Genomic DNA, 72,089 nt, shown 5'->3' on the forward strand with positions numbered 1-72,089 from the left:
AAGAATAAAGAGCAAAACACATTGGTCCTGATTTAATTAATTATTGGAAAGTTTGAACAGCTTGGAATACATTTCCAGCCCCGCTTTTAATACGCGCTGTTTGAACAAGGCGTAATGAGCTCCGAAAGCACTTACATGTCAAAGCACCGCCTAGTCAGCGTATCCATATCCATATCCACCGAAACAGAACTTTTTTGAGCCGCACCGGCACAATGCACAGCCATTGTAAACACGGAGGTAGAGTACGTGTACTAGAACGGAGGAAACAAAGGCAGCTGAGGCATGGAATGGACGAGTCACCACGTTATCAAGCACGCAGGCGCCCACGGGATCGCCTTGCGAAGGATCTATTCTATTTTTTCTGTTTAAATATCGCTATGGCTGTTCCATTAGTATCACTTGTAAGCTGCTTGTATCGAAGTCAGGGGCACAGCCAACACCCTTGCAGTGTAAAACAAGGAAACTGGGAGTCAGTGGCGCACCGACAAGGGAGGGGGGAGTTTCGGGGGCTAATTAACCCCCCCCCCCCCGCCCCCCTCCTTTGAGGCCACGACCGTTTGGTAAGAGCTTTAACGGATGACCGCGTGCACTGCTCTGCAGACCGGCCCTATTAAGCTCTTTCAAGACTGAGTAAAACGCTGAAGAAATTAACATTGGCATTATCCTTGCTGTCATTATTATTATAATTATTAGATATTTTATTTGCTGTCGGATTCATCTGGCGAAAGCAAGGAAATTGCATATTATGCAATGAGCTTGCACTCCCCGGCAGAGATCCTGGGTGCGCTAATGCTGCGAGCTGATCGCTGTCATTGAGACAGACTCTATTTGCGCCTTTGTGCGAATTCTCTTTTCGCAACTAGTACGTATAGCTGTTTCTTTTCGTTTTTCTTGTCTTCCTTTACTCATTCTGAGTTTCACAAATGTCAACGATGTCATTGAACACCAACTCGCCGGTACGTCGCCACCTTTCATCACTCGTATGTTTGTTCCTAATAGCTGTTCTGTCAAGTAATGTCCACTCGCGTTTTGAAATTTTCTGTGGGGGTTTGTTACTTTCGCGAGCGACTATGTCAAATACGTTTTCTTGAAACTGATATCGAAATACTGACGCCATGGATAGTTTAAATGTGCCGCCGTGATGGTAATATCGCCACTGAGTTGGCCGCCGATGCGCAACGGCGCTAAGTAACCAAGTAAGTATGGTCTCCATACGGAATTACTCTGTTAGAGCCCAATGAGTATGAAATAATGAGAAAAAAAATCAGACCACAAGTATTTACAGGAAAGTAGTTTACTTGAGCATATTTTTTACTACAGCTTACGTGTTTTGGTGTGTTTTTTCATTCCTCCATGTGGTGACGCAAATTCAAAGGTAAATCCAGCAACCCTGCGCCACAAAAAGCCATCAAAGCGATGGCAGCTTCAAAAAGGAGAGCGGTGGTAGAGTGTACACTCTAGCGGTGGTCTGCGTGAGCATCAACACGTGCGATAAACTTCGTACGCTTTCATCTGATGCTTTCTTGCGGACAAGTGTTGTTCTTTGGCAGGCATGATTTATCGCTTATAGCTGGAGCGTGAGACGCGCTGGTCGCGTCGGCGTCTACTCTATATAGTTTGATGAAACGTTCCGCCAGCAATAACAAACGATAAAGTTGCCAGAAACTTACTGTGTACCTGAACGATGATGGCAGGGGTGATAGCCGCACGTGCTTCCAGTTTATCCGGCTGCTACTTCGCTGGAAGGCCACACCTTGCCGACATGGGTGAAGTCGCTGCGGTACCGGCCACTCCTGTAAATGCCGCGCTGTTTTGTCGACGGCGTGCTCGACGACGACGATAAATGGTACGTTCCGCTCTTGGTTTGTTGCTCTGTGCGTTACGCATTTATCGTGAGATGTGGGCCTTTTAGCGCAAGCCTCCACCGGTGGCTTTATTGTCCTGTGCCTTCAAGCACGGCGAATCGTGGCACGGCGCGAACTCGATGCAGTCGCCAGCATATATCGCATATTCTTCAGTGAAGAGCGAGGCGCGAAGACGACGACGGACAGAGTGGGAGAAAACGCACCACACACACGGGCGCCACTTCCAACATAGTTTATTCGGAAAAAGAAGCACCGTATAAAAGCTCAAAGCGCTGTCACAGTTTTATCAATGCGCAGTCGCATTCGGGTTGTTGCTGACAACTCGTTTGCTGACAGTGAAACCGAAGCCACGTTGACACATCACTCGCCTGCTTCGATGACTCTCCTGGCTTCAATGATTAACCTAAGCCACTTATTTTTTTATTAATGATTAACCACCCACTTTCTTTCTGAATAATCTATGTTGGAAGTGGCGCCCGTGTGTTGTGTGTTTTCTCCCACTCTGTCCGTCGTCGTGCTTCGCACCTCGCTCTTCAGATTATGCTCAACCAACACGCCCAGTCTTACATTCTTATTTCATATATCACACTTGTAAATTATAATCGACCCTGTGCTTGGTAACTAGAAAATGGCAGAGCGTTTACTAAAATAGCTGAAATTGCTGCAGCCCTCGGTGCATGCAGAAATTTGGGTCACGACTGCCAGAGGTGATAGGGCTGAAATATGCTGACGCACACCTCGTCAGTCAGCCAAGGCTCGTCTGATCTGACAAGGGTGGGAAATCGCGCAGTGAAGTCCTAATTACAAATTTAGTGTCGCATGTGTAAATGTGAACAGAAAAATGAAGTTGGCTTGCAAGTTGTATATATTATTGCAACAGCTGTGTTCAGTAAAGAGACTTGAAAATGTCAATTTGAAGGAGCGAACGCTTGAGTATAGGTAATGGTTTCTTCTTCTATACCTCCCTTCGACACACGAGTCTTGTGCTTTGATCTTCGAGAACCACAGTCGGTGACAGTGCACAGGTGGGAGGACTTGTCGTCGGTGGTAGCGGCTAGGTTCGCTGCTGACTTCAGGTACGGAGGTGGTGTTGATGCTTAAGTGAATACAAGAACTTTTCATTAAAAAAAAAGTTGCAAAGTGAATCTAAGTGTGATAAAAAAAAAGAGAAACAGTTCAAGCAATCTAAGTGGTATTAAATCGTAGAGTGTCCAAGGGGCTAGTATTTTGCATTTTCTGAGCAGTCTCCCATCAGTAGGACAGCTGCATCAGTCAGTGATGATCCATTTCTGATAAAAGACATGCACAGTTGGCACGATAAAATGCTGATAAGTGGCATACACTTGAGAAATCCGGGTGCAAAAAGTGAAATTGAGGCACATATTCTTGGAATTGGGTGCAGGTACAATGTTCGTCAAAAGTAAATGGGCTACTCTGTGCCTTCACTGTATACGTCACTCAGCTCTCTGCTGCGGCTCCCATGGCGCTCCTGGCACCCCAGATGTCTGGATGGTGAGTACGATAATTCTTTCCATTCCACAAGCACTTGGAACTGGCAGCATACCGCAGGAACATCCTTAAATAGACTGTAGTTAGCCTGCAGGTTGCAGGGAATATAGCTTGTGTACGTTTGACAAAGGGTGTATTATGGTGATGGTATGAAACACAAACAGCGAAGTGCATGGATTTCAGTACATGCTGCAACGTCTAACCACGCCCACAGTAATTTTCTGCACATGCACACCAGGTTTGTGGCCTTGCGTCCTGTTCACAGTGTTTTGACTGTCGTTCACCTATCAGAATTTCAATACCATGCCAGCAAAATGATTCAAGCGTCTGCTTTCCTACAAAGCTCATTGGTGGACACTAGGGGGCAAAGATTTCTTTGCCTCTTGCTCAAGAGAGCCAACAGGCTTTGTGAAAATAACGCATGGACACACACAGCCCGCATCATGACCAGAGCTACATACAACCACCCTAAAACTTTCCAGCCTGCGGGAACATCCATAGTTTTTAGGGTAGTCAAATAGTTTTTTTTTTTGCAGCAAAATATGCTGTGACACTAAGGTGCATGGTATCAAAGTATACGAGAAGTTTCTTCCTCATTCACTGACAGGTCCTCTAAATCTGAAGACTGTGTGAACAGCTCTAATATTTTTTTCCTGGCTTAAAAAATGATGACAAGCCGGTTTCGATGCTGAAATGAAGGAAACACTCCTCCTAATGTCGCCACAGAAATTCAAGTGTTTCGATAAACAGCAGCTCTTATTTCACAAAGCCCAACCTCGTCACACCGTACAGCATACAAGCATAATTGAGACCGGGTGTACAGCTGGCTGACGCCACACAATCTTCAAATTTTAGGAAACTCCACATGAATGAAAAGTTAACGAAAATGGCTCGGCTTGTTTTAGATACTCTGGTAGCACTGTGTGCACAAACATGGTGTGTTCAAATTACACCAAGAAAAAATAAATACTGTATTTACTCGTGTAATGAACGCATCCCCAACTTTGCTCTTGAAAATTGGATTTTTGCTTTGCCCCACATAATAATCGAACCCCCAACTTTGGTTCCGTGCAGTCTTGCAATCGAACGGCCGTGCTATAATTTTTAGGTGAGACTAGAATCTTATTCTTGCACATGTGTTGAGCAAGTGCACTTAATCTCGATGCCCATCGCTGTGTCATTACAGTCCAAGTAGAGGTTAAAGGTTTGATGTTGGAGTAGCTGACGGCAAACCCATGACCAGGGAACACTGACGACAGCCATGTGGTAAGAACAGGCTGAGCGTAATCGTGCTTGCTCAGGACCTGGCAGAAAAGCCACTGTGATAATGCTCAGACTGTTCTTACCGCAGGCTTGCCCTGCCTCCTGTTGGGATCTTGATCTGGCGTTTGGAGTTGGGACTCGGGCGTCACACAGAGTCACTTGCCTACACCACTGGTGAGCCTAAAACATGGCGTGCACTATACAGGGGCATCACACTATGCTGACTAAGCAAACCCACGCAATGGTCTGTCTCTACACCGAGAGTTGCTTGCTGGTGAGATTGAGAAGAAGAGGTTGAAGGAAACTCATCGATTTTTATTACATATTTACAATTCACAACTGGCTCCATGCATATAGAAGCATACTCCATGTCTGATCACACACACTGCGCACAGCACCCTCTATCCGCACTGTGAAGCCTGTCTCATATGATGGGACTTTCATCGCACCGGAAGTACGATTTCCGTCGCATGCAATGGAAATCAGTCTGTGCCGACCCCCCCCCCCCCTCCCTTTCCTACTGTGACTAACCTGTTTGTTGCAGCAATCGCTGTAATTTTGGGTCGAAATTGTGCCGAGAGCTATTTCGTGGGATATTTTGCTGAGTGGTGTCTCCCAACATGTTGCAATACGCAGAGACGTGGATTACCGAAACCGGTATGTAGCACCGACACTCAAAGGGAGATGCTATTCTCCCATTTCTATGTGTTCATTGACGTGCTACGTAGCAAATGAAGTGCATTTTCATGTTTGCTTCGGATGCTATGGATCTAATACGTACTTACTTTGCGAGTCGCCAATACTACGAGGTGTTTGATCCCCACGAGACGAAATGGCCTTTTGTGGTCAGAATTTTCTTAATTGTTGAGTAGCATACAAAAATCGCGTGCGCGGAGGAGTTTAAATAATTGCAGCATCGGCAAGGGCTTATGACAAGACAGCAAAGTACCGGAAGGTTCAACGTTGCGGTGAAGGCACAAGTGTTTAATTGCATTCTTTTCGTGCTGTGCGTTAATCCTCATGTATCTTGAAAGGTTATCTTGCCTCACCTGGTTATTAAATTTAACATGCCAATTGTGCAGGCTATCGTAATGAATTTTCTACGATAGCATATCTAACTCCGTGGCTTGAATAAAAAGCGTCGTCAATTTGTTTTCGAATATTTCATGTACATTAAGTTGTATCTCTTCTCTGAGGGGGAATAGCTTTTTTTTTTGCACAGAAACAATAAACCTGGAATATGTTGCGGACTTTGTATCCTTACTGCATCTGTATTAACCCATGCTTTGAACAGTAATTACCTATACCGTTACATCACATGATTGGCTTGTTATAGTGGCACATTGACAACGCACCCTCCCGCAACGTGTTAAACTCGGGCAACAATGCGAAAAGCAGGCATACAGCCTTTTCTTATGTAGGTGAAACAGTAGAACACGACACATTAAAAAAGAGCAGATCAAAATCGTGCAGTGAAGTCAGCCAGTTGCATCCCTTCCTGTGAATGATTGCATCCTTTAAGGGGGGGATCTGGGCCCCGAGCAATGCTAATAATAATATTGATATTAAAGGAGTTAAATTTACAGGTAATATGTAATTTAATGTGCTTGATGGAAATATGCAATTAGTTTTTCCCCTACATAATGAGAAAAATATTTTACACAAGATTTCCTGTTTCAACGTTTAGGGATGACTGGCAGAAAATATTTTACAGTAAGAAAGCTAAAATTTATGTGAATGTATTCCTGAATGCCCAAGGAGTGCAATAAGCATTGTTTCATATTTCTACGTCTATTCTATCCAAAGTTACAAAAGTTCTAAGTTGGAACTTGACTTGTGATCTTTCTTTTTTGTCTTCTAGAATATTTGAATATGTTTCAAGGTAAAGAAATGTGGTATTATAGACTTACTGCACTCCCTGAGGGCCAAGCTATCAGCTAAAAGAATAATTATTAAAATTGGATGATTATAAGAGCAACTATGCCTCCCTGAAAATTGCCGATGACCAACAAAAAAAGTGTTTTGAGGAAAGTGGAAAAAACTAATCACCATGTGAAAAAAAGCATTTTATTCGCCTGTATGCATGAAATTGTGGTAGCCAATGGCTCAGAAGGCTCCAGGGGAGTAATCTGAATGGGGCTTTCCTCGCTGCCTCCGTTTCGCAGCTGCTTGAAAAGCTGCTGAAGACATCCGCTTTCTCTCTGCATCAACAGTGCGACGTCAATCCTTTTCTGTGGCGCCCTTACTACCCTGAGAAGTCTGTTCTAACTGCAACTATTTCAATTTTGCACGAGCTGGCCTCATGGGTGCCAAGGTTGAAGTGAATCACCGCCTCTCCAACTGCTGCCTCATCTGCAAACAAAGATGCATTTTTGTCTTAGGAGCAAGGCTCCAAATCACAGAGTGCAGTGCCTCATTGGTATTCTGCGTCTGCCCTCGCATGCACCATTGTAGCAGCTTCTTGTCAGCCAGACATTCAAAGATTGGACGCAGTGCACTGCTGACCGCTTCTGGCAAGTTGTACCTGCTTTTTGGTGGTGGCTTATTCTTTGCCATGGCCGAGTTATACTTGCACCATGACGTAAGACCATGCGGGCAGAAGCTGTGATTGGGCCGCTCATCGGTCTATGTAATGTGATAGAATGTGGCCCATACTGCATTGTGCATTTTATCGATGTCTCCAGCAAAAGACTTAATTGCCCATCCATAATAGCTGGAGATCTTTGTAATCAGGTCTCCGGTCAGTCATCCTTTGCCACTAATGCGCTGGTGGCCATGTTCATCAGACTTGTGCTTGTGCACAAGGTTATGAAGTGCAGTGCCTATAAGCTTCTGTATGTGATTTGTGCAGTCTTCTTTTATTACTGGAATAAAGCCATAAACTTTGGCTTCCTTAATGGCGTTAAACGATCTGCTGTCCCCATCACAGAGCAGCTCGGTGGTATATCTGAGTGAGAGAGAACGCTGAAAGAGTACCTTTGCTGCCTCAACTTCTATTTGGCCTGCCTTACAGCTTGTGTTCTTTTGGCATGATTGTGTTGCCTTCAATTCTGCATAACCTGGGCTGTCTGGTTTTGGTCCACACTCACAGCCGAGGCAGAAATTTCAGAGGACCACATAATTCCAGCACATACCCCGAGAACAGCTCAATTACAGTGGCCACCCCAATGTGAGAAGTGTGGCCTCTGGTGTGCCATGTGCCGTCAAAACAAACGGCAATGTTGCCTGGGTTTCCAAAATTGGTGCTCTTTATAAAGCTCTTGCTGTAGCGGCACACTTTTTCAAGTTATCGGTGCATGCTCTGGTTGCTGCTGGGTTCAGCTTGCTCTTCAAATAATTCTGGTATGTCTTCTTGTGCATACCTCGGTGGGAAACTCCTATTGCGGAAAAAATGTCATTTAGGGCAGTCTGCCCGTTTCCGGAGCTCTGCACAGCATGTGCTGCAAGATTTATCTCAAATGGGTTGCAATTCGCCGAACCGGCAACTCGTCACGAGCTCTACTGCCAACGAAGTTCGCCGCAATTGCTGCACAGCACTTCCAGTTTCATGGCTATGCTGTACTCACGCGTGTCCCTTTCTATAGTCAGGTTTCCGGAGCACACCCGGCAAACAGCAACTTCTAACAAACTGTTCACAACGTCCAGGTCTAGAATCGTATACGTCGTGGGCGAACTTGGGGCACTGCACTCACTCGCGAGGCACTTCGTTTTTCTTTCCGTCGCTGAAACCGACGCAAGTTCAGAGATTCTCTGCTGAGCTTGCTGCTTTTGGACTGCAATATCTGCACTTGTCAAAAAAGTGGAATAGCACCTTATGCGCTCGTGCTGGACGGCTGGCCCGGCTCCGTCTGTCGGCCTGCGCGGCCGCTATCGCAACTGCCGGGACAACGTCCAACACGTCGATTTCCAGCACGTATTCCTTCTATGTCAAGCTCCCTGCTGCTGTTGCGACGCTTGCTATCGTCTCCATCAATGAAGTGCGGTCGGGTCGCACGGCTGGCACGGCTCCGTCGTCCTGCGAGTCCGCTATCGAGACCGTCGGGGCAACGTCCAGGGCATCGGTTGTCGGCACGCATTCCGTCGATGTTGAGCTCTGCTCTGCAATGTCGAGCTCTGCTGTTCCGACACTCGCTATCGTCTCCATCGATGGCTGTGATACACATTTTCGTTTCGCGGCACATTTTCGTCGCTTTTTGCTGAACTTGTTAATGGTGCAGAATTTCCGATAGTCGTTAGGCATAGCGTTCAACGGTGTTCGGACGCCTCCTATAACGACTATGCCTGGAACGTGAGCCGCGAACTCGCTGCCGAACCCTCGGATTTTTCTCTCCCCCACTGGTACGAAGGCGAGCGCCTCTGACAGGCGATCCTTCTAAACATGCCGGCGCGCGGCGCCTGGGAGCCGAGCAGCTGGCTTTTCGTGAGCAGACGACACCTTGCCAACCGCGCGTTGTCCCCGCTGCTATATGCAGACAACACTCAAGTTGTTTATTTCATTTAGGAATTTGTTATCTCACAACAGCGATACATAAAGTCCACTTTCTTTAAACTCATTTTTTACGGGAAACAAAGCTTCACACGAATGGCGGAAATTTCGTCTGCTTAGCAGGAGCTGTTGGCTTAGCGCACCATCTTTGTGTTGGTTTGCGTGATGTTTTTCGCCGTCTGTTATTGCAGAGCCAGTGTTTCATTTCATTTGAACAGTAATGCGGTGCTATTGTGTACCAGGCTGCTCTTCGAGTTGCCGACGGAAGCAATTGGGGTTGTCATTTCCCGAAGTGCCAGCCGATATCTCCTTGCGTGAGAAGTGGCTGCACGCAATATTAAGAGACGTCTTTCCCAGCACCGCAATAAAGAAGCGCTCTGTATGCAGCCGGCACTTTCTTACCACTGACTTCAAGAAAGACTTCACGAGGCGGTTACTCAAGCCTGGTGCAGTGCCTAGTGTGATCGGCGAACTGGTGCCGAGCCTTGCCCGAATCGTCGAGAGCACGACAGCGGGCCAGTGTGTCCGTGAGCACGACAGTGCCAACTGTACCCGGCGAACTGGTTCCGTGCCTTCCACAACCCGAAAACATAACGGCAAATATGTCCGCAAGCACACCAGTGGCAACTGTGTTCACGACTCAAGGCACAACGCAAAAGCGTAAGCGTATTCCCTCAAGCGCTTCGTTGTCGTGCGGACAACTAGAACGTGTAAATGAAGGGCCAGCCAAGTCTCTAGAGCATAAACACAGTGACGACAGCAACACTGCAGGAAGCGAGCCAACAAACGATCTCGTCCAACTTCAGCAAGTGGAAATGGATCTAACAGCCGAGAGTCCCGGTACGTTCAATGCAACACGAACGGGAATGGTGCATGCTAAATGTTCGATCAAGACACAGGCACCATTAATGCTCTATTCCTCGACGTACTTCATCCTCCGCAAGCGATGGCGCGAGAGCGGGCGCTGAAAGCAAAAAATGAGAGATTGAGTAAGACAGTGGATTCGTTCACACAAGAACTAGTGAAGCTAAAAGAAGCCGCGCACGTTAGTGCACTTATAGAAGTAACATCCGACGCTGAGAAGGGGAATTTAAAGGCACGCCTAATTGTTGACCAGGTCAAGAATTACAAAAAGAAAAGGCCGCAGTGGTCAGAAACCACGCTGAGGCACAGCATCATACTCCGAAATCTGTCAACGAAGGCGTATGAGTATTTGCGCTCGGAAGACCTGCTGAGGTTGCCCTGCTATAAGACCATCCAAAGTTACATAGGCGTGGTTTCAGAAGTAGGGTTTACTCGCTAGTTCGTTGCCACCTTGAAACAGAAGTGTTGGCCCTTGAAACGCCTCAAGCAAAAGTTTGTTTGGTTATAATAGATGAAATGAGAATACACCAGAAGTTGCAGTATCACAAACAACGGGACGCATTCATTGGCGACGTCGACACGGGCGCTGAGCTGCAACACCTTGTTGAAAGCTCTCAGAATGAGCGCCTGGCAAACTCTGCCCTGTGCTTTTTGCTATGCGGCCTCCATGGGCGATACAAAATACATGTAGGGTATTTTTTCATGAAGGGTTGCACAGGGGAGCAGTTACAGAGATCGGCTTCGATGTTGTCCGTGTTGTCACGGACAATCACAAGATTAACGTGACAGTGATGGAAGTTCTGTGTGATGGAGCGCTGCACATATGCGCTCCGCACCCCGCAGATGTCATGAAGGACATCTTTTTTGCTTTTTATCAGAGCCATTTAATCAAAAATGTTAGATCTAAGTTTCTGACAAAAGAAATCGGTGGGAAAAAAAACAAATATCATCAGTGTACCTAAAGAAGAACTACAAAATGCAGAACTCAACAGTAAAACCAATCAGATTCCTCACTAGAAAGCACCTCTACCCTTCAAACATTAAGATGAGCGCTAAACTAGCCGGTGCAGTTGCTGTCAGCCGCAGTAGTTGGAGCCTTAAAATATTTGAAAGAACAGGCAGGACACACTTCAGATGTAGAATTCGCATCGGCAGGTGCTACGATCCACTTCCTGGAAGTGATGTAAAGATGGATTACTTTAATGGATGTCAGCAACTGTCAGCAGTACGTTCATTGCAAAAATATTGATTGCCGCCCATTCACTGATGTTGACGACGCAAGGCTCGATTGGCTGGAACACGCTTTCATTGCTTATGTAGAAGATCTGAGGGATGCAAGCAAAGCAGAAAATTTCTTCAGCAGGGAACAGTGCCACGCCCAACTCTTCATAACACAATCAAATGTTGCCTGCATACGACACCTGCTGACTGATAAGAAATTTAAATTTGTTCCGACTCACAAAATGTTGAATGACCCCATAGAAGCCATGTTCGGATTCTTGAGGCGGAGTGCAGGATGTGACGATGCCTTGGACGTCGGGAGCACAATATGCGGTATCGAGAAAATGCTCATAGCCGCTTCCAGTGGCAGTAATGTACACAGTTCGGCAACATTCACATCAACGCAGCTTCTCCTAATTCAGCAGGCGCGCTGTACGAGCAACCCACCGCAGACCATATTTTGAACACAGCAGCAATGCGTCTAAGGGAGCACTTGCTGTCAGACAGGCCAATTCTATCAAACCCCGATGTTGCCAGCCTGGCAATGATTGGAGGTTTTGTTGTTCGCAGTGTAAGCGAGCGCATTGCCTGTGCTGAGTGCATCGCATCGCTTCAGGCACCAAATAGCAGTGCTCCAAATCATGGCCTCATAACGCACCAAGATCGCGGCGGCCTTTACTATCCTACGCAGGAACTTGTCAAAGTTCTTGTAGGCTTGCTGAGATTTGTTGACTGCGTACTCTCGCAACGACGGTCAGTGAAGAAGCCTCTTGAACTATGCGTGCAGAGGTTGGTACAAGAGCTCATGAGCCGGCCCGTGTTCAGATGCGGCAACACTGATTCGGACCACCGCAAGGTTCTGCTGGAGCTCATTGCGCGAAAGCTCATCAAGCCACTTTTTTCACACTATGCGCAAGGGAAAACCGATACGAACGCTACTGTGAAGTTCCTTCAGAAAAAGCCCCAGTCAAGAAAAGTCTTGAAACTGTAGGTGTTCGTAGCCCCGCAGTACTAGGAGGCATCGTACCATATAGCACCGACTCCTTCTGCACAAAAGTTCGTGCAATCCTCGTCAGGTCTTGGGATGAACCACATGGCACGTGCTGTTGTTATCAACAGCGTATGCGATACATGTGAACAATGCGAAGCTAGCACTGAACCATTCCAAGAACAATTTTTGGACTGTGGAGTTTGATTCTCGCGGTCATCATGTGTACCTCATTATTTTGTTGTTTTTGTGTTTCGTTCACCTTATCCTCAATTAAGATACGCCGTTTATATGTGTTCACATCTGCGCCTTCCTTTCGTCTTCACCTCAAGCTGAGTCGTGCCAATAATCGAGTTATTTTCTGGCGCGTTAGTAAGCGGAGCAGCACAAAACACGTGCACGCTTACGCACAAACAGTTAGGTTCATTTCTACCAGAAACATAAATATAACACTCATATTTTTCCCAACGCAATTTATATTGTCAATAGATGCACAGTGAGCTCATCTTCCTTGCTAATAGGCTAATCCCGCGTGCCAAAAATTTCAGCTTATCCCGTTGTGCGGGAAGCTGCATATGCCGCATTCTTCCCCTTCAGGCTTTAAGGCCAACCTCCATGCAGCGAACTTTAGCGACGAATTTCACGTGACGAAAAATCCAGCGCGAAGCGCCGCCGCCAATTCCTCGCACCACACTCCATGCAACCAAGAGCCGGCGAACGCCGCCGACCATACGGTCGATGCAGTGACGCAGCTCGTGAGAAGTCATTGTGGGGCCAGATGGGATAGGCTATGAAAGCGACGCTGGTGAATGAAAGCAGAAGGCAAAACAGCACCTAAATCGATGTTTTTACACACAAAATCAGTAATTACACACAAAACAGTGCTGTGCTTATGTGCCTGGATAAATACTTCATGTGAGTCACCTTAGGGGTCTAATTGTCGCTGTTTTAGTACAAAATTTTGCTGCAGAGCTACAGGTAGGTTTCAGCGCGGCGTCGGCGACGTGGAAACCTACGCCGGCGGGAGCTCGTGCTCTCCGCCGGCGGCCGGCTGCTCCCGGGCTACGCCATTGGCTGCGCCGATGGCGTCACGTGACCAGGCGGTACGAAGGCGAGCGCTCTCGCGCGGCGCCTGGTCACAACTAGCGGCAGGGAGCTCTCTATGGGAAAAAGAACGACGTTCCAGGCATAGTCTTCATAGGAGGTGTTGGTTCGGACGACGGTATATGACAAGATGGCGGCAGCCTTGTTTGTGCCAGGCGCCACCGAAACGGCCAACAGCCAATGACAAGCCGCCGTTTCATCACATGTTGGCTGCGGGCCAATCAGATAGCAAGATTTTGTCTTTTTTGTTTGTTTGACAGCCCTCCGCCGCGTAGACTTGAATGCTCGCACTTTGCGGGAAAGAAAGCCCGAAGGGTGCACTTTCGAAGGAGACCAATATGGCCGCGCTCCGGTGAATAGCTGCGACGTTGCGTACGGCACAAAATCGCCTACTCCGGGGCGTTTCTCGAGAATGAAACTCGCGCGTTCTCATAAGTATTACTTTTTAGCTAAACTATGCGTTTTTCAGCGATACATTGTTGCGAGCAGGTGCAGAATGATGTATTAAATGCGATCACAACAAAATTGAAAAACCTGACTTTTTTGCAATTTGTTCGTCTTCCGGTCTGTTTTAGGGGGGATGGCACACTTAATATTTTTTTTTAGCTTTAGCCAATTTAGATGAAATTTGCAGTTATGTGTTCTTACCAGCTGATTCCAAAAATGCAATTATTTTTTTAGGGTATATAGTAAAGCCTCGATAATTCGAAGGCCGCCGGACTATGAAAATTCTTGAATTAATCGGATATTCGAATTAACTGAAATGAATAAAAAAAAGAAAGCAACCAAGAACTTGCCGCAAAAAGAAATCACCTTTATTTTCCATGTCCAAGAAAGATTACTAGAAGTAATCACTGATGCGGGATTACTTGGTGCGGTAGTTTGCCGCCCTAAGTGCATGCTCTCCAGCTGCCTCACAACACGTAGCATATAATACCCGCACTGCACACAACAAAGTTGCGGACGATGTTCGCGGAATCTATAACTGCCGCTAAAGCGGGCGTGCCTGTGCATGACTCCAAAAATTTGGACTTGCTGGATATTCCGGCTTTAAAAAATGCACCGTCAGGGTTGCCATTGAGTTCATGCATTTTCGCACTCAATTTTTCGGACGAATTGAGACCCCAAAGTTCGATTTTCCGGACTAAATCGCTCGTTCCGAGCCACGCTATCCAATCTTGGAGGACGCCATGTTGGATTTTGCACTGGCTTGGATTCCAGTGGCTCGCTCTATAGCCTCCAAGATTAGGAGGCGCACGATATCAATAAAGAGATCGCGCCATCCTCCAGTCTCGGACGCCGCCATGCCTGCTCTTCCTTGGATGACAAAACGTTCCAGAGTACTGCACTTTTTCTTTTTTCTTTCTAGTATATGCGGTCAACACTGTCGTGATAACCATTTATTGTGGGATGTTTTTTTTATTGCGATAGCAGTTATATGGACACTTCAAGCGGATTTCTGCCGCCGCTGTCACGAGGTTCTGTATAAAGTCCAAGGGCGATAAAACCGTCGGCGCGCCATATGTGCGAGTGAAAACGCACGGGGGACACGCTTTCACGGAGAGCAAACGCACGGCGTAGTGCAAACGCGACTTCCTCCATCGCGCCAAAGTCCGTGGTGGTATGGGAGGGAGGGGGGGCGACGCTATGCTGCTGCACCAAATGCGTATCTTGCAACCGGGCGACGCAATCTCCCACGCGAAAGGAGGAAGGCGGGAGGGAGGGAGGGGTTGTGGCTTCTGCTCTGTGAGCAACATTGCGTGGCGCTGAGCGGTCGGGCGCACCATATCTTGAAAGCGATCTGCAACACGGCTCCTACCTTTGTATGCGCTGTGCTTTCGCCGCTCAGTTTCCGTTGAAGCGATAGAGCGTACGAACCTTCGCTCGCTGCGGCGGCCACGCTCGTTGTCGCCAGCGTTTTGACAGTGGTTGTCTGCGGTCATCGAGTGTGATCTATTCATGTTTGCTTGTGCGCGCTGACACCACGCTTGTTAATTCAGTTAGTAAGATTTTTTTTCTCTAAAGTTTCGGTTGCTATTTTAAACGTGGCATGTACACTGAGCAGGTGTCTCGGAGACCCATGTCTCGGTGATTGGCGCTACCTCCTGTGCCTTCGCGAGAGCCACGCGGTGCGAAGCTCGCTTCTTCGATCTCTATGGTCAACTCCGTTGGCGGAGATCGCCAACGCGGTGACGTTCGTGTCGACTGTACATGGAGATGTCACTGCTGCACAAATACAAGCAAGTCGATCCCCTCCAAGCGTAGTATGAGGCAGGGCATTATTAGAGATTTTTTAAAGCCACACTAAGGGGCCTAATACTTTTTTTTTTTCCGGCCGAACGAGCTTTTCGGACCATTTTTCAGTCCCCACGACCTCGGAAAATCGGTTGGCGACTGTACGGAGTGCCCTAACCTAACAGCCGCACGTTGCTGCCAGCTGGAAACTTTGAATTACCCGAATAGAGCCGCGCGGCCCATTCAAATTATCCAGTAGAATTTGCATCGAAAATGATGGGACCGCTCAAATTCTTCAAATTAACCGAAATTTCGAATTAGCCGAGTTCAAATTATTGAGGTTTTACTGTATATTTTCATGATATCTAATACAGGATGCTTTTTGTTTAAAATCTAATTGGCTAATTAACAGCAACTTGCATGGTAAAGTACAGCACACAGAATCGATTCTAAATGTTCATAGTGTGTCGTAAGCTATAAGCCGTTGTTTTAGGCCATTTGGAAGCGAAGCTATAGGTTGTATAACTTGGTCATAGAAAATGCCCACATCGATAATAGAACGAAAGGTTAATGTAGAAAATTTCCTAAAAAAAAGTAATATAATAAAGTTACTTCTCGACACACCACATCTATTTATCATACTCGGAAAAAAGAAATAAGGATAGCCCAAGTAGAACAAAAGCTATCACTCCCGTAAACAGGTAGGACATTAAAATTGTTGTTTTGAGAGATCGAGGAAAAATGTTTCAGCACATCTTTACGGCAGGAAAAGAACTAGACTTCATCAAAATGCACCAGAAGCGTAGTCTGGGTGCATCCTGGTTTCATGTTTCTTCTTTACCAGTTTCCCGAGTTCCATTGAGGCTGCCCGTTTCTTGCTGGAGCTGATGCTGCGGCGGTGGTCTTTTTCTCGTGCTCTCTTGGAGCCAGTGCCTGTGACGGACATGTCCATCTCCCCCCAGATTGCTGTTGCAGAATGGAGATTTCCGGTGTTAAAGCGCAGTACTGCTTCTCCTACAGCTGCTTCCTCTGCAAAGAGCGATGCACGTGTTACTTTTGAGGCCAAAATCCAAATTACTGAATGCAAGCTCTCATTAGAGTTTTGCCTCATTGGCACCTTTCAAGCAAAGCCCTTTCCGACAAGCGGGTATAAACAGGCAGCAGTGCTTCCACGACATCTTTTGCGAGAGTGTAGGCGTGTCTTGGGTCAGGCTCTCCCTTTGGTTTTGCAGCATTATGCCGGCACCATGAACTTGCACCAGCCGAGCACAAGCTGTGGTCCAGGTATTCAGCCGTGGATGTGACGTGGCGGTAAGTGGCCATCACAACTCTTTGCATACCTCCCACGTCCTCTTCATGAGACTTCAGTGCCCGGCCATAGTATGTGCTCAGCCTTGTTATCAGCTCTTCCACCTGTCTATTCCACCAAGGCCCCGCTTATTCCCACACCTGTGCTTCTGCACCAGGTTTCGCAAGGGCGTCCTCATACATTTTTTCTCTTTCTTCACTTCAATGTAGCCATAGACTTGCTTCTTGGATGGCAGAAAAAGTTTTTCTGTCGCTGTCACACAACATAGTTGTGTAGTGTATGCCCTGGCATTCGTATAATCTCTGAAACAGGATCAGAGCCGCCTCCACTTCCATTTGGCCAGATTTGCTTTCAGTGTTTTTCTGGCATTTCCCTTTATGGCTTGCACTCCATTCTTCGTAGCCGTCGGTACCAGGCTTTGGGCCCACCTCGCATCCTAAGCAAAAGTTCGATAAAACCATGTAATCGATGACATACCCACTGAATAGTTCTATCACTGTGCCAACGCCGATGTGGGAACAGTGGCCTCATGTCATCCACGTGCCGTCGTAGCTAACGGCAGTATTGCCCCTGTGGCCGAAACGTAGGTCTTCTTAAAGATTTGGGACTTTCGTTGCACATTCGCTCATAGCGGCATCCGCTGCTCGGGCGGAAGCGGGTGCCAACGTATTCTTCAAATGCCGTTTGTACGTCTTGTGGTGCATGCCACAGTGAGAAATTCCCATTGCTGCGAAAATGTAGTTCATTTTCGTCTCCCGATGCCACTGGCCATCATTGCTCTCGTGCCAAGAAAGTTCACTTCGAACGGGTTGCACGTTTTCTTGCTGTCTACCCGGGGCGAAGTCCAGGTATTCGCGATCTCGCCACATGTTTCGCATTTCACTGACAGCTTGACGGCAAGCCATTATTATGATCGACTCTCGGGAACGAAGCGACGAAGCTCCCTCGGGCAGCGATGACGGCGGCAGCAGCAGTGAAGCTAACTCCAGTCATGCAAGAATTGACACTGAATTGAAGGAACAGTGTGCCCGTAAAAAAGTGAATTAGCCTTCTCTGATGATTGATGCAGGTCCGCAACGCACTTGACTGCGTGAAACGCCGAGGACCGAGTTCAGAACATCGAGATGCAGTATTATATGTGGAGTGGCGCGGTGCTCCAAGTCAGGTGCTGAGGCCTCGCTGCAAGTCTCGAAGGGCTCCATTTTCCGTGCTGTTGCCGGTGTCGACGAAAGCCACTCGAGTGTCACTTTTTCACGGGCACACTGTTCCTTCAATTCAGTGTCAATTCATTGCATGACTGGAGTTAGCTTCACTGCTGCTGCCGCCGTCATCGCTGCCCGAGGGAGCTTCGTCGCTTCGTTCCCGAGAGTCGATCAAGGGCTGTGATAACAGCTCCGGCTTGCTCCCGCGACCTTACCGCTTTTTTCGACCGAAAGCATGCGGAGTACTACTTCTTCGTGATTCCTGGCATGGTAACGCAACGCTTTGCCAAGACATAGTGCGTACTGTATGTAAGCCTTCCAAAATGGTGCCGGGCAGTACCGATTCCTCCAGAAAGCTGCTCCCAGCCAACCGGGAAGTGCCATTTTGGTCACGCGCATCGGCTAGCCAATGGCAGTGAGCGCTGCTCTTCGTCTCTGAGGCTTTGTCTTTTGTCCAGAAAAGACACTCGGTGTTGCTTACTGACAAAAAAAAATGCTCATAGCGCACTCTTTCGAACAATACCAAAATGGCCGCTGATCGAGTGTGCATCTCTCGGGTAATAAAGAACAGAAATTCTCGGTTTAAAGAGCTGTTGCTTGGTTTTTGTTTTCAAGCTTGGATAACGATGGAAGTTGGTGGTATTTGGCTACGAAAACTTGTAAACAGATGCGGGAATAAGTTGGGAATGTAGATATAAGGTCAGCGAAAATCAGGTTTTTGGCCAGTTTTTCGTCCCAAAGTGCCGCGTCCTCTCTTAAGTATAAACGGTTGTTGCATGTTCACAGCGAATCAAGTGTACAGAAATATTGTTTCTAAATGTTTGGGATCGCATATCATCATCAGCCTACATTTATGTTAACTGCAGGTTGATCACAGATATTAGTGTGTAAACCCATATAACGATATCCTCTGTCATTACAACTTTTATAAGTAGTGAAGTACCGTGCTTCTTGCAGGAACATTTCACCTGGGATTTTAAAAGAAATTTCGGCATTTCAAGTAAACACAATATGCAGTATATTCAAAAAGTGCCACAAACAGGTTTTTTTGTAATGGCACACTCATTTATTGTAATTTTTACCTACATACAAGCAAGAAAAATAAACAAATCTGTCGACAATGAAATTGTTCAATTTATTCATCTGTCAGTGTGTCTGTGGCATTCTGCTAACACAAGGTAAGGGCAACCATGGCAGTCCCATTTCAAAGGGAGTCACAGGTAAAAAAACACTTGCACTTAGATTTAGTTTTAGTTCATTTATTGGAACTGTTCAACTTCCAAAGGCTATTGCATAAGCGAGGCTTGCATATCCAAAATCTAATCAGCAGTACTAACATCAACTGAGAGCAAAGGGCACAATTGTATTCTGATACTTCGAATGTGGAAAACAGCGCTCAGTTGTATCCCGCTATAACAAAATTGACGGCGCGCATGAAAAATGATGTTGCAGAAATTCATTGTCATGGTATCATTTGGGGAGATGTCAAAAAGGATTTATATACAATATTTACAAGTGACAGCGAGTGGCACCACAACAACAAAGATGGCAGGCCAGGATGCAGCTCGTCCTCTTTCTCGTCTGCTATGCCACTTCTATTTCGTTCGCAGAATATGTGCATGGCTCATAACACCCCAGCAGCTTAACCCCAGTGGAACACCCACTAAATAACCAAGCTCCATATGCACCACCTTTGATAAACTTTGGCATTATGCTAGTTCAAACCAATACACCATTGTCACTAACGCCATTATTTGCTGTTGTTTGCGGGATTTTCCAAATAGAACTTGAATTAGATGTGGAAGTGCACCACGAGTTTGTGTCGACTCATAAGCCCAGGAGATATGCCGAGGACACTGTGCTGTCACAATCAAACGGTTTCCACAGGCTCAATACAGGCCGTACTGCTTGATGCTATGGTGGTATGGAGTAGAATATAATGAACTTGAAGCAGGAAATTGAAGCGGAGGCCAGTTATATTGGCGGCATACTTTCAATAGAGATCTCTTTGCTAAAGGAACTCCCAGTGACGTCGAAGCTAAATGGTACTACAGCAAGACAACAGCTGGAATAAAAGATGCTTATGTGAAAGATACCTAAATCCAAGGAATTATATCTGGTTCCGAAACAGATGGAACAGACGGAACCCCACCAAAGCAAGCACACGTTGAACCAAGAAGTCAAAGCAGCTCAAGCCCGCCAGTCATCGATCAACCTTGACAGCGTCTTCCCCGGCACCGATGAAGCTGGGCGGCAGGTGGATCCCACGGCCGAAGCTCCTGAACTGCATAATAAATATCCTACAGCCCAAGACGAAGTGGCACAACGGTATAGTTATGCCAATGCAGAGGCGATGGAGCAAGCACAGAAAGTTCGGCGAGAAAAACAAGAGAAAGAGCGAATGTGCAACAGACTACTCAGTTCTCCAAGTTCAAGAAGACAACACCGAAGAGATGCTGAATAAAGGCTTTTATTGATACTCAATCATGCCTGGTAAATTGTACACATACTTCATTACTAGCTCTTTCCATGCAAGAGGATGGGGCTTTGCTACATTAGCCTGCGAAATGTCGTCTTTCCCAACGGTAGAACTGACATCAATCTGTCCAAACAAGTGCTCGTGTCAACACCTCAGTGTACGTTAACATAACAATAGGTGTCCTGTAAATGTCCACGTAGTCCTCATACTTTTTGTTTACAGACAACTTATCCCCTCCTAACATCTGGACCGTTTCATAGCAAGCCGGTTCAATGTTTGGCTCGTTCCACATTTTTACACGACGGGCATCACAATCTTGGAATGGGAAACTTGTATTTTTAATAAAGTTACCCATTTGCCCTGTGTTTAAATAGAACGATGTGATACAGTCAAAAACACGTTTTGTCCAGAGGATGGCTCAGAAATAATGTAAATGCAATTTTTCCTGGGCAACTTGTTTTCGAGCACTTGAAACACTTTGTTAATAAACTCCTTAACCCACCCTTTAGTCGACAACTGCATTACAACGCTATGCTCAAGCATTACAATGCTTTCCGCAATGCTTAGGTACTGGGTCATCGGAACAAAAACAGGATTTGGCTGCACGTTTTCATAGTGGTGTGCAAAATCTTCGAAGTTCCAGTATTGCAGTTCAGTTTTCCACTTCCTGACTGCTTCTATGTTCTATATAGAATTCTATGTTCGAATTCTATATTTCTAGAACTGAGCGATCAAGTGACAAGAACGAGCAGTCTGTTTGCATGATAGCCCGTTTCGTTGCTCGCCGTTGTTACGCACAAAATTGCTCTCGTGGGGCTTGGGCTTTACTGTCATTGTTAAAAGGAACGCAAAGGATCGCGAAGGGAACCAGCTGGCAGGCTTCTAAGTATTGCATGACAAATAAGGGAGATGAGCACTCAAATATATATAAAAGAAACAGTATTCCTGGTAGCAAAGGAATTGTGTGCTTGCTCCTTGAAGTATTCATACTTATAAGCCATGCTAGTGCACCATGAACTTAGCTTGTCCACGTTGCACGCTAAAGTACCATCAGATGGCAACTTGCCTAAAATCGCACAATAACCGAGAAAGTGATGTGTGTTACATAATATGCCATTGCACCATCAACTTAGTATATATCCGACAATCATCGATAAACTGATGCACAGTCGATGAAATGCCATCGGGGAGGTCATTCACATACAGTCGAAACCTGCAATAATGAAATTGCCAGAGAAAGCAAAAAATTTTGCTTGTCACCTTTCTTGTCACATTGCTTCTCTCCACCTTGAAAATCCCGGAAAAGCAAAAATTTTCGCTTTTGCTGGAATTTCGTTAGCACGAGAATGAGACAGAAAAGAAAGGGAATTGGCTTGCAAAAAATGTATTGCCAAAAGTCGGTAAGCTTACTTTGCCGAGCCTTGCCTTGCAGTAATTTGACAGCTCAGAATTCGCCCTGCAAGAAGTGGTCCATTGCCACGTCATTGTAGTGCTCGCCGGAAAACGAACGAATTGTGTCAAAGGCTAACAAACACATCCCGCGGGTTCGTCGTCTTTTCTTGACTTGGCTTTTGGCGGCCGTCAGCGTAGTCAGCTTCGCACACATTACTTATGATGGCTTCATCGGTCATCTCTTCGTGCACGACGTTTCCATCCACGCGAACAAACTCATTGACACTGAGGCCATCTGGAACACCTGTTGCCACGGCACAAAGTTCACCCCATGTGTTGGTCAGCGATGGCGGCACTGCGCCGTCAGCACTGTCATCGAGTGTGCCTTTGGGCAAATCTTCCTCCGGTGGCGCTAGATCTGTGCATGATGCCTGCTGAGTGGCAGTGAAGCCGACATGTTTAAAACAATTTGCTGTCACAGCTGGACACGACACAACCCATGCAGCGGCCACCATCTCAAGCGCCATGAACATGTCCACGTTGGTGGGTCGTTTGAGCTGGAAGTTCAGTAGCAGACGCTGAATCAGCGTCTTTCTGTAGGGGCACTTGATGCTGCGAATGCCACCTTTATCAGGCGGCTGCAGCAAGGAAGTGCAGTTTGGTAAGAAAAAAAGAAGGGTTCATTGCCATTGCCTCCGCGTGGCTGAGACGGAGGCATGTACACGCGTGCTCTGATCCAACGCAAAAATGACGACCTTGCCATTTGAGAGAGGGCGAAATTTCCGCCGTGGTTTATTTTTTTTCTCATCGTGCGCTGCCTTAAGGGGGTCTATCCTAAGTTTTTCCTCTACGGCACGGTCTGAGTAATGCTGGTCGGGGGCGCCGCTGCGTGATTTGGCGTGCTGCTGAGAGCATTGTCGGAGTGTAGTATGTTTGAATTAACTGTCAGAAATGCTTGCGCATTTGAATTACGGGGCGTTTTTGCGTGTTGGAATACACACAACTTTGATGGGACAACAGTGTCAGTGCGACACGAATTAAGCGTGTTTGAATTCAATTTTTTAAATAAATAATATTCAAAGTAAATTTTTTATTTTATGTTGTCGACGAGCAGCCACATGAGCTTCTACGACATTTTCTGACAAAAACCTGCAAATAAAGAAAATTAACCATTTCTTCCACTTTAAATACTAGTTGGATAAGTTAAATAAGACAGGCTTATTCAGGGAAAGAAATTTAAAAGCTGGCTTCCTACATAAAAAGAACAATTTTTTTCTGCGGCCTACTGGTATCGGAGTAGGCCACATAATCGCATAGGGAAGTGGTGCAACACATGTAACGTTATATAAACATGGCCCAACATCCATCGAAACAAAAACACGATATGGCAGTGGAACTGCAGAAGCTACGAAAACAAACGAGCGCACTTAATACCTGAAAACGATCCCAGAACACCCAGACATCATCATATTGCAAGAAATAAACGGCCCCGCCAAACTGGCGGGGTACCAGTCTATAACAGGCAAGGTGGAGAAACCAAACGTCATCTCGCTGGCCAAGCGAGCACACATAGCTACCGAACGCGACACCAAAGTCAGAGACATTGAAAACGTCCTCGTAGAAATAATTACACCACGCAAGACGCGCAACAGCATCTTCGTACTCAACGTCTATAGCAGTCCCAGATACTGCCAGCACCGTTTTCATGTCCTCTTCGAAACGGGCAATCGACATCGCCCAGGGGCAACAGCTGGTCATTGGGGGGGGGTTAACACGGTGCACACGGCCGGGGAGTTACAAGCACGATCACCCCAAAGGCATGCATCTGTGGGCAACGGCACAATACGCTGGACTTCAGCTTGTTACCGACCCCGCGACGCCAACAAGGCAGGGCAACAGCATCAGCACCGACACGACGCCGGACCTTACTTTTACGTGCAACACACACTAAGTCACGTGGACAAACACCATGAAAGACTTGGGAAGCAATCACTGCATTATTTCCATAGAAGCAGAAGACGGGCCCGCAGGAACACAGTGCTGGTGGCCAAATGAAGATCACCAGCTGGAATCGGCTACGCGCACGTCGTGACACGCAACAGGTGGCAGACATCAAAGACAGAACAATGTCCCGACCAACTGTGGCAGGACATCGAGCGGGTGATGTAAACGATCCCCATTTGAGAGGGCCAATGATGGTATCTGCAATTCCTGAAAATTCTGGAGATTAAAAATAAATATAGTGCAGCATGGGATAGGGTGTGCTGGATAGAACAAATCGGGAAGCCTCGGTTCCTCCCACAGCACAAATGACTGTGGCTGACACAAACGATGGTCAGAGTGGGTTTACATATACTGTCAAATTCAGTGTATTTATATAAGTCTCAAAGGCAGCAAATGAATGAGATAGATTACACGACACAGTATTCATCAAACTGAAAAATTTGATTTCTGGAACCACTCCGAATCTCTTGCATTTACAAAAAATGTTTTGAGATGTCAATGATTCATTGTGCGAAATTTTGATAGGAACCACTGCAAACAGAAAAAAATGTATTGCAGCACAGAAATGCCTGGCTGATGCAGGGTATAAATGAAAGGTAAACAAACACATTGCTAACTACTAGTGTGTTTGCCACACGGCATAAAGTTCCTATTTGTAGATTAATATGAAAAATCTTGTTCGTATTGAACCTACACAACACATAGGGGAAATGTGCACTGTCATTGCTACACTTATCAACTCTTTCATTACTGCAGAAAAATGGCTAATTTACAATGCGCCCAGAAAATTTTTTTTTCTCTTGAACAACTAAACGCATTTAAAATTGCTACACATGAAATCGTAGCTTATTGGTTTGGTTTCCATATAAAAAATGGCATTGCTGTGGGGGTTACAATTATTCGTATTTTGTTTGTCAAATAAACAAAAACAATGCACAGGAATGAATACACAAAGAGCAATAAGTGACTATATATAGCCAGAAAGTTATTTTCAGAATTCTGAAATATACAAACTGCTGCTAGTACCCTTAGCTATGATTTCAATATATATCAATCCTGTACACCACGTTTTGCATTTTTCGGGGCCCGTCAATCTAGCGTCATTGACGGCTGTGCCACTCGGCGAAGCAGTCACGTGAAGGCAGGAAGCAAAGGTATACTTCACAAGTGGAGCAGAAGACACAAGTGGAGCAGAAGACGTTTGTTCTGTTTTGTGCTTTTGTTTTTTCATAGCAGATCTTGCAATTTCTCTTTCATTCTTTTTGGCTGGTGCCGAACGGGGTCCAGGGGTGAGATGGGAACACGAGCTTGTGCAACTTCATTATACTCAAATATCTGTTGAATCAATTCTTCCCTAAAGGCCAGTTGGTCAAAGTAGGTGCTTCAAGAAAGCTCTGGGACTGTTGGGTTGTCTTTTCGGTGCTGCTGGAAGAGTATGAAACTGTTCACGCATGCGATGTCCACAGAGTGAAAAAACAGCGTTTTCCACCAACGTACGCATTTTCTAGGGACGTTGTACGTGCCAATTATTTGGTCTGATTTGTCTACTCCTAACATCCTTGTGTTGTACTCGTGGACAAGGACTGGCTTTTTGATGACTCTCGGACCCCATTGGCCTCCCCTTTTTTCTCTTCGCTTGGCCGGAACATGCTCATTCGCTGTATGCATCGTGCTCATCAAGTTTAGTGCACGCTGGTCTTTCCATTGCATGTACAGGATGTTACCATCACGAATCCATCGCACATCTCCACGCTGTGCCCTTTTTTTCCCATGAAGAGTCTTTCAACTCATTAGGAAAGCAGTGACGATCTTTGCGAGTTGTCCCGCATGCAAGGGTCTTGTGCTCGAGGAGGTGTTCGAAAAGTTTTTTGGAAGTGTAGAAGTTATCCATATAAATTTTGTATATTTGATCAAGGTACTCTGTGCAAAGCTTGTTTACCACGTCAAAGGCTAAGCCAGGTGGCCCTGGTGTCTCACGCTTGCCAGTGTACACAAAAAATTGAAGGGTGTATCCAGTTCTTGAGTCTGCCAGCACCCAGAATTTATATCCAAATTTCGTCACCTTGTCTCGGCTGTACTGTCTTATTCCTGATCGGGCTTTAGATTTTACCATGCGTTCGTCAACGGCAAGGTCGCGCTCTGGTTGAAACAAGTTTGCAGATTTTTGATTTATGTGGTTGAGAAGCCAGGATACCCTCCAAGTCTTGCCAACAGATGCTGCAGCCGCCAAGTCTTCAGGATCCCCTACACTTAGGAATGACAGCAGCATGAAGAAACGGTCCCTCGGCATAATATTTCGTGGGAGAAGGCCACTGAATATCCCTGTTGTGCACCAGTATAAGTGCAGTCGCGGCACTTCGAAAACTCCCATGTAGACAATGATGCCAATAATTCTTAGCATCTCTAGTGGAGTGACTTCCTCCCAGGAGCCATTCCGTCAAGCGTACGTCTGTCGATCCAAAATATGCATCCAGGCATACTTATTTGTGTTGTCACACAAAGTCTTTACCACTTCCGTAGTAAAAAACGAGAAAGAAATCGAGCGCTCTCGAGTATCGGCGCGCGTCACTCCGCAGCACTGCTCCGAGATCGACACCGGGCTCTCTCGTGGGCGAGAACTTTATACGGCGTGGTGTATTCGGCAACACATCCTGGCCGTAGGTTGTTGAGACCCTAACCACAAAAATAAAAAAGCAGTCGTCAAATATGAAGCAGGCCTTTGTATAAATACAGCGCGAAGTCATAAACTAAACTTACCTGCGAGCACCTGTTGACATCCGAGGCGCTGGAGCTGGAGCGTCTTCGTCGGAGCTAAAATCTGACGATTCCACATCATTACTAGAGCCATCACTGCTGCTGGGATCATGAAAATCGATAGCATAAGCGGCCGAAGTGTTGCTACAGGAGTCAGCTGTCGTCCCGCGTGGAGCTGACGGGACGCCATTCTCGCGGAACTCGAAACCACCTTCGGCTTGAATTTCACTTACGGTGGTGCCTCCGCACGCAAACTACAAAAAAAAACAACAAAAATGAAACTGAAAAAGCAGTTCTCAAGGAGTACGCCAGATGGCGTTAGTTGTCTGTACCGCGCCGGTTTCAAATTTTCCGGGAGATTCAGTCATCGGAACTCTGTGTCCGATGGCCTATGGCGCCGTACTGAAAGAGTTAAGCAAGAACTTCTCGTCATTCAGGAGGTCAGGCGGTGGCGCAATGCTGAGTGCCTCCAGGCGAAGGAATCGTGGCATGATCCTGGCATGCGAGGGTCTATGGCCACGATCCTTAGATCCGCATCACACACCTGCGAGAGGGAGTCAAATGGTCTCTTCAGCGTTCACCTTCTGTTGCAGATTGTTTAAGGATGATAACACGTATAAATAGAGTACTTTACCGAACGCTGCTTGCACGGATATATGCGTTTCAAAGTAAATGCCAAAATACAGCAGTGATTAGATATGCTAGTCTGTGTGGAATTACTACGTATTCGTAAAGAGACGCTACAGCATGTATTCATCATTTTCACATTTACGTGCACAAGTCACATCACATGTCACTTCACTATGTAGTTACTGATACTACACACTGCTACCACGGATGTTACACAGCTACTCGTCAACAATTGACGTCCGTACACGACCATAAACACATTATTTAGATAGCATTGACCGTAATATCGACAACATTTGAACCGCAAACAAGTTCGGGTATGCTACATTTCTAGCTATGCGACAGGGGGTTATTTTCCCCGCGTCTTTTTCAAGCCTATGCAACATCGTCCGTCTCGCACCATCCATGGAGACCCGACATCATGCAACTAATTTCGCGTCAAAGGTGTTCCTTGTGTACTTTAAATAGACCTGCTAACGATTCAGACCAAGGACTGTGCTTGAAGTTGTTTACTTACCACCATGCAATTCAAGGCGTAAAATCCCTTGCGGCTCCAGTGTCACTTAAGGCTAACTTATACTCCGACGTTTTCGGCGCGTGAGTGAGCGCCGGCTGAAGTCAGATACGTCTAGTTGGCGACGCTGCGCCAGGTGCAAAACTGACCCCCCTATACTCGGATGCAGTCTCGTGGGTGCAGCAACGCGCGACTGGCGAAGCGCATGCGCAGAGTACAGCATACAGGCGGTAGCCTGCCATAAAACTCGCGAAGCAATCCCCGTAGCTGCTCGCTCCTTTTCTCCTCTGCTCCTCCTAGCTCACTTGCACGGAGGTTTCACGCCTTTTCGTTGACAGCGACTGCGGCGTTTCCAGTTCCAGCATTTCGTGTTAGGAGTCGGATTCCTTTTTCAGATGGCGTGGACATACCCAGCACGAAGAAATATAATCATCACCTTGCTGCTGCATCGCTGCGCCGCAAGAGGAGACGGCCACACTCTCTGTAGAAGGCCATCGACTCGGCGAATTCCCACGCCCGCCTCGACACATATCCACTGCCGCTCCTTTGAGCAGATTCGATAGCTTTGAGTTTGCGAGTGTAGCGATCTCTTAACCGCTTCCAAAGTTTGTGGCACTCTTCAACTGAAACAGGAAAAGCAATACAAAATCATAAACGGCGAGTGCGTATTAGGTCCGCAGAAGTATCCACGCGCGTATGTAGCATTGATGGACCTGTCGAGAGGCCGGAGTCCAATTGGATCCGTTCCCAAGCGTTGAGTTTACGACCCGAGTCGCGATAGTCAAGCTGTTTCGTATTGTAAATGCAGGGATGCTGCTGAACAGCGTCCCAAAACCTCTCAAAGGAACCAGACAGGTTCGCCATGCTCTCCTGTGAAGCGACCATCTTGTTTTGGTGGTGAGTAGCGACGACGAGAGACGGCGCTAAGTGCGGACGAGTTCGGCGCGGTCGGTGCGAAATGCAGACGGCTGCATTCGGCGCCAGATGCCGTTCGAGCGTGCTGGGAGTGGCCGGTCACGTCGGCGGTAGAAGACGCCGGAGTGTAGAGGGTGCGCTTTGGCCGATGTGATGTCGCCATGCCGCGTGCTACGTTGGAGTATATTGGGGCCTTTAGTGTTCCGTCAACACAGCCGACAACCCCTGGGAGCTTGCCACGTTTGAGGAAACGTTGCTTAAGGGGGGAACCGGCGGTATGAAACTTTTTTTGAAATTTTTGATTAATTTCGATGAAACTTTCCGAGTTTATGTACCTCAATGTGCTCATTTTAAATATGCATTTAGTTTTCTTGCAGAATAAATCACTTTATAGAAAGTGAGGAAATTCACCTTTTTTGCATAATTTGCTTGGAGGTGAGCTATTTACTAAACTATATATGGCATAATAAAAATTGACATATCAAAATGATGTGGAACTAACAAAAGCGCAAATTAGCAAAAACGGTGTTCTAACCCAATTTTATATCAAATGAAGACATTGCAAACTTCGTAGACAGAAATTCATCTAACCACTAGAAAAGAAACATTAAAAAAACTTTCTAACAAATGCAACAAAGTTATTTCGTAATTTTGCATCTATATAGCATTACCTTTCTGAAAAAGAAAAAAAATTACAGTGATAGCACAAGTAGAAGCAGAGATATTGCACCTCCAATACGGCATCATCATCAAAATTGTGGTTTTGAGAAAACAACAAAAACGTGTCACAACTGATTTATTGAGAAAAAGCTGGATAAAACTGCACCAAAAGCCATCAGTAGGCACCAGGTGAATGGTGTGGGTGCATTGTCTTTGTGTTTTCATTTCACGCCTTTTTTCGGTTCACCTAAAGCTGCATGCCTCTTCGTAGAGATGAGGCTGCGCCCCCTGCAAGTCCTTTTCTGCTGCTCTCTCAGAGCCAGTTTTTGGCGAATTCATGTTTAGTTCCCCTAGGATCGCTGCTGCTGAATGCTGGTTGCCAGTGTTGAACCGAACCGCAAGACTGCCTCAGCAACTGCAGCTTCCACAGCAAACAGGGACGAATGCTTTTCTTTCGCAACCAAACTCCAGATCACGGAGTGAAAACTCTCATTGGAGTTCCGAGTTTTCCCTCGTTGGCACCTTTCCAGCAGGCTTCTATAGAGAGGCGCTTGTACACAGGCAGTAGTGCTTCAGCTACTTCCTTAGGCAAGTTGTACCTTTGTTTTGGCACAGGTTCTCCTTTGGCTGTAGCAGCATTGTGCCGGCACCAGGACTGCTCACCATTTAGGCAGAGGCACTCCAGGCAGGTTGGGGCACTTGTCTGTGGATGCGACGTGATTGTAAGTTGCCATCACAGCTCGCTGGATGGCATCACCTTCATGTGATTTGAGAGCACGGTTGTAATACAGGCTCAGTTTCGTTATCAGGTCAGCCGTCAACCTGCCTTTTCCCCCAAGACTTCGCCCATCTTCAGTCTTAGGATTTTTCACCAAGTTCCGAAGTGCAGTACCCATTCTTTTCTGCACATGGTTGACGCAGTCCTCCTTTTGCACTTCAACAAAGCCATATGTCCTGGCTTGCTTGATGGCCTCAAAAGTACGACTGTCACCGTCGCACAAGATAGTTGTGTAGCAGAGGTTGTGTTTCTGCAGGGATCTCTTAAACAAAATGAGGCCTGCCTCCACCTCCATCTGCCCAGACTTGCTTTCTGTGTTTTTCTGGCACTGGTGCCTTTCTTTCCAGGCTTCATAGCCCTCGGAGCCGGGCTTTGGGGCAACCTCGCAGCCCAAACAAAAGTTGAACAAGACTTGGTAGTCTAACACATACCCAGTGAAAAGTTCAATCACTGCACCAACTCCTATGTGTGACGAATGGCCCCGTGTCATCCACGTGCCATCGTAGCATATGGCGATGTTTTTCTTTTGCCCAAAGCACAAAATCGTCATAAATTTTCGCCGCTTCTCTCGCGCACTCTTTCATCACGATCTCGGCTGCTTGCGTGGCAGCAGGCTTCAGCGTTTTTTTTTCAAGTGCTGTTGAAATGTTTTTTTATGCATTCCCCGACGGGAGAAACCCATAGCCGAAAATATATCATTCATGGCCGTTTGGCTGTTGCCAGTCGACAACATAGCACGCATTGCAAGTATGTTTACTTCAAAGGGATTGCACGTTTTCAGGCCCACAATTCTCGGCGAGCTCCATCCCGACGCAACTTCACCGCAGATCTCGCAAACCACAGTCAGTTTTGTTGCAAGACCGTAATCTTGATCGCTCTGCACTAGCTTCGCAGAACCACCGCAAGTATTCCATGAGAGAACGCCGATCAGATTGTTCACTGCAGCAAGTTCGACGATGATGTACGGAGCAGCAGGCTCCGCGACCGAGGCTGTTGCACTATTGGCAGTCGGATCTTCAAACCGCCGAATCTTTCGCTCCGTGGTCGGCATAGATGCTATCTTATCGAGCGTAGCTTGCTCGCACACTCTTATCTCATTCACTTCCTGTTCAGTTACGACAGGCGTGTCAATTCTTACGAGAGTGGAACCGGCCTCTGGAGATGCGTGATCCGGCAGAGCAGTTGAGGCGTTGATGTTCGGCGGCAGCACGATTTCAGCAGCGAGCTGCCAGGCATCCTGTGCCGACTGCGACGGAATCGCTTTCGGAATTTTCTTGCTTCTTGTGCGTTTCCACTCATAACGATTCACAGAACGAAACTTAGTTGGACCTCCAGGCATATCCAACGTCGCACTAGCGAGGCTTGCGAGACCACGACAAAATGGCGGCTGTTTTCGTTGTTGACTCGTGTGTGGTCCTTGGAGCCAATCACCACTCGCATCATGCTGTGTGCTCAAACTGGCCAATAGTGGCATGCGCGGCGTATTTCTTTTGCTGTTGTTTTCTTCGTGACCGCTCAGCCGGCAATGTTGCCGACCAACGAATAAACAAAGCCAGAAACGTGAGCTTTCGAATGATACCAAAATGGCGCTGGCAGAGAGTGTAGTTATCGAGTTATGTGCGAAGAAAATCGGGTGTGATTTCTCCCCAATTTAAAGGGCAACGCTTGCGGACTCGCATCTTTAAGTCATGTTAACGGAAGAAATACGCGGTATTTTGTAACCAGATTTTGGAGGTGGGTGTGGAAACGCGTCAGGAGCGCGGAAATTAAGAAATTAAATATTCGTCCTAAAGACCCGGGTCCCCCCTTAACCACCACCTTTTGTGTTGTCCTCGGAAACTTCACCCATCCCTTTGCTTTGCCGACCGTTGCTATGGCTTCAGCAACGGAAAAATTATGTGGCTGACTGAGGGCTGGGACAGGGTGACAGTTTCCTCGTTGGCTACGGACTGCTGGAAACTTTAATTACTTGTTTAGCGCAAACACAACGGACACGTGAAAGACGACAGGACAAGGCGCTACTCTCAACTGACATCATTTTATTGTATCCCTCCTTTATATAGAGCAGAAACAAGAAGAACATGCGCAGTGAGCACCATGCGCGGCAACCACCACGACATCTGATCGCCAGAGTGCACTCATGACACATAATCCAAAAAACCATATTCAGCGCTGTACAAGCTTAAGGAAGGCACACTAATGCACTGCGAACCCAGTGACTGTATGAAAAAAGCTTCCGATAATTCTCGGGCGGTGGTATCACGGCTCTTTTTCAAAATCGTAGTGTCATGAAACATAGCTTTGCACCTGCATATTTTGCAATGTTGAGCTAAATGGGAACCTGTGCCTGTCGGTATAGATCGCTCGTGTTCTCTAAGGCGCTCGTTAACACAGCGGCCTGACTGCCCTATGTACACTTTGCCACATGACAACGGAATCTTATATACAACACCGACGCTACAATCTACAATCTTCTCGTGGTTCTTTTCACAAACTAATTTCTTACTTGTTTTTGAAATACGGCTGCACAACAATAACAATTTCTGAGGAGCAGAAAACACTACTGGGACATTGTGTCTAGTGGCGACATTCTTTAGATTGTGAGCCACTCTATGGCAATACGGCACAACTTCAGGCCTCTTCTTTTGAGTAATACAGTTGCTTTTGTGACGCTTCCCTTTCAGTTTCTGAAGCAATACCTCAGAGACCGAGGTCACCATCACACCTGGGTAGCCCGCCGCCTTCAGCCTATTTAACTGTGCGATGAAACTCTGGTTCGCAGTGTGATGACACGATTTCTTCAACGAAAATTCTAGACACATCAAAGCAATGGCGCGTTTGACAGTCTTTGAGTGCGCAGACGCATAAGGTAAGAGTTCCTTACGTGCACGTGGCGAGTACATCCAACACGCGTGATCTGCTTGTAAGGATAGCTGCAAATCTAAAAACTGAAGTTTACCGTCCCTAGATAGCTCATGTGTGAAAGTCAGACCTTTGCCATTGTCAGTGAACAGAGTTAAAATATCGGCTACCGTAACGGAGCATTCGTTGTTAGTCTGTTTTATCACAACAAGAAAATCAACATATCTAAAAACTTGAACCAAGTCATTGTCTAAAGCACTCTTAAGAGCGCGGTCAACAAACGATAAAAAAATATTACACAGAGCAGGTGCCACACATGAACCAATACAAACACCATTTCTTTGAATATATAGCTTATTTTCGAACCAGATAAAAGTTGCACTTAGATAAAATTCGAGAAGGCACAAAAAACTTTCCGAGGACAACCCGGTTTCATTGCGAAAATCTACTTCGCCACTTTCTTCGATGCAGGTCATCACACTACGAAATAGCTCATCATGCGGTATTGAGTAATAAAGATCTTCGACGTCCACAGAAAAAAACTCGGCTACTGGTTGGTTGTCCTCCAGAAAGGAAACATCTGAAGAATTCTTTATACCATAAGGATCGTCAATTTTTAAAAGCTTCAACTGTTTTTGCAAAAAACAGCTAACCAAAACCTGCCAACAGTTGTTTTCACTGACTATTGTACGGAATGGGACATCATGTTTGTGCGTTTTTGCAGAGAAAAAAAACTTCCAGAGCAAGCACCTTACATTGTTTGACATCTTTTGCGATCTTGGTTAGGCCAATATTTTCCAACAAAGGAGGGATACAATAAAATGATGTCAGTTGAGAGTAGCGCCTTGTCCTGTCGTCTTTCACGTGTCCGTTGTTTTTGCGCTAAACAAGTAATTATGGATTCGCACCAACTAGCCCGCCAACGCATTGTGCTGGAAACTTCCAGTTGCAGAAAAGCGCAACGCACACAGCACTTTTGCCACAGTGTCAATGCCACTAGCGCGTTGCGGCCCCAACATACACTCAAGTTCCTCGCACAGGCGAAGCACTGTCTCTTTCGAGAGTCTAAATTGTCGCCTGAATTCCTCTTCCGTCATCTCAAAGGCGTCTTGTCAGTGTCAACGTCGTTGCTGTCTCTCACACAGGCTCGCTAAAAGCGGGAGAACAGGCGCCACAGGCACCGGACACGCAGCCATTTTGCTCTGAGTGTCGCGATCGCACCTGTGCACACGGCATGCACACGCTCTGCACACGGCACACTGCGCTTCGGCTCAGACCGAAGCCGCGTGTGTGGCTTCGCTTCATAGCAGACGACAAATTCAATTTCCGCGTGATTAACATGTGTGTGACGTCATCAAAAAAATCCGTTTGCTCCCTGAGGCGATGGTGTCACCCAGGCAGCGACCAATCACTGCACGCAAACCGAGGTCTTCGAAAACTGAAGCGTTACAGAATATGGCCCCATTTCTACCGTGGTGTAAGATCTACAGGAACACCAACTGCTCATGAAAGAGCTTTTATTGATGTCATGATGGGAAGCTTCGAAACTTCTGTACAGGTCACGACACCGGACATTACTCCCTGCCCCATCTGTTGTCTGTGCGGCAGCTACAAAAGCTTGCGCTTTATATTACTTGCCACTTATCAGTGTCCATTAATGTAAATCATCTGCTTCAGTTTAGGCTACAGACACTCGCATGTTGACATTCATTTTGCATGAAGCAGAAATAGCTTATGAATTTCAGAGTGAAACACTTCTATAGAATAATGGGAATGTGCAATAGACAGCACAAGAAGGTGTTTCGGCCACTGGTGATGTGTATGACCAATGAAAAAGCACATACCGATTAAATCTTTCCGCTCCTCGAGCTGCTTCTTGAGGGCTGCATTTTCTTGCTTCAGCTCCTCATTTTCTGCCAGGTGTTTACAGCATGGCTTTTTCTGCAAAAAGTTAACGTCAATTCTCCCTGCAGGTTGGAGAATTACACATGTGCATCCTCCTGCAGAGGAGTTTAACCCAGACCCACTGCTGCATCTGCACTGAAAAATCTGTGGATGCTCTAACAAGAAACAATAGCCAGCAGTGGTTTGTTCACTTTGTTAACCACTGCAGAGTAACCACATTTTCGATTACCAAGAGTGAAGCACCATAGTGATGCATCGTAGCCTATACTCCTGTAAATGTCAGCTGACTGAACTGCTTGTGCTCAGCCATAATAAATATAGAGGAGAAAGTGCACACCACACTCTGGGTATGTTTCATCTTTCAAAATGAAAGTCAATCGGTGTAAGGAAGCCACATTATAGTTCCATAAACTGTTTAGAGACTGGTTTCCTGTGAGAATTTACTGCAGTGTGAATGAAGTAGTTTTATGTGCGGAGAGTGGTGCTTAAGCCTATTAAACGGATGAAGGGGATAAGCGTCGGAACCTGAGCAAGGTGGTTCGAAAAAGGATGATCACAGAACTGCAGTATGCCAACTAGACCATGTACCAGGAAAAGTGATACTAAAGAGTACTTAAAGAATTATAATGTCCACAGGTTTTCCTACTTCTACCCATTCTCGGAATACAGCGAAAACCTGAGAAGTGCACATGGAGGGATGATAGGATCGGCCGTAATGAAGGGCACGGTGATTCACTAATTGCTGTTTGATGACATTAGTGTGCTTGAGATTTGGTTCAGCTTCATAAGCGAGGCAAGGCTAGCAAAGGTTCTTGTTTTTATGTTACAATTCACATAACTGGCACAGTTGCTCCATCATTTTCTGTTGCAATGTGCAAGCACTCGCTTCCTTCATATCAGTAACAACTTTGACACAAAGAATTTCGTGAAATTCTTATCAGCAGAAATTATTGAACCGAATATTCTGACTAGTGAGCATTAAAGCAAGTATGTCGTTCAAACAGACGGCTGGGGTCCTTAGGACGGTTGCCATTGCCACTATGCGAGCTGAGGATGTTTGCAATCCACTATCGATTACATGTTCTGCACTTACCGTTGCGAAAGAGTTGTGTTTTGTACGTGCTGCCAACTTCGTTTGCTTTCTTTCCATTTTGTCTGCGTCACCTGTGGATATAATGCACATTAGATACACATGAATCTGAGGCCCAGTACCTGCAAGCGTTGGGCCACTTGTACTAGTGCCACACTTCCCGACTTCACTTTTAATTTTGAGACCCATGAAGCGCACCCATGGAAGCACAGCTTTGCCTCGTTGCCATGCAGGCTCATTCTATGCAATCCGACGCATTGTGGGACGGCTAATTCTTTTACGCAAGGTACAGCACAGCGTGGTCGTGCAGACGCCATTACTGGGTCAATGAGCTCTTGTCAACAATGGGGGGCTGTACTCGCCGATGCAGTGTCACCTTCCGCATGACTCAAGATTACACTAGCAGGGCGCATTTGTCTCTCCGCAAAAGATCCGTACTGTATACGGGGTGCGCACGCACAAGAAGGCGATATATTCCCGTGCGCAATATTTGCCCAGGTGGAAGTAGCCCCATTTAGTAAAGCCTGAACCACATGGCCGCGATTACGCGCGCGAAAGGCCAAGCGACATCGACGAGTTCGGCTGTTCTCGTCGGGTCCTCGCTCGCTCAGTCGCGCACGTGTGGTTCCCTGTTAAGTTAACGAGCAAGATCACAAATAGTACACGCTGCAGATGCATACTTAACGTATCCCAATGGCAGCTTCGCAGACGTGAAATGAAGCGCTGACTTAATAGGTGAAATACTTGCAGTGGTAGCAAAATAAATAAATAGGTAAACAAAATATAAATTGAAGTGATTTTCACCATTACTTACCAGCAGCCACCAAATACGCGTCGCATGGCTTGTCGTCATCCTTCCAAAGGACCTTGAAGGTTTTTCCTGTCAGAGCCTCCACTACAGTAGAATCCTTCATAATCGACGTCGCAGAAGCGATATCGACCATTCGTCTGGTTGGATAGATGTCCCACTGCTCAGTTGAAGCCCATTTAACTAAGATATGCGACATTATTTGTGGTGTGAAATAAATATATAAGCATACAAATCGACGCAGAACAAAGAGGCATTGAACAGAGAGAAAAGATCCAACTGGCTTGACTAGGCTACAATGTACTGAAGTCATAGCGGGGTATAGCCGAAGGGGCTAAAGTGGCTATAAAATAAAAAGACGTTTTACTTCATCTTGGCTAGATTTTCGAATAAACACTAGAAATAAATGACAAATAAATACTTACAGGTGTACAAAAATATTGATCATGAAATTATAAAATCTTATTAGTGAACAATTATATTTGTACTTGAACATTGGGTGTCAAGCTACGAGTTTGCCTTATGCTTGCTTGTTTTTTGTGCCATCTAGGAGGCATAATATAAGCTCACAAAAATAAAAATGCATTGAAAACAAAGCGTATTATCTTTATCGAATCGACTACTAGAAATGCGTCGTTCAACTAATCCTCTAGTAGACACGCGTGTTGGTGCCATTGTCAGATGGGAGAGGACTTGGCACTCGTAGGTACTGCACCCCAGAGCTTACATTTACTCAACTCAGCATCATTTGGTACATTGACCCCAGAGCAGCAGAAAGTAAACACTGAAAAGATATGAACTGTATTCTCTCAACCACCACAAAAAGGGCACACTCCACGAGCTGGGATGGCTGTGAAGGGTCTGTAGCTAATTCCCAAACAGTCCCGTGCCAGGCGGTACATGAACGTAGCTCACCTGGCGTCAAGGAAGCTTGCCGTAATGAGCTTCCAGCTTGGCCTGTGGAAAGACAGCTCGTACCTTTGGCAGTGCAGGGGGAGACCGGGGGTAAGAATATCGACTAGTTCTTGGAGCGGTGTTGAAACTACATCGATGTCGGAATGGACCTTGCGAAGGCGTGCCAATGAATTGGCTGCCACTGCATAGGATGGGGACGGGGATCCTGAGCGAGGCACACAGTGAATGTGCTCTGGGAAAACAAACAGAGTCTAGTGCTGAGGAAGAAGGAAGTAAAGCTTTGAGTCAGGAGCATATCTGAGTTTAGGGCAACCTGGGTCCGCCTGACGTGTAGTGCAGTAGCCACAAATGCCCAAGTCGGGAATTCCGATTCCTCCCTTATCCTTGGGCAGCTTAAGCACCTGCCTAGCTACACAACCAGTTGTCCCTTTCCAAAGAAACTGAAAGAGAACCCTCTCCAAAATGAGCTTGGTTCGGGTTGGAACAGGGGACACAGTGCTACATACGTGAGAAAGGAAATAAGAAGAGACCTAAGAATATTCGCTCGAGCTTTCAATGGACACGACAACGGGCTGAACTCCTGAATCCTGCACACTAAGAAAAAAAAGAGTATCCCTTACTCTTTTCGCGGAGTCTGGACTCGCCACATATATGACACACTTTGGGGGAGACACCCGAACTCTCTTTCGCCAGAGTCCCAAGACTATCTGTGATGTATACAAGGTGGTTACTTAACTCCTCACGCAATAGTAATGCACACTCTTTTCTAGTAGTCTCCTGGACCCTTTCAAGAGGGTTGTAAGACTACTGCTGAGGGAGTCTGTTAACTCTTCTAGATGAGTAAGACGTTAGATAAAGGGTCACATGACCACTGCTGAAGGAGTCGGGTAACTATTCTTGATGAGTCTGATGACTCCATTAGTGTGTGTCGCGTTACCCCTAGTGTGTGGTCCAGGACTCTTGCAAATAGAGTAAACTAACTAATCCATTTAAGTTTATCGACTCTTGGCTGGCAGTGTTGAGCCGCTTTTCAAAATGAGTCAAAAACTTTTGCTGACAGTGCAAAGTTACTATTGTGAAAAGACAACATAGAATATGAACGAATCCATAGCTAATCTGCTAAGAAGCATGTGGCAGGTTAGCAACAAAAAGTGAATATTTCAACACATTGTTATTGTCTTCTGGAAGTGTCAAATGCATCTGTCAGCAGAGAATCACCATGTACGCAAGACAGTTCTCTTTACTATTAAACTGGAATCAATGGCCAACTAAGCAAAACAGTTTTAAAGAAACACCAATATGCACCTTGCAGCTGCATGTGTATGACACTACAATGTCACTCTGAACCACGACACCCCAAAATAGTATGTCACTCATGCAAAAGTTCAATTCACCCCAACACAAGTCATAAGGTTATAATATGTCAAAACGTTCTTAAGCTAAACCTATTCACTGTTCTCACATGCATATTTTATTTAGAACTTAATTCAACCTCCTATGCAAATAAGGTACACATAATTATAACGAAGGTCTACACTGGTGCAAAAGGAGAACCAGATAATGAAGTGCAATAGGAACAACAATATTCACACTTAGATTACATAATATATACATTGCAAAATGCAGACAGCAACTGGTTGGCAATCGACAATCCAATTTAACAGTAAAAACAGCTGTTTTACCTTATGGTACTCTTGTTAGCACTTTTCCCACACAACTCGTGCATGTTTCTTAGCTTGAGTTAAAAATTGATTCTGAAAAACACCATCATAAAAAGTTGTGCATCAATTTTATTCTTTCATACAATCTGCAACAGTGCATAAAAACTTAATAACTGACAATATTTGTCGTGTCTGACGGAAGGACAGCGCAACGGTGGAGCGAAAACAATACGGCTTTATTTAGCCATCAACTTAACAGCAACGGGCGAACTGCCCGGTTCAATGTTACAGGAATGAAAGCACGTGCCAGCTTGAATGCCGGCACTTTTAAGCACAACCAAAAGGTGATAACGCTACGCCGCCACCATAGCGCATGCCTAGCTGTGACGTCTTATCGCCTAGGCGCGCGACATATCATCTCCCCCACACTTGTTTATTGTCCCGTAGTAGGATTAGGTGCTGTAGCGGTCTGGAGGTCTGCGCTGACGTAGTGGGTAGCGGCGACCCTGCTCGGTGGCTTCCATGTGTCGACGGCTGTTCCACAGGCTCGGTGGTGCTGCTGCTAGTGCCTGTGCCAGCAGTGACGTCGTCTTCATCTTGGAAGTCGGTGGCTGTGATCACCGTGTCGTCAGTCAGGAGCGCGTACGATGTGGTTGCGATGACGCACCCACTCACACGCACCCTGGGGGGTCACAACACTAACACGATACGACACTGGGCCGGTGCGGGCGACAACGGTAGCACTGAACCACCTTGGTCCGCGGCGAAAATTGCGGACACGCACGAAGTCTTCCTTCGCTGAAGGTAGTTGCACGGTGCCTGCGGCGACGGGTGTCCTGGAACTGTTTGCGGGCGACCCGCTCCTCAACGGAGGGCCTGATGAGGTCTAGCCTAGTCCTGAGGCGCCTCCCCAACAGCAAAATAGAGGGTGCCTCTGCGGTAGTCGCTTGCGGAGTGTTGCGGTACGACAGGAGGAAGTCTGCGAGCTCCGACGGTGATGTGGGTCGGCTGGACTTCCGAAGTGCACCCTTCAGCGTCTGGACGAAACATTCTGCCAGACCGTTGCTGCTGGGATGATACGGAGCGATTCTCACGTGTCTGGTCCCTACTCGCTGCAGGTACTCCTGGAAATCTGCAGAAGTGAACTGAGTACCGTTGTCGGACACTAAAGTCTCGGGGAATCCGAATCTGCAAAACAGTTCATGTAGGCATGAAATGGTTGCTTCAGTGGTGGTTGTCCGCATTGGAAACACTTCTGGCCATTTTGAATGTGCATCAACCACCATGAGATACGTCACTCCGTTTATCGGGCCAGCGAAATCGACATGCAACCGTTGCCAAGGGCGCGTAGGCCATGCCCAAGGATGTAAGGGCGCTTTAGGTGGCAGATTGCAATTAGACGCGCAATCGGTGTAAGATGCGGTGAAACACTCTATGTCGCTATCGATAGTAGGCCACCAAACGTAGCTCCTTGCTAGTTCTTTGGTACGAACAACACCTGGATGACCTTGATGCAACTCGTCCAAAATGAACGTGCGAAATTTTTCGGAACAAGTACGTGCATTCCCAGCATTATGCATCCTCGATGTATGGACAGTTCTAGTCTTCTATGAAAGAACGGTTTGATCTGGTCCGGTACACTACGTGGCCAGCCTGACAGGATATGATGAGTCACAGTACGCAAAGTGGCATCACGTGAAGTTTCACGAGCAATATCATTGCTGTTGATCGACATAGTGTCAAAGCGTAGGTCATAAAAAGATTCTTCCTGCTCTTCGACCATCGACTGTGTTATTGGCAGCCTAGACAGGCAATCTGCGTCAGCGTTCTGCGTAGAAGGCCGGAACTTCAATGAAAAAGAATAGGCCGACAAACCAACTGCCCATCGTTGTAGTCTTGCGGCGGCAATTGCTGGTATGCCAGTCTTCGGACCAAAAATTGTAGCCAAAGGCTTGTGGTCCGTGAGCAAAACAAAATGCCTTGAATACACGTAGTAATGAAATTTTTTAACGCCAAACACAAGAGCCAAGGCTTCTTTTTCCAATTGACTATAGCCTTTCTCAGCACGACTCAAGGTGCGTGAGGCATAAGCTATTGGCCTTATCTGGCCGTCGGAAAAAATGTGTGACAACACTGCACCTACCCCGTAGGCGGACGCATCACAGAATATCTGCAGGGGTAGGCTTGGATCATAGTGCGCCAAGATCGGAGCTGACGAAAGCAGCTGCTTGATGTGCTGAAAGGCACGATCGCGAGCCGTGTTCCAATCCCAGGCGGCGTCTTTCTGCAAAAGCCTGTTTAAGGGGAAAAGAACAGTGGATAAGTTTGGAACGAACTTTCCGTAGTGGTTGATGAGGCCCAGCAGCGATTGAAGTTGGTGCTTATCAGTTGGCATTGGTTATCGCAGCCAGTTTTTCGTCCGTTGGGTGGATGCCGTGTTTGTTGATTACATGGCCCAGATAAGTCAGCCCGTCACGAAAGAATTCGCACTTCGAAGGCTTGACGCGAATTCCACGTTCTGACAGTCTTTTGAGAACTGCGTCAAGGTTGTGCAAGTGTTGTGCCTTTGAGCGTCCCGTAATTAGGATATCGTCAATGTAGCAAAACACGAAGTTGAGGCCCTTCAAGACATTATCCATTATTTTCTGGAATATTGCGGGTGCCGAAGCAATTCCGAAGGGTAGGCGATTCACGGCGTAAAAACCCTTGTTGGTATTAAGCGTCAGGTACCGTTTTGACTCTTGATCCATTTCTACTTGCTGGTACGTCCTGTTAAGATCAATTTTGGAAAATTGCTGTCCGCCAGCGAGGGCTGCAAACAGCTCGTCGGGCTTGGGTAACGGGTAATGTTCTACGTCAAGTATGGGGTTCAGTGTCAACTTGTAATCACCGCATGCTCTTATTGACCCGTCCCGCTTCAAAACTGGCACCACTGGAGTAGCGTACTCACTACTCGTTACTGATGTCAAGATGCCCATCTGTTCTTGTCTAGACAACTCTTGCTCAACCATACTTTTTAGAGAAAACGGAACGCTTCGAGCTTTGAAAAATTTTGGCATCTTGCCATCTTTGAAAACAAGAGTTGCCTTCTCACCTCGGATGGTGCCTAGCTCGTTCTTGAAGAGGTCCTTATGGCGGTCAAGCAAGGATTGGAGCTCGGGAAGTCGTTGAGCGCTTAGTGATCTCTCACACTGTAGCTGTTGCAGGCCGCGAACTTGACTCCAATCGACGCGCACTTGCTGAAGCCAGTTGCGCCCGAACAGCGCTGGACCGCTCTGGGGAAGCACGTACAGCGGCAAGCGCTGGCACTGATCGTTGTGCTCAATTCTAAGAAAGCAAACACCACATGGCTTTACAGGTTCGCTTGTATAAGTCCTAAGTGTCAACTTAGTTTCCTTCAGAGGTACTGTCGGAAAAAGTGAGCGGAACTGACCCAGAGACATTACCGAAACGGCGGCTCCCGTATCAAGTTCCATTTGCAAGGGAACACCCTCGACAATTAAGCTGAGCATGATGGGGTCTCCTGTCTCTACCTCTTTCGTTGCAACGCTCCGCAAGGGTGATTCTGACGGTTGTAAAACCCGAACGTTCTGTGCTGTTAGCTTCCGCTTCGGCTGCAATTTTCCTTGCCGCCTTCGGCAGGCTTTCTGAAGGTGCCCTTTCTTGTTGCAGAAAAAACAAGTCGCATTGACGTGCGGACACGAATTGGCAGGGTGAGTTGAGTTACAGCGGAAGCATTTCGTTGTTCCCCTGGTAGGCAACTGATTCACCCCGAACTCGCTTTCAGGCTTCGAATGAGCAGCTGTTGCGTTAGCGAGCGCAGCTTCCAAAGCTGTTGCGCGGTCGACTGCTCGTTGAAACGTGAGGTTCTTGTCTTCCGAAAACAAGTGTCTTTGAATGTCGACTCTGAGCAAACCGCACACAAATCTGTCTCGAAGCGACTCGTCAAGAAATGTACCAAACTCGCATGTTTGTGCCAATGCCCGTAACTCCGCCACGTACTGTGGTATCGTTTCATGTTCCTTCTGCCCTCGGTGATGAAACTTCGCTCGCTTCCCTATGACTCACCGTTCAGGGGCCAAATGTTTGCGAAGCAGCTCGCACAAGCTTTCTAGGGACTTCGAGGACGGCTTATCTGTAGCGGCGAGCGACTTGAGGAGCGAATACGTCTGTGGACCCAATATGCTGATGAACGCGTCTACCTTCTGCTCCTCCGGGACATTATTGGCTCGAAGGTACGCGTGCACGTGCTCTTCGTAGCTAGTCCAATCGCTCGTAGAATTGTCGAAATGTTCTACTTGCCCCAGCTGCAGACTTGTGGTCACCTTCGCCATACTGTCCCAACCGGCTGCTTCTCAGCTGTCCGTGCGTAATCCGTCAGCAGGTGAATTCTGTTGCTGTCACGCAGGAGCTTGTTCCTTGCTGGCAGCATCCCATTCTCGTCGCCAGTCTATGCCATGTCTGACGGAAGGACAGCGCAACGGTGGAGCGAAAACAATACGGCTTTATTTAGCCATCAACTTAACAGCAACGGGCGAACTGCCCGATTCAATGTTAGAGGAATGAAAGCACGCGCCAGCTTGAATGCCGGCGCTTTTAAGCACAACCAAAAGGTGATAACGCTACGCCGCCACCACAGTGCATGCCTAGCTGTGACACCAACAAGACACCAGCAATTTCACTGATTACAATAAGCACTAATACAATACTTGCCATAAAGCAAACACGCTGGCAACATATGTAGCACAGGTAGCTGTATTTTGTTACGACAAAGGTAGCACATGAATGACGAGGACAAGGAAGGAAGCAGACCAGGTGTTAACTAAACTGTACCCAGGTACACACATGCAGCTGTAACAATACAGTACACATGGTGCATGAAGAGCCAAAAAACATACAGAAAGTAGCGACGTGAGGAAGGCTTCTTTTACTCATCACAAGTCACCCTGTAAGATAAGGTTAGGTACCGGCTGTAATCTACCCTCAGTAAATGCATTAAGTTACATTAGGTGCCACCCTTTGCATGTCACTCATATAAAATTCTTGTGATTTTTATTGTTCTGATTTTTAACTTAGCAAGCATGACTGAGTTACGTAAAGCCTCCCTATGGCTTGGCACATACAGAAAAAAGGGGTTTCTATGGACACAGGAGGTCGCAGAATGTTGACTGACACATAGCACTAATTTTAAATTCTTTTGTCTTTGTGATTGCCTACCACAGTAGTCTTTTGTACAGTAGAACATCCACACATTGCCTTCACAGCCAAGTGTCAATATCTGTTTTTGATTTCTACCTTTCTCTGGTGCCCCTTAAGGTAACATTGGTGTGAAGGCTCGTCTACTCAACGTATGTGTTCCCACACAACAGGAGCAGATGATAAACCACTATAATGGTGCGTGAAATAAAACATTTTCTGTGCTGAACTTTCCACTGCTGCTCCTATCTAGAGTGACTTTTTTCTTTGATGTGTACTCTAGCAAATATGCTACGCAGTTCATTTGATGCCGAAAGCAACTCTCACACCATAGGGGGATGTCACATTTTTTCGAATTGTATGCAAACTTTTGAATATACAGCTTGGTATTTTTGCTTGGTATCTTTATCCTTTCGTCGACCTTTAACTTTAGCCACTTTGCTACTTTTCTGTAGATGCAGACATGCCATTGCACCAATGCTAAACTAAGAAAACACCAGAGCAAAGTAGAAAGAAAGAACAGATATTCATAATTTGGGTGCCTACTGCGCAATGGGTGAATACGTTTCAATGTACGACAAAACGACTTGGTAGGTAAACATAAACATCAAACATGAGAATATAAACGCGAAGCCTGCGATATTAGTAACTGGGAAAGTTATGTGTAAATTAACTTTCGTGAATCTCAGTGATGAAGAAACAGTTTTTAGAATATGCGTCGAGGCAACTACACCACTCATGCTCATAAAAGAAACAAAATAAAGGCAAGCAAGAACACAAGAACTTCGCACTTACAACGTAAAAATAAGACACCTCACATAGCTGATTTATGTATTTACTGAGGATAAATTACATCTGGCGAATAATCTGCTCGTAAAAGATGACACGCAACGAGTAAAGGCCTTGGTGGCCATTATTTTTTAGCTGTGGTGTTCAGCTCTTCTGAGCACATGCGCATTGTATGGTACAGCTGCTTGGATGTAGCTGGGCACAAATGTGAGTCAACGCCAATCCTGTTATGGTCGTACACTATCATCGTTATAATTTATAATAACAAATAACCTAACTATCTGGTCTATCAGCAGTATCTTAAGACATACTGACAGATATCACTGTACATTGCTAAGGAGGCGAGTACATCATTTCAGATTTCAAGAAACAGTTGTGGGGCAGAACAAATGCTAAAGACAAAAAAATCAACGAATGACTAGTACCTGTATAATTAAATACAATGTACTAGCTCTTTCTGCAATGAATATCTCTATTACCAAAAATCATAGGCTGAAAAAGTAATTGGCAAATAATTACAAAACTGACAGAGATAACAAGTGCGTGATAATTGCCAATGTCTTCTTAACAAGATCACAATAATTAAAGTAGAATAATTTCAGCAAATAAACAACTTCAGCAGAATGCTGTCATTGCACCATTGAGGCTAGTCAGTGCTGAACGTATGGTTATTTTGTAGGAGAACTCGTACTGGCAGCCCTGAAATATTTGTTACCATACTTGGTGGAGCATTCTTTGCTGGTTAAGATATTACCGTATTGACACGATTGTAGGTCGACTCGAATGTAGGTCGACCCCCCAAAATTGCATGTCTCAAAAAAAAAGGGGGGGGGGGGGAGAAAAACCACGCGAGTGCATTCACACAAGGGAAATTTATTGATGGGGTTGCTAAGACTACTCATCGTCACTAGAGTTGACCTCACTGGCACTGCTGCCGTCATAGCTGCTGCGGTCCCACAGCACGTCGTCATCAAGTGCGAGTCCACACTTCGTGAACGACCACCCCACGACATCGCGCGGTAAAGCCGCCCATGCAGAGAGGACCCACCCGCACACAGTAGCCAGGGAGGCCAAATTTCCTAGCGCTGAAGCCGCCACTGCCGCACCACATGTTCACTGACTCCAAACTTACGCCCCGCTGCGCAGTTGTTAGTTTCCTCGGCATGGAGGATAGCAGCCCGTTTGAACGCTGCTGTGAACGAGCGCCGAAACTTCTTGGCACTCATGACAGGCGCGACGATTCAGCACAACAGCAGAAGTGACAGATGCGCGCGGCCGTTGAAAACAATCGTATCTCAAAGAAAAGCTCTTCCACCAACCCCAAAGGGCGGCTCTTCCGCCAACTACCAATACCCCCCAAACGGCTGCTCTTACATGATCGATGCTCCCACAAGAGCCGTGCGCTTGTAGTGAGCGCAATCAAAATGTACTCAATACGGTAAATTAATACGCTACGCTTCTACCGTAACCATGGAAACGTAGGTGCAAAGTTGTAACCACGCCGTAGTGCCCCTGATTTCTCGTTTCTCTTGCCGTTACTAGCGGTACACGGTTCGGTTTCGATTCTAAGTCGACCCCCCAACATTGTATTGTCAAATTTGAAAAAATGGGTCGACATACAATCATGTAAATACGGCACTTTGCCACAAAGCCTTTTGTAAGCCCTGTAGCACGATTCTGTGTGGAGCAGAAATCTATTCTCTCATTGCTTTTGGGGATGTGTTTCTCAGAAAAAGCACTAGTCTATTTCTTACAAAGCAAAAATTCTTGAGTACTGCAATTCTAATGCCTGCCACTGCTGCAAATTTTTGTTAGCAAAAATTGCCGCACTGTCTTGAAGCAGTTATGTTCAATAATTAGAGGCAGTCACCGCTGAAACACTCAGTACAAAACACAAAACGAAGATATGAATTCAACATGTAAATGTCGAACAAAGTGGTAGTCTTATCTGCCTTTCAGGGAACTTTTTTCCCACCTGTTAGGGCACATTCACAAAATTTTTAGTATTGCACTTCTGGAGAATGCAGGAAAACTCCGTGCTTAACAGCAGCCCAAGGGAAGACAACCCAGAGTCGCTTAGACAAGAGGACTTGCCTTCAACTTTGTGTCGCTATGTTAGAGGTGACTATAGCATGGGACACGTTTTGTTTATTAAATCTTGTGTTCAAGGGAGATGCTACTCGAAATGTTTTTTTAAATTTTTTTTACTAGAAGTCTGAAAATTAAGCCAATTAGAGAGTTCTTCAAGCTGATTTCATCTATGTTATTTTTGTTTAGCTGCTACATTTCTTCAGTTATGTCTTAAACAAATGGCACAATATATAGTGATCTTTGCGGGCACTTTCTTATGTATTAGATTTTCACAAAAAGCATTGTGCTGAAGCTAACTTGGCTTTTTGTGTATGTCAAAGTGCTGATATCTGTCGAAATAACATCTAAACTTAGTGGGACTAGGCAAGCAAAGGTCAGTACACTTTAATAATTTTTGACAATCCCATGAGAATAACCTTGTGCACTTGCAATTGTCTGATACTAACGAAATTTGGCATACATACTATTCAAGATATGTAGAATGCTAATATCTACTTCAAATTGCAATGTAATGCGTAGGAAGGATAACCGGTGGACCATTAGGGTTACCGAATGGATACCAAGAGAAGGGAAGCGCAGTTGAGCACGGCAAAAATCTAGGTGGGGTGATGAAGTTAGGAAATTTGCAGGCGCAAGTTGGAATCAGCTAGCGCAAGACAGGGGTAAATGGGAGAGGCCTTCGTCCTGCAGTGGACATAAATATAGGCTGATGATGACGATGATGAATTTTGTTTGAATAGTTTTGGTAATTTTACATGCTGTTTGGTACATATCGGCACTTTGTGGTCTACAATGAGCTGAATAAGATGCAGCACAATGATTCTTGTGAAACTCATATACAACAAAGTACCCGCAGATAGTTTGCCACTGTGTAGGACATAAAAAAATATAGCAGCTACACAAGAACCACTGACATATTTAAAGTCTACGTATAAAACTCTATGCAGCAGCTTTTTTCAAATCTCTCGAAGAGATAATTGAAAAAATTTGTTTCGAGGAGCTTTTTCCTTTTTTAAGTGGCTGCCAATGTATTCAACCGAAGCGTTAGACAATGCCTTCAGGCAGACCACAGGGAGTTTTAGAAATAGCACACCAAAGCGTCTGCCTACAAAGCCCCATGCCCTACTTGCATTCCTTTGTTCTTTCTTGCATTCTGTTCTATGCCACCATTTGGATTCCTTAACATTGAGTGCGCAAAACCTCAAACACCCCATTAATACATATAATTTTTAACCTGTAAAGGAATGGTGTGCAAATGGGTGCCATCAACTGTGTTGACAATAAACAAATATTTGTTCTCACAATAATGAAACAAGTCTTATAATAATATCACAAATTTGTAAGTGAATGCAGAAAGAACTTTGCTGATTGTCAAATTGGTGTCACGAACAACATATTGATGTTTATGATTCTTAGTTTAATTCACTTCCCTCTAGTGCATGGACTGTGGCCTAGAATCCTCAATGTAGTACACTAACCCAGGCCTGGAAGGCAATATTTAAATCTGAAATAAAGACATACATCTCGCCACCACCTGTCGTTGCTATGTCATCATAAGAAGCGTGTATCTATGGGCACATAGTGTGTAAAATAATTTTTACATGAGCTGTACAATCACTCTTGCGTTCATAAATTCTGAAAATTGGGAAGTATATTTGTCATTCAAAGCACTGCTGTAAAATAATTTTTACATGAGCTGTACAATCACTCTTGCATTCATAAATTCTGAAAATTGGGAAGTATATTTGTCATTCAAAGCACTGCTGTAAACCTTCATGTTCGAGAAATGAAATACTCATAAGGTGTAATACAAACATTGTGTGCATGAAACCTACAATGCCGTTGCAATTCTTAAGCGTGGCAAACCCATTTGCCACGCTGACGAATGCCAAGGGTATCATGGGTTTCATGCCTCAAACATTGTCCACCAGTGCGACTGGTATCATTGCACTGTAAGGAAGTCACATCACTTATGATGGGCAGCCAGGGTGCCATACTTTAACACTGTTTGCTTTTTCACACTCCTATGTTCTTTCCTTTTTCAAAAATAATGGGTGCTTGAAATAAGTGCTCTATGTTGCTCTTGAACTTATCCTGCCATAGAGCCCTAGTTAAACTTTTTGAACATTCTACAGCGCTGCAGATTAATAAATGAACAAAAAATGATGTAAGTCAGCATTTTAGCCTTATGCATTACAAGAGTTAACCTATCAGTTACATAGACAAGCACAAAATAACTACAAGAAACTGGGCATAAATACAGATATAATAGCAGGAGATGATGCTAAAAATTCCAAGAGAAAGGAAATATTAAAAGTGGCTACTAAAAACACATAAGTTATAACAGGGGTATTTGCTAAGAATCCTAAGGAGCAAATAGAATGTCAACCCCAGGGAACACTCCACGCGAATATTTGCTCATGGTTCAATAAGTGGTCACAGCTACCGATGCTGTTTGGTTAGGTGGCAGCCGAGGTACAGCTGCGAAATAGGTGAAACATGTATAGGGGTCACCAAGCATTGAATGCTCGCGCACAACAGATTGCCTTGATCCCAGGCATCATCTGAAATGAACGCGTGGAGTCTGGTTATGGGGGGGGGGCATCCTTTTTAAGAGGCCTGGCTCAAGTGCGTGGCACAGCTTGGGTAAAATTTCAGAGCAACCTGAAAAAACATAAGCCCCCATCTGTAAGCACCAAAATATTCTTCACCATAGGACAAATCTGAAGCTTACTATCTACGATGGTAAGCTAATAATGAAAGCAGACACAGGTCACGAGGCTGAAGGTAAATCAATGTGCAAAAAGTATAAATAAATGTCAGGAACTACTGATAGGATGGAATGCTTGTCATTTTGTCTTGCGTGGATCAATAATTGCACCTTAACATAATGTGAAGGCTACATTACTTGGCCCTCCGTATGCCGCATTTCTGTACGAAGGCTATTGCATGCCAACTGTCCCAACCTGGCGCTTGACCATTTGGGATTTCCTTTTGAAGAATTGGAGGCCTTTCAATATAAGAGCAAATGATCATTTCATGAAATATTTCTAGGTGAAACATTTTTTTACTGGTGTAAGCTCTATGTGTTTTGTTCTAAGGCACCAAAAGGCATAGCCAAGATACCGGTTCCTTCAATACGAGAGCAGAACAAATTTTTCTCAGGAGAATAAAGAGGTCTTACACCTAAAATTGTATTCCTTGAGCATTGGCCATTGTTCAGTTTATTACGGGCCGTTAAAATGGTCAAAATGGCCCGTTTTTATTTTCAGAGAAATGGCTTCTAGCAAAAGCTGTCAACTTGATCCAAGTGCTCAGGAGATGTACTGAGTACACAAAATAGTTTCAGAAATATATATCTAATGCAGAAGTGCACAAAGATGAGGATGAACTTGCAGAAAACTCAGTTTTGGCGTATGTTTATCTGCAGGTTTAACAATGAGGCAGTCCTAGGAAAAATATGCCAAATATAACATCTGAGAGCACATTGTATTGCTTTCAAATTGGTAAAGCTTGATTAACATAGTTTTTGTGTTAACCAAGAAAAAAATTGTATAAGTGGTCTCCACTAGTATCAAAATGTGCATCGTGGTTCGTCTAATCCATATAGCCTTTTGGTGGCTAAAACAAATTGCGTGGACTTAAACATTGCTGCACCCATAGTGGGGTGTCTAAACTACTTCCAAGTTAATATATTGCTGAGTGGCTACAAGCTGCTTCAGTCAAGAAGACGCTGCTGGATTACATGTATTTACCTGCATCTTGCTGTCTGCCGTCCGCCTGCTTGGCATCGTCACTAAGGCTGCCAACTCTCTAGTGGACGCAGTCGGGACAGGGTTGTGGCAGAAGGCAGGAGCAGGAGCCACCAAGTTGTGCCTGCAACAAATTTGCACAGATACTCTAAGTTCTACCATGTCGTAATTGCAAAAATGCAGCAGTTGTCTGTGTAACATGGTTACCAATACAAATAAAGGTAAACAATTGGGTCCTACAACACAGCTAGAACCCCGACAAAAACGAAGCAGCACTTATGTTTATGAAAATGCCAGCAAAGACAAAAAAGAGTGTGCAACCTGAACCTGAGCTCACGCCATCAAGTGATGTGCCTGTCAACTGCAAGCCTGCCATCCTAAAATCTCATTGTATATTTTTTAACCTGCAATAATCCAAGTTCAACATCTCTTGACATAAGTAAATCATCAAGCTGCTTCAATTCACGAATTTCTATGGTCATTAATGCAATAAAGTGCAAGCTGCGAATGGCCAACCAGGTAGTGAAGCTGGCCAACCGAGTAGTGAAGAACAGTGTGGCTTCTCTAAATCTTATTCTTGTTTTTCTGACTGTCATGGCTCTAGCATTAGAATACAGAAAAACTTTCGCATTCTTGACATTTCACCCTGCTAATTTTTATTCCATAATGCATAATACTTCAGCAAGAGCAATAATGGTTCCTTTTAACGGTAAATAGTGCTAGAAAAAGGAATGTTGCCGGAGCGAATGCGTCGACAAGAGGACTTGTCTCCTCCTTCTCGAGACATTGGCTCCAGCAATGCTTCTTGTTCTATGGCTCTTCATCATTTGAAGTTTCCGTCTTCCTGTGTGTGTCCTTTCAATGTTGTGTTGATGAAATTGTAATAAATCTCAGTAAACGTACCTGACGAGAAATTTGGGCTTGTTGGTAGATAACGACAGAGTAACTGCGCAACATTGAGACACGGACAAAGGAGGCTTGCGTGTCTTGTCTCCTCTAGCCATGTCTCGTCCTTGAGTGATTACTCTATCTCTATGTAAACGTATTGCAGTTTGCACATTAATACTAAAATGAATAAGACAGGGACGAGAACAAGAAAATTACAACAAATAGCAGCATACTGCTAAGGAGAAATACTAAGGAGAAATGAAGTGCCTGGTGCGATTTCTCACCCATAACGTGCTGGATAAGATGGCTACTTCCTGTGGCTGTTGCCGCTTCTTCAATGCCTAAAATACATTTCAAAGTTACAAAAATATGCAGGAAAACAGCAGTAGAGTATGAGATAACACAACATTGTTTCTACAAGAAGGTGAACTAATCTCTGATACATGACAGATGAAACTTTTTAAAATTAAATTGGTAGAATAATTCACCACACTTCATTATATTTCATTCAGTGCCTTGAGAGTTTCTTCGTACATGAAAAAAAGGTATTTCTGCATGGAAGCTGCACAGGGTGTCTACCAACCGGGAAAACCGGGAAAACAGGGAATTCTCAGGGATTTTGAATATTCTGGAAAAACTCAGGGAAAACTCAGGGAATTTGTGCCTCTATCAGGGAAAATTACTGTAGGGATGGGCGAATATAGGGTATTGTCGAATATTTCATTGAATAATTCTATGTTCGTTATTCGCTTCGATTCGAATTCATGGATTCAATATTTTCGAATTATTCAGCGGTCCCGAATAGGCAGCCAAAAGCCACGGACGGTCGGTGCAAATCTCGGAGGCTTTGCTTCGCGTCATGGCTGCCATACATCAACCATAAATCTCGAAGGCTATATGTTTTTGCATTAAAGAGTCTGAAATGTTCGACGCAGAAGAGCAGAAACGGCGCTAGCGCACAACCGAAACGAAGCGGCGGAGTCCGTATGGCCATAGTCAGCAGCGGAAATCGTACGTGAATGACAGCAACGACGCAATGCTTCGTGCCTATTTGTGCCTTTATTGCGTTTACCGCTGTGCATAAAAACGCGTTGGCCGCGGGATTTCATAGTCGCCACCCATCATCGCGTCGATAGCTGTCGCGGTTTCTTTCGCAGCGGTTTCGTTTAGTTTCGTTTTGACTCAATGCGCACGTCGGCCGCGTGCCTAAAGAGCTGCCTAGTGGCCAGTGGCGCAACGACGGGGGGGGGGGGATTCGGGGGTTGCAACCCCCCCCCCCCCTTCCCCTGAGGCCGACTTAACCCACCCTTTTGTTTAACCCCTTTTCTTTCCTTACGCATTTGAGTGCTGCAACTAAGATGTAAGACGCGCAATCGTCTGCACACTCGCAAAAAGCGCATTTTTTTGACAATGAATTTCCCGTGAAGAAATTGAAATTAGGGCTGTTTAGATGGTATTGACAAGCTGTCACCCCCCCCCCCCCCCCTTGCAGAGATACTGGGTGCGCTACTGCTAGTGGCCATCCATGATCGCATAGATAGCGACCGCGATTTCGTCTGAAGTTGTTGCAGTAAACGGTAGTTTCGTTCTGACTCGGTGCGTGCGTCGGCCGGGTATGGTCACACTAGCGGCAAGATGCCGCGCGTCAGCGCCCTGCCGCGAAGTCCACCGTGGCAATCGCGTCTCGCCGCGCGGCAGCGCGATATGATCTCGCGCGCTCTCGGAACGCGGAACCACCGTGAGCGAAAAGCGAAAAGGGTGCGATCGGACAGCGTCCAGAAATCCCTCTATAGACGTCAGACTCTGGAGTTTTGCAAGACGCGTAGCGCCACCTGTCGGTGCGAAGAGGTAATAATTGAGTAGTGCAAAGTCCGACTCCCTTGCTAAGTTGCCTAAGCAGCTAGCGAGCGCGAAACAACGATTTAACTTAATTTTGGTTCATATTGCGAATGTTTTGCGCATTTAACAGCCAGAATGAGAGCTATGAATTTCTCCGCTAGTCGGACGTGCCGCCGAACTGCCGTAAAGTTCTTGTTGGCTCACTCCTTCTATGGCGATGGCGAGCACGACGGCAACCGCGACAGCTCCGCGCGCTACGAAGAAACGCCGCAATCGACGTTACTGTTGCGTTGTAAATTGCCATGAACGTGAAGGACTGAATAACAACGTTCAGTTTTACCGATTTCCATCGCGGTCGTATGAAGGAGAAAGGAGAGAGCGCTAGATACGGGCCGTTCGCGTGTTGGGTAAGCGAATTACTCGCATTCTCTACAACACAGCCGCTCACATGAGAAAGTGTGATAATGTTGTTCTGCTGTAATTGTGTTGCGTAGCCCTCACGGGGGACCATGGAAACCAAGTGAAAACTGAGGAATCTGCAGCCGCCTCTTCGTTGGCAACAGAATAAACAAAGTTGTGAACCATCCTGCGTATGTGCCATCGATGTTTCTACCTGTTTACACACGTCCGCCTCCACTTTACTCAGCAAGTGTAACGGAGAGATTTGGCAGGTCAGTTTAACCAAACATTTTGGTTCCTTTATGAATTCAAAATCATGTTCTAGGGAATTGTGGTATCGCGAGCTTATTTCTAGTTTCGGCTTTTTCGATACAACGAGCACGTTTCGCAATGCACTGAGCCCTCTTGACAGCGTTTTTCTTTTTTTTTTTTGTAATCTGAGAAATAAAGTTGCTGTGGGAGCACTAGATGAGTAATTGCGAAGTAACGCACGTGTTTAGAAAAAAAAAAAAAAATGTCGCGTTTCTTTACATTCATTTGTGCGCGTGTGTTGTTTTAAGCGTCTGCTGGTTTGTTTTGCCTTCGGTTGTATCCCGCGAAAGCGGACACGCACGTATCTCCATTTGCAGTAAATACAAGCGGAAGACAACCGTGAAGAAAACATTCGAAGATGCGGGATAACACGCTCGAACGCCCAAGAAGCGAGAGCTGAAGCGAGAACGCAACTGAAAAGGCGAAGGTCGCCAGGGCCGTCCGCCCCTGATAAAGCGAGCTTTGTACCACTGACCGTAAGCTACATAGTTACCTGACTTAATCATATATGTACTTCATCGCTTTGACATTATGTACGTACCCAAATTTAACACATTTAGGCGCTAGAGAACGGACGTCGGAGTGCTTGCCTCGAACTCGACGTTGTACGATGCTCGCTGTACTTGCGAGTTGCAGCGCGCCGAAATAACACCTGAAACTTCTTTTACATTGTACACGTACTTCGCCCTGCTCCCTTTCCGAAGCGTGGATGGGCGGAAGAAGCTTTCCAGGTCCTTGATTTTTAGGAAACCGTGCCTTTAAAAAACCGAAAGACGGGGCTCTATTGTGGCCTATGCAGCTTCGCTTGCGGACAGCTCTCTTTGCACTACTCAGTTTGCGCCAAGGCTGCGATGGGGGCGCTGGTGGCGGGTTTTCCCGCAGCGCCGCCTGGGCAGAGTCTGACGTCTATAGAACCGCGAGAGACGACAATCGTCGATTGATAACCCGGCGCGGAGCGGAGGAGGTCCGGTTGCCATTGGCTCCGTGACTGCCGCTCGCGGCATGACGCCGCATGACGCCATTGGCTGCCGCTCGCGGCATGACGCGGGCGTTTTTGCCGCTATCGTGGGCAAAGTCGCCGTTCATAATCGTGTCGATAGCGGCCGCGGTTGCGACAAGCAGTTGTTTCGGTTTGACTCGGGGCAAAGCTGTCGAGGATGAAGCGCACCGGCTACATCACGATGGACGTGCGATACGTTGGCTGTGAGCTTACTGGCGAAAAAATTATCGGGCTGTGCGCGCGGTAGTGCAAAGCGTGTCGGAAATGATGGCGCGTGCCGCAGACGTGCTGCGAAGGAAGTCGCGAGGCCTCAATCGCCGCTGCGAGAGCTAATCAGTCACGAGATGACGAGAATTGCAGCTTCCGCACTGCTTTTGTGCTAAATAGCGAAAGTATTTGCTCATACATTATACTAATAAAATCGTGCTGACGTAGTAAGCATTTGCTTATTGTTTTCGGCATACCCTGATAATTCGGACATTTTTTTTCAATCCCGTGAAATTCGAATTAACTAGGTTTTACTGTAATATGTGATACGTACTGTTCAAACTATTCGATTCGAAATTATTTGACCAAATCACTACTGGCTTCGAACCTCAAATCCACTATTCGCCCGTCCCTAAATTAGCTGTAATTTAATTGAAAGGGAACGAAAGCTGTGGTAATGGAGGGAGGGAGGGGAGGCGACGTTTAGCTGCGCCACCAAACCACCAAATGCGTATTTATATAAAAATGGGGTGAGGCGAGAAGGTGGTAAAGACTTCGGACGCTGCTCGACAAGTGTCCCGTTCGGATCTCGTCGAAAACTTCCGAGCCGCCCCCAGAGGCACAGGTAACAGTCACCAGCGCCGTGCGCATTCGGTGCGAACGCGGGCAAAACGCCGACGGTGTCGACAACAGTTCGGCGCATTGCTGGTGCTGCTGCATGTCTAAGTTTATACAGCTGATCGATAAAACTACTATCCTTACTCCGTATAGCTCTCTACTAATTTGCTATCGCAATTGATGCTTCGCATTTTTTTAACATGCTTACTAAAGAGTGACAGCATCAGGCAACATGGTGTCAGCCCATCTTGATGTAAAAGAAAGTTCCGTTTCACTCAGGGAATTTAGCAAAATCACTCAGGGAAAACCTGGAAAACTCAGGGAATCTGAAAATGTCAACTTGGTAGACACCCTGAAGCAGTAAAATAATACCAAGAATTCTACTTTTACAAGAAAATATCCTACAGCAATTAAGCCAACTTGGCTATTGTAATGTACGTGTAAAAATTTCAAGACAGGTTCAACTTGGGTGGGTTCATATGCAGCTCACTGGCAGGTACAACTTTGCAATGAACTCATTTCTGCTTGCCAAATATACAAATACAAATATACTAACATAAAAATACCAATGAAAAGACCCTTTTTCCACCAAACACAAGACACAAAATAGAAAATTCAGTAATAATATTACAAATCCACCACAGAACACACCTTGCTTTTGAAAGCCTAGTTTTTACTATATAAAGGTTGCAGCAAATTCATGCTTTTAAATGGTAACATTGAAAAATAAGATTACTTGAGAAATAATACATTATACATCGGTTTACATTGTTAGCTAATGTGTTTCTCACCTGCAGCCAAAAAGAAATAAATTTATTTTGTTTCAACGCTTATACAGCATTGTAGTGATTTTATTATCGGTAATGTACCTGAAGCGTTAGCGAATCTTCAAGATACACAAGCTGTCTTCAACGTTTTCGACGGCTTGTCTTCGGCAGCGAATGTCACACTGGTGCTATTTTTTCTACACTTCAAGCTATGCAGTACTTGCTATTCTGCGGATTTTTCAATGCGACAGGCCGCTCGTCACTAGGATCGGTAAAAATGGTGTTTCTCCTAGCAGTACAGCTTTGTTATATCAGATGCTCTCCTGAAGCCTCCGTCTGCCACTAGTATTTTCGCATGCATCCGCGTGCATGTCTGTAACTGCCAAGAGAAACGCCGTGCAAAATGTAGCCGAACCGGAAGGGCCGAGCACGCGCCATTTGTAAACTCGAACAAAAGCTGATATACTCACCTGAGACAAGAGAAAAATGGCACAATCACTCCATGCTGGCAGGCTTTCATTTGCATCCGGCCGTCTCTGTGCGTTACTATCTCTCACATCACAATGAAAGACAACGCAGTGCAGACCGCAACACTTCGGGTGCTTGTCACGGTCCGGCGAGCTGCACTTGTTCGATGTCAGCAAAGACGAAATCGGCGACACGCTGCTGCTGGCCGTCCTTGTCGTTGTAATCACATAGCATGGAAAGAAGTTCCCACCGTAACCTGCCATAACGTTTGGTTGCAGTCGCCCCTAATACAACACTTTCAGAGCCATTCAACAACAGCAGCGTGCTCGCACATGATGCAAGACAGCTCCAAAATGGCGCCAGTCTTTTGACGGCTTCGGCTTTGGATCACTTTGGGGCCACACAACACATGCACTAGTTTCGGTTTTCTAGCGAAACTAGTGCATAGCGAAAATAATTGTTTTGCTCACTGATAATTTTGCTGCATGTAAATAATGTTCACGAATGAACCAGCCATGAATTTAAACAAGGTAGAAGTATTCACGTTTATTTGTGATAGCGATTATATGGACACAACCGGTGAAATTTATCTGTTGGCGTTGCTGTGAGCTTACGTATGAAGTCCAAGTGTGATAAGATGCTATCCCGCGCCGTTGACTGCGCGCGTGAGAGCAAGTGTTCGAGGGTGAGCCGAGATGGATAGTGGCTTGATGGGCGCGCAATGTATATATAGAAGGAAACGTGATAACACGCGCGAAAGCCGGGGGAAGGGAGGCATTGGTTTAGCACACGGCTCCTCTTGGCATTGCTCTAAACCGGTATTGCATCACACTCCCCCTGTTAGAGGTAAAGTCCAATGGGTCCAAAGACGGGGTGAGCCGAGGTAGCGTAATTTCAAGTTTCGGAGATGTGTTGAAGGAAAGTGGCAGCAGAAGTGCTCGGTCCCCTCTGTTTGCACTCTTCATCACGCCAGCGCTGGGACAGCAAGCGTTCGCGGTCATTGATTGAGATCTGTTCATGTTAGCACGTGCGCGAATGACCCCATGTGTTTACTGCAATTTATACAGCCGATGAAACTACAAACCTTGCCTCGTGCAGTTGTCTAATACATTGCTATAGCTATCATAGCTTCTTTCGGGAGAAACTGTGACTTTTTGTTTTTATATTTCTAAGGGGGTTCAAAAGCAGTGTTGTGTCCGCTGATGTTTCTTTCTGGTCGTGGAATGCAACGAACCGCGGTAGCCCAGTGGCTGTGGAATTGTGATGCTGAACTCGAGGTCATGGGTACCATTACAACCGCGGCGGCTGCGTTCCAATGGAGGCAGAATGCAAAACCACTCGTGTACCGTGAATTACGGGCACGTTAAAGAACCCGAGCTGCTGAAAATTATTCTGCAGTTTCCCATTACCGTGCATCTCTTAATAAGATCTTCGTTTTGGCACATAAACCCTCAAAATTAAATTTACATCACAGAACTGCATTTACAATCGGCAGTCTTGAGTGCATCCAGTGAGCTTGTTACCTCGTTGATGTGCTCTGTTTAGTAGCCAATCCTTTTTTTTTAGATTTGCTAATAATCACAATCCAGTGTGACAAATCCAGGTATTCCTTAGCACAGGAAACCCGCTATCGCTTAAGCGTGCGAGCTGTCAACAGACATGGTCAAGGAAAATCAACATTCCAGAACATGGGACGAAAGACTGAGACACTGCATTACAACCAGGACATAAACCCTGAGGTTCTGTCTAAACCAGAAGCAAGCATAAGCCAGAAGAAATTATCTGGTGTTTTTTTCTGCATTATAATCTCTCTCTCGTCAACTGCTGCACAGACACAAAGGAGTTGCGATCTTTCACGACGACTCTTCACAGGCCATTGGGAGTCAATTGACTCATGCAGAAGGGGTGACCATTAATTTGTGACTCCACTCACGCAAAAAGGGGTCTTAGCACAGAAAAAGAGTCACGTTGCTGTAACTCACTTTCGACCCTTTTTTTCTTAGTGTGGTTTCAAGCTACTCCTTAGCTTGCTTCCAGTTTTCAGAAGACAGGCCGTCTGGATCGAATTGGAAACCTAGAATTCGCAACTGCGTTTGCACGGGTAGACCATGAACGGGCTGCGGGCTGGACGGAGTGGAATTTAAGTACATGGCTGCACTTTTCGACCTATTGAGCTTCGCGCCGCTCGCCCTGCAGTAACTGTCCATGACATCCAAGACAGTGCACGCTGATGCCTCGTCTGGGATGACAATTGACAAGTCGTCTGCATAGGCAAAGAATGCAACTGGAGGGGAACCTGGTGGAAGGAGGAACTTGCCAATTCTACTGTCACAGTATAGCCTCTGCAGAAGGGGTTCAATTGCGAGTACGTAGAGAGCAGGTAAGAGGGGATCCCCCTGCCGTACACCACGACCCACAATGAAAGCCTCTGAGACGCGATCCTGTATGAGAACATCAGAAGTTGGTCGAGAGTACAAAGCTTGGACCATACGCTGAAAACCCACGCTAAAGCCGGCCTCATTCAAAACCTGAAAAAGGTACTTATGGCTAATGTTATCAAAAGCTTTCTCCTGGTCAAAGGAGCAGAAAATACCTGGAAGTTTCCTGGTATTTGCCCACAGGAGAAGATCCCTAACTGCTAAACCGTGAAGCTGAGTGGAATGCCCCTGAATGCAGCATGCCTGGTATGGACCCAAAACAGCGTTGAGAGCTGGAGTGAGTCGCACACACAGACTTTGCTATGAGATTGTAATCGCAGTTCACAAGTGTGATGCCGCCAGGCTCTTAGATCGGTGCTTCTTGACTCGTCCTTGCACAGGAGAGTGATTCGCCCCTCTCTTTGAGATGCTGACAAGGTCACTTAGCAGCCTGTTCACCAGTGAATGAAAAGGCTTCCCTAACAGTCTCCAAAACTTAACTGTCAAACCATCGGATCCTGGACTGCGATTATGCTTCATAGACTTCAATGCTGAAAAGGACTCTTCAACTATGGCTGTGTCACCAACTTTCGACAGTTCAGTTGGTGGAACGAATGTAAAAACAGCTGGAGTGGCAGCTGGCTCAACATATAGATTCATGTAGAACTGCCTTGCCAGTGCAAGCACTACATCTGGTGAGTCGACTATGCTACCATCGCTTGGATCTACTACGGAAGAGAGAGTTGTGCTCTTCCTTGAAAGATGTCTGCGGAGAATATTTCTGCTGCACCACGCTTCCATTTCCCACCGCTCCGCTCAGGTTATAGCTCTCAAGCCATCCAAGTGACGCTGTAGGAGAATCCGAAGTTCTTTTTGGAGGAGGCCAGCACCGGAGCAACCCCCGGCCCACAAGACAGTGGCCTCGAGAGCAGTAGGATCGCGTTGGAGACGATTTTAATCTCCTCGTGCTTCTCCCGTGCTCGACGCTTGCCGCAAGACCTGAAGCACTCACGGACACTGACCTTCACTTTATCCCATTCTCTACCTTCTAGATTCGCTCTTTTGTGCAGCGAGCGAAACAGAATGGACAAACCGCAGTGTCACAAAGCAGTGGGAGCCACTGCTTTCGAAAAGAGCACAACGAATTACCTTAGAAGAGTGCATACTGGGAGCCAGTGATGACGAGGCATAAAACCGATCGATGCGGCTCTCCACCCCTCGCCCTGTCCAAGGCATTCCTCACCCCACCGGGCGAAGTGTGCGCCAAGCATCAACCAATCCCAGCTCATCAACGAGCCCTCGTAGTACATCTCCAGGCCTATCCCTGAATTTTGGATTACCTCTTTTAGATACACGATCTATCAGTTCTAACACACAATTGAAGTCGCCTACAAGAATAAGTCGAGAGGGGCCCACTAAGTAGGGATCCAATGCAGCAAAAAAACTCTTTTTGACCTTTACCTTTATTTGGAACATAAACATTAACGATTCGAATGCCAGAATCAAGATCCACTGACAGAATGCAGCCCTCGGCATCCCTGGCATGGCGTAGAACCAGGCCTTTGAAGCTCGGCATCAAAATGATGGCCGTGCCTCGGCAGCCCGACCCGCCATAACTTCAGAACGACCTCGTGCCAAAAGTCCTGTCATAGTGGCTGATCTAACCTGTGGACATAGGTTTCCTGAAGTACAAGAATATCTACATTTGTGGACCTAGCTAAGTCGACTATCGCTAACCGTTTTGAATTTCGAGTCAAGCCTCTACAGGTAAAGGTAGCTAGAGTTAAAGAGAAAGCCATAATGGGTGGAAAAAAATTTTTAGCAAAAGACTGAAAGAGAGCTAGAGAAAGACAAGAAAGCTAAGATAAAAAAAGGAAAGGCTAGTACTGGGTAATACTAGCCGAAAGAATCCAGTGCTACAACTGCCTAAGCGAGAGTCTCCTCAACTGGAGAGCCCGCGGCTGTTGAACCATACGAATTATCTGACATGACGGAACAGTCGCAATCAAGACCTTTACAGTATTTACAAGGAGAGTTCTCGCCTTCCGAAGAATCGTCCATTTCTGACTCTGCATCTGAAGCCAACACAGCAGTGTGCTTGGATTTACGCATGGGTGGAGCATGGGAGCTCGGAGCATGGGTGGCTCCCATGCTCCGAGCCATGGGAGCCACCACCTTCCGAGTCCGAGGCCATCCGCTGAGCGGCCGCCCTCCTGGCCGCTGATCCAGAGCGCTTGCTATGCTTTTTCTTTCGTTTCTTACTGAGCACATCGATGAAAGGGTCCTCAGCGTTCAAGCTAGCAAGCGGTTCCAGAGAGCTCAGCCGCCTCAGTGGGCACCGCCTCTGCTGTGGGAGTGGCATCGGGAGCCGCGGCCACCTCCTCGCCACTTCCCCCTCCACTTGTCGCCGCGGTAGACAGGGAAGTGGGCACCTCGGAAGCCGCGGAATCTACATTGCCTCCGGCAGTGTCTCCCTTGCTGAAGGAGCCCTGGCTGTTTCCGTTGTCCGTTGCAACTGTGGGGCTACCTAACACCGAAGTAACCGCCTGCTCTGGCGCAGGTGGGTGCTGCTCGGAGCTCGAGGCCACTGACGAGTACATTGTACGCACACAGCTTCACAGCTCTAGTGACTGAACTGCTCGCAGTGTGCGCACTTCGGCGTCTCACACGCGACTGCGTGGTGACCCTCTAAGTTGCACCTACGACACAAGCGGGCAACACCCTTGTACTCACACTGCACTACCCTATCACCAACGCGACGAAGGTTAGGGACGGGCCGCGCCATCTCCATCCGACTGCGCCGGTTTCCTGTACCGACGCTAGTAAAACCCGGCATGCACTCTTCGGAAATCCCTAGGACCTTACCAAAGACGTCTAGCTCGGTGGAGAGAGCTTGGTCAGGCAGGTCCGAGGGGTAGCCAAAAACTCTTAACCATCTTCAAATGAACATCATGATAATCGAACTGAATAACATCACGAACCTTCAGAGCGGGATCTGCTGAGAAGCGATAAACTGCAGCCTTAGTCCTAAACGTAACCTCGATCCGACCGGCCACCAAAGTCCTGCACAGGCTTCAGCTCCGACTGTGAAAAACGCTGCACAAGCGCTTTGCAGATGTCCACGTTGGTCGCTCCTCTCGGCACGCGACCAAAGAACGTAAGCGGCCAAAGCCACTAAGGGGCCACCTTCACGGTGAAAACCACGTGGCGGCCGCATCTAGCCGAAGGTAAGCTATAATAGACTGGCTACAAAGCTAAAAACCTCAACTAAACAGAAGAAAAAAAAAGCCACGACGGCACCTCACTGCCTGACTGAATATGGTATCAGCTTGAGCATTGGCAGGGCTTTCCTCTTCAGGAAGTATTCGTGTGCTTCAAAGCGGCCTGCATTGTGGAAGCACCTCTTTAATCTAGTTGCTTGTGTTTGTTCCCAGGCATGGCCCAAAATGGGGATAGCTGACAACAAATCGGTGCTGTAGCTCTTCCCAATGTCTGTGCAAAGCAGCATGCGGTGGAGCAGCTTGCTATGGTAAAGAACTTTGATGTTCTGTATTACACCTTGATCCATTGGATGGACCACAAGTGTTGCATTGGCTGGCAAGAATTCAGGACTGAAGGACTTCAATCCTTTCCTCTGGCCATGGGCAGGGCAATTATCGACGATGAGGACAACCTTTCTGCCTTCCTTGGTAAATTTTGCATCTTCCTCCCGTAGCTAATTTTCAAAAATTGACTTGTAACAAGATGTTCTTAAACGCCCTTGAAACAGTGTGAGTGCTTTGACTTCCCTACAACCAGCAGCTTCAATTTATCATCCCCTGCCATGTTTGTGCCCTCCAGTACAGTAATGCGATCCTTACTGCTGTTACGGCTCGAGGTTTGGTGAACCTTCAACAGCCTCTGCTTTTAGCTCGAACCAGGTTGACCATCGGAGAGGGTCCGGCAGGGAAGACGAGGCGATGTAAAAACAAATAACACAAGCTTAATACATGGTTACGGGTGAGCAGTGTGCTCCAAAAAAAAAAAAAAAAAACATACAAGAAACGTTCAGAGTGCATGCACCTGCATGCTAGGGCAAAGCAAAAATGTTCTCCCATGTTGATGCTGACTGGCTTTCTTATACCTTCCACCATCCAGGCACTGTCCCCATCTCTTCTCCCCCACTGCAGGACAGGGCAAACCAGACGAAGTAGTAGATAGGGTGGCGGACTGCAGCGGGGTGAACGTCTCTACTGGTGGTAAGAGGGGTTGCAAGATGGCACGGCAGGTTTTGTCTCTGACGCATTTCTGACCCTCGCGATGGACATGTCTGTTCATGATGAGCAAAATCGTTACGCATGCAGATTCCCATGCAAGTGGTCCGGGCATGGCCACTCGTAAGGGAATCGTAGCAGACTGCATGCGGTTCAGGCATGGCCACTCCAATACCCTAGTTACACGGGCGTACTAACCGCAGTTAAGACGCACCTCAGTTAACCGGACTGAACTACTGGTTACCGTCAACTACAGTTGACATATGTTACACGGGAAAACCTGTCCTCAGTTAGGGCTGTGAAGCAGGTCACGTGATACTCAGTACTGCGAATGAAAATATAATTGTTTAGCTGTTCTTTCTAATTATTTTGACAATAAAACTGTATTTTCTTTAAAATGTGTCCATCGTGTTAGTATCTGCACTGTCTGAGCATGTTGATTCCATTGTTTTTGCGGTGTTTGGCAGCAGTTAGAGCCAGTCAGCCAACGCCTGGCCAAAGTCTAGTTCACGGTCGGTACGAAAGCCAAGACAATCCATTGCTCAATTGGGATTTTTGCCTGACCGTGTGCGCTGTGATTAACTGTGATTTATTGGTTCGTTGCTTTTGTGTTTTGCTAGACTGTGTACGGTATTGCTTCGTTTTTTTTTATTTGTCGTTGCTGCCAGCTTTAATCTGGTGACGCCAACTGTGCGATGGCGTTGAGCAAGCCTGTATCGTGTGACGGGGACGAAGACCTCGACGACTTTTTCATTATGTTTGCCGCTCAACGAACAGCGCTGCACGCCAAGCAAATGGAAGTGCTCCGTGTGCTACAAGACATTGAAGTACTTGAAGAGGAAAGACAGAACGCTGAAACGCAGTGTCGTCAACTCGTGGCCACGGCTGTTCGGCTTTGTTCCCGTGAGCGGCATGTGTGGTCGCACCCGCGGGCGCAATCGTGGTATGAAGAAACGCTCCCGCACTTTCCCGAGAGTGTATTCAGGGAAAACTTTCGACTCAATCGGTGCACGTTCCGATATATTGTGAGTGTGTGCAAATCACTGGCACGGCAAGACACGAACATGCGCCGAGCCATCCCTCTTTAGAAGCGCGTGGCGATTGGGTTGTATCGGCTGGCTACATCCGCCGAAGACAGAACCGTGGCCAATCTCTTTGGCGTCAGCCGTTCGTCGGTTAACATAATATTCCGCGAGTTCTGCAGTGTTGTTGTGCGGCGCCTAGAACCGCGGTACGTGTGTTTCCCTTCAGCACAAGGGCTGGCAGAGCACCTGCGTCAGTTCATCGCTGTTGCAGGGTTTTCTCAAGGAATTGGCGCCCTGGATGGTTGTCATATTGAAGTGTGCCCTCCGAAAGAACACGCCGCCGACTACTTCAACTATATGGGGTGGTACAGTACAATTCTTCTCGCTGTTGTCGATCACCAATACAGATTTATGTACACGAACGTGGGATCACTCGGTCGAATACACGATGCGGCAGTGTTCGAGCGGTCACGTTTACCTAGTGTACTGAGCAGCAATTTGTTCAGATTGAATGGCAAATTAATTGAAGGGGTATCGGTTGGGCCTCTTCTCTTGGCTGACCAGGCATTCCCACTGCAGCCTCATTTAATGAAACCTTTCCCAAGGCCAGGTCCTATTGGCTCAGTATCGCATGTTTTCAATTACAATCTGTCAAGTGCTAGACGTATTGTGGAAAACGCCTTTGGGCGACTGAAAGCGCGGTTCCGGATCATGCATAAGGGCCTGGAATGTGATATTGACAACGTAAACTGCATTATCCGTGCTTGCTGTATTCTGAACAACATTTGTGAGCAGCTAACCGATCACTGTGATGCAAGTTGGATTGAAGTTGCGCGTAGTGAAGATGCAAGGCGGGCTCAGCCAGTATGTACAAGCAGTCGTAATGAGCCACTAGGAGTGGAAGTGAGAGAGGCACTTGCAAAGCATATTGCAGCACGGAGGGCCACCTAAGTGTTTTGACTCTCCACACAATGCCTCATGCACCAGCATGGGGCATTCACAAGCACTCCATGTACATGCTATGTGCTGCACAAATTGAATTTTCACAGTTTGTGAGAATCAGTGCAGTGCTCGACGAGGAAAGTTTTCTTATACATGACAACCATGGACATTACTCCTTACTTTCCAATGTGTTATGAATATTATTTAGCATGCAGTGTAAATGTGTTGTCTCATTTGGCTTTCTTATACTCGCTTGTGTATCAGTTTTAGTGCTGTGTACAGAAGTGGCAACAAGCAGTGCAGGCTGCTTTGTGGCAGTTGCACGTGCACTTATGACTGCACTCTTGGTATGTATTTGTGTTGTGTATGATTGGTAGGCTACAGAAGGCTGGAGTGAATGACTTTTTTTATATTCAAAGTCAAAGGCACCGGCAGATGGAAGCCCACACTGTGGATAAAATTTGTATAAACAGGGATAAAGTGCCCCATAAAGGCTGGCTGGCGTTTATGGGGCGCGAGAGGTGGACTTATGTTTTTCAAAGGCTGATTTGCACATGGTGTGCGCTTTATATTGAAAGCAAGATTCTTTTGTGGCTTATGGAAATAAATACCTTCAAGAGTGAAACGTTGCCTCACCTTTTCAAAGAATACAGTGATAGGTCTGGTTTAGACATTAAGTACAAACAAGTACAAGTGGATGTATGGGACATCCAAAATTAGTACTTTTACGAACGAGTTTGAGGAAAGCAAAACTAAAACAATGTTGGGTCCCTTGCATTCAACCTTTATTTTGCCTTGAAGCAAAATAGCTGTTCACCATTTCGGCCATATTTTTGTTGATCTCATTGGCCTCCTTCTGGAGTTCCACAAGCTCCTTGCGCAGCTGAAGGGATTCTTTCACATTTTCTGCTGCTCGATCTTCTGCGCGGCTGAACATCGTCATCAAATCTTGCAGCACAGATGATGGCCGCTTTCGCTTCCTGCTGCTTGGTGGGCAGCTGGCAGCGGGACTTGCGGCATTTTGTGCTGCTCCACAATTCTCGTTGGTGGGAGCAGGGCTCTCCTCCAGGCATCCTGTAGAGAAGGAGTCTTCCTGGTCCGTAGTGGTTGCATCCCACGATGCAACCACTTCATCATCATCAGGTGCCTCATACACTTCTGGCACCTGCGTATGATAGGAAAAGACAATGACGTATATATGTAAAGTCAAAGTGCACCACTGCAAACTAGTTGCTGGATCAGCAGCATATCTACTTGAAAACCAGCAGACCAACCAACTAAGCTCCGACATGTTGCATGCACCATGATACACGTCAGAAGAGAGAGTTCTCTCCAGTTATGGCAACTACTGCTTCTAGCACTCACATTTGAAAACAAATGAAAGTTTTCAATGCAAAGTACGTTCTGGCAGATCAGTTATGCGGAAGCCTGCAAGGTGGAGAACACTTCACGCATGGGAAAACTGTCATCCACTCGGTGTAGCTTCTTCCTAGAGTGAGGTGGATGGCAGTTTTTCGCTTTCGCTTCCTGTGCCTGATGGCAGTTTTTCACTTTCTGTGCCGCTTAAAATTCTGCTATATCACAGCCATATAGAATCTCGACTGCAACATTGTTTGAGAAAAACATTTCTGCTCTTCAGATACTACAAATGTGCTATCTACTGTTTACACTTACGAGGACATTCTATGCCATATCTCATTTTGTTGATGATACTTCCTTTCAACATTTAATACAGCTTAAGATTTTCGTGTTTGTTTTCACTCAAATTCATACGCTCTGATGCATTTGTGCAAAAATGTACAATGAAGTATGTACAACTTCAGGGACATGTAGTTCACTCCGCACAGTGGAGATGCATGTCTCATGGAAATGAATGTGCTATACGTAGCTATTTTTTTGTTTCTCCTTGGAATATGTTGTGTCTAATGATGTGAACTGAGTCTATATAAATGTCTAATTGAGTCATAAGTTACTAAAGTGCACTTGTTACCGTATTCTTGCATTATATTAATAAATTATAATTTATGCTGGCATTGTTTGGCACTATGCTAACTCTGAGGCAGCTTGCTCGCATTGCTGTGTGCCTAGCCAAGTAAAGCTGCATGCATTTAGTCCAGAAGCCCTTGGTCATTTTTTTGTAAATCTGCAATTAAAGTAAAATTTTATATGCACTAATGCATGCAGAAACGGCACATTTTTGCAGGCTGTGCACTCACTCACATTCCTACTCACGCCCAGTCATGCTCATTCCCATTTACTAGCACACATTCACTCATACTTGCGTCTGCTTGCACTCACTGGCACTAACTCACATACATGCATCCACTCAGACTCGCCAACAATCACCCCCATTAATACTTCAATCCACTGAAAATCACCGTCACTGAATTTCGTTCGTAATGTTATTAACTAGCACACATTATTATTCATCCTATTCAGTTCCAATCAAACTCACCGGCACTCAGTCCTTTGAAATGAGTGGGGAGCAAGTACGAGTCAGAGTACTTGTGAGTGAGTACACAAACCCATGTATAGCACTGTAATTATAAATAGTTGAAATTACCTCCACGCTCTCTTCCACAAGGTCACTGTCATTGACTGGAAGTGTTCCGAGAAATGAATGCAGCTGCCAATAAAATGGCCAGTCAACACCTTTTGACCCTGTCGACGTCCCACAGCTCCTCAGCTTCCTAAAAGAAAGCTTCCTTTAGTGCACAAAACTCTTCACAGCATGCAAATGAAATGTGCTTGCAGTGTAATTACCAGCCTTATTGGGGAAAAAATTATGCAGTGCTATTTATTACACAAATAAAAAAAATGCACGAAACACTGCTTTCGAAATTTAGATATCGCCCGCCTCTTTGAGGCTATCCACAGAGAAGGTGCAGGAAAGAAGATAGCACTGCGATGCTCTTGAACATTCGGCGGACTGAGGATGTGCACAATATCAATATAGCTCAATAGGACTTTTTCTTGTGCAAGTTGATGGGTTCTGCTAAACATCGTTTTCGGTGGCATAAAGAGACAGACATGAAGGAATAACGCATGCACATAGCGCTCTCACATAGCTTTCGCAAGGGAGCCAATCGCGACGGAGTCGATCCCGATCGGTCTCGACCGCAACGAAAGTGCGCGTGTGACACACATAATACGGGTGTCATACGACACAATTTTGATCGCGATCAAGCCTGATCCGGATCGAAATTCTTGATTGCGATTGGCTCCCTCGCGCAGCAGGCACAACGGTGCCAATCACAACCGAGAAATTAGACCCGGATCGGGCTTGATCGCGATCAGATGTACACCGTGTGACACCCGGGTGTATACGATTAGGCCCAACTGCACCAGCAGCCACCGTGCGCCAGCGCTTATTTTGCACACTGTTGAGTTTACGCATCGGATTTAGCCTACACATACACACAAACACAGTCGCTACGCACTATCACAACGTGATTAGTGAAGAGTTCGTACTCACCGGTATTGCTTATTTAAGTTTTCAAGCTTCTGGCGAAGCAGCTTCACTGAGAACGGCACTTCACCGGCAGGCAGGCGTGCGTTGAGGCTTCGCGTCATCTCATCGTATGTACGCGCATTTCGCGTGTTCGACCGCAGCGCGCCAAGATTGTCTTCCCAAAGGCGTATCAACGACTCTGTTGTTGAGACAGACCAGTTGACACGCCTTTGGGAAGACTTTTCGGCCGTCACCTTGGTTGGAGCCGCGTCGCCTTCGTCCATCCGCATGGGTGCCGCCATTTTGTCTGTTTGCTTCGTTAACCTGAGCTAACTGAGGTGGCCAACCTCAGTTTGCAGTGACCATGGTTAGTGGAATAACCGCAGTTAGGCTTTCCGTCTAACTGGGTGTAACTGCGGTTGGCCGTAACTGAGGTGCGTCTTAACTGCGGTTAGTACGCCCGTGTAACTAGGGTATAAGCGAATCGTAACACTACGTAGTCCTCCAGTACAAGCTTTGCATTTGAAGGCGAGAGTCTTCGATAGAAGCACCTTGTAAAGAAGGCCCATTTCGTCGATGTTGAAGATGTCTCGCGGCTCATGGGTTAGCAAAATTTTCTGCAGCAGCCCCTGTTGCCAGTCAGTGCAAACGCCTCTGTTGACTGCAGCACTCTCACCTGACATAGTCTTGAAGACAAGGCCAATGGGGCTTCTTAAATAGGCTTAGCCACCTGTCGCCTATGGCGAAATTTTGAACTCCTGTTGTGGGTCATTTTCGTCATCGTTTCCAACACCTTCGAGCTCTGGAATTTCTTGTAGCCGCAAAATTGGTCTGCTTATCAGGAAATTGGCACTCTGTGCACGTTTGAAACATAAGAAATGAACCTTTTCCAGTTCTTCATATGGCATTGGCTGCATTCACATTTGCTTTAAAGTAAACGTTCCATTCTTAATGGCGTTTTCGATAATAGCTTTGTTCTTCAAAATCTGTGATAGCGTCGACTTCGGGATGTTGAAATTTTTTGCCACCTGCGTCTTGGACAGGCCGCTTCGATTACGCTCCTCAAGGACTTGTAGCTTCTTCTCAAGTGACAGTGCCTGATGTGGCTGTTTCTTCATGCTCTACATCGTGCTAAAACATTCACTGCACATAGGCACAGATGTAGGTCTAAAACAGCACTAGCAGGGATAGCTACTGGATTGGCTTGTCCTGACTATGGCGTTGGCTATCTGAGACTAGTTTTAGCGTGTGCACGCAAAGAGATGTCTTTGCACTGTTTAGCTTTTGTGCCATTTAATTGTAGGTAACAAATAAGGAGTGTTTCAATTAACCGAAGAATTTTACTACACCAGACATACGAAATCAACCAAATAATCCTACCTTATTCCATTTTTCAGGAATTTTTGTTTAGCAGTTTTGTTTATTGGGAGTCCATTGTATCTTCTTAGGCGATTTCGATGGCTTTTTTTGATAGTCAAATTATGATCGAGCTGAACGAACTTGCGCCGCAGCTGCGACGAAGCCATTACACATAGAATCTGGTCTTGCACGTCCACAGCTGTGCCGAATTTACTGTTTTGCCAGCTTTTGTATCTCATTGACAAATTTCATGGTGCTTTCACTTAACTGCATCTTCTTCTTGAACTGCATCTTTTTACACACTTCGTACTCTCCTGGGCAAAAGTGCTTGTCTAACGGGACAAGGGCCTTGTATCCATGACTCACCGTCTTCCATTCCCTGATCAATGTCAGCCTGCGTCCAGCCTTCGCTAACTGAAGTAAATGCCCCATCCCCCGACACCTAGTGCAATAACCCCTTTAAGTGTTTTTTTTTAATTTCTAACCAAAAGTACCTATTTTTTTATTGCTGTGATGTCGAGTCATATTGCACCTACTCGATGTTGAAAAAATATTTGCACCACCTACTAAGTCAAATCAACACAATACAGTTTATTTCTGAACATTACATAGGAAACCAGCTGCCTACTGCTAATAAAAAATACAAACAACATAAAGAAAACAGTCGCAAACGCCTCATCATTGTGCACTTGTGTAGGGTAATCAAGCTTTGGGTATTTCACTCGGGAAGTTTCTGGACGAATTTCAAAGCAGGGAATGGCACAGAGCGGCTTGTTGCAGCTCCTGCACCAAAACCGAGTTTCTTTTTTCAACTTTATCCCCTTTTTTCCTTGCTTCCGACAGCAAATGAAGTGTTTTCTGGTTGGCGCTGCTTTGGCTTGGCTTGGCTGAATGTAAGCAGAA

The 72,089-nt window shown here is 46.2% G+C and overlaps 1 long non-coding RNA gene across 1 annotated transcript; it reads left to right on the forward strand.

Moving 5' to 3' along the window:
- The first annotated feature begins 1,466 nt into the window (after positions 1–1,466).
- LOC119458046 (uncharacterized) lies at positions 1,467–17,737 on the forward strand. Its single transcript, XR_005193411.2, has 3 exons — positions 1,467–1,846; positions 3,268–3,377; positions 16,768–17,737. It is a non-coding gene; the product is annotated as an uncharacterized LOC119458046 (long non-coding RNA).
- The last annotated feature ends 54,352 nt before the right edge of the window (positions 17,738–72,089 follow it).

The sequence above is a fragment of the Dermacentor silvarum genome, chromosome 7 (assembly GCF_013339745.2).
Source record: "Dermacentor silvarum isolate Dsil-2018 chromosome 7, BIME_Dsil_1.4, whole genome shotgun sequence".
NCBI classification, from domain to species: Eukaryota; Metazoa; Arthropoda; class Arachnida; order Ixodida; family Ixodidae; genus Dermacentor; species Dermacentor silvarum.